This window comes from Oryzias latipes, chromosome 2 (genome assembly GCF_053564925.1).
Source record: "Oryzias latipes strain Hd-rR chromosome 2, Olatipes_Hd-rR_3.1".
Lineage (NCBI taxonomy): Eukaryota > Metazoa > Chordata > Actinopteri > Beloniformes > Adrianichthyidae > Oryzias > Oryzias latipes.
Window position 1 is genome coordinate 2,380,716 of NC_136238.1, and position 72,089 is coordinate 2,452,804.

General features: G+C 42.7%; 1 protein-coding gene across 1 annotated transcript; it reads right to left on the minus strand.

Annotated features, from left to right (window-relative positions):
* Positions 1-7,538: 7,538 nt before the first annotated feature.
* On the minus strand, positions 7,539-50,665 carry LOC110014187 (NACHT, LRR and PYD domains-containing protein 12-like). Its single transcript, XM_078930428.1, has 12 exons — positions 50,516-50,665; positions 49,023-49,153; positions 48,818-48,940; positions 48,243-48,377; positions 32,332-32,410; positions 31,973-32,171; positions 30,054-31,845; positions 29,782-29,958; positions 28,128-28,304; positions 9,821-9,997; positions 8,760-8,933; positions 7,539-8,443 (listed from the first exon to the last, which is right to left on the minus strand). Exons 2-12 carry the CDS (start codon positions 49,106-49,108, stop codon positions 8,422-8,424), a joined length of 3,141 nt encoding a protein of 1,046 aa, XP_078786554.1. The 5' UTR covers positions 49,109-49,153; positions 50,516-50,665; the 3' UTR covers positions 7,539-8,421.
* Positions 50,666-72,089: the final 21,424 nt, after the last annotated feature.

Here is a 72,089-nt window from a genome sequence, read left to right on the forward strand (position 1 = left end):
ATATGATACTCTTAAACAATGTGTTTTTTTGAGTCAGTTGATGATGCTGATTTCAGTGCTAGCACTTTTAGCCATATTAGCAAAATCTTCACATTTTCAAAAGTTGAGCCATTTTTTCAACAATTTCCGCTTTAATGCTTAACTCCTTCTACAAACTTTGACCTATTTTAGCCATTCTACTATTACAATGTTCAACTTTTTCAGCTTATTCCTGCTAGGACTTTTGTACCTTTACCTTTTCAAGGTTTTTCCAGTACAGTTCAGCCATTTCTTCAGCTAATTCAGCTTTCATTCAGCACTACAGCATTCAACCCTGCATTTTCTTCTGGAAATGCAGCTCCTTCTAGTTGGTTGAATGCTGTAAAGCATTCAACCCTTTGTTTTCCTGTTTCTCTTTATTTATTATTTATACTATCTTCCGCCGTTTTTTGACACTTAACTCCTTCCACAATTTTTAACCGATTTTTACCATTCAACTTTTAAAATGTTCAGCTCTTTCAGCTCATTATTGCTATGACTTTTGGTACTTCTACTCCTTGTACTTTTTAAGATATTCCAGTTTTTCCGGGAATTTTTGCCCTATTAAAATGCATTGGGAAGTTATGGTGCACGAGGCGCCCTGTTCGACACCCGGTTTGGACCCTTAAAATTTTCTTCCAACCAACTTTTAAAATGTTCAACTCTTTCAACTTATTACAGTTATTACTTTTGGTCATTCAAATCATTGAACTTTCTAAGATATTCCAGGATTTTTGCTCCATTAAAATGCATAGGGAATTCTTGTGCTTAACCTCTTTTACAGGTTTTTACCCTTTTTAACCATTTTACTTTTAAAATTTTGAGCTCTTTCAGCTCAGTTCAGCCATGTCTTTAACAAATTAAACTTTCTTCTAGCAATACAGCATTGAATCCTGTATTTTCTTCTGGAAATGCATCTCCTTCTACAATATTTTTACCTCCACAATTTTTTTACCATCAATTTTGGTCATTCAAATCCTTTTACTTTTCAAAAGGGAAAACTTTTGTTCGTTTTTCCACGTAAAATACGAACTGTGGCATGAAACCGTTTCAACTCGGCTTCGCCCACTGGAACTGTACACGACAAGCCTTATTTATTTATACCGGCTGCATTGTATTGTGACTAAGGTGTTAGCTCAGTGGCTAAGGTGAACGGTTTATCATACTGAGGTCCTGAGTTCGATTCTGGCATTCGACTTTTTCTGCATGGTTTTTTACCTTGCCTTTCTTGATGAGATTCAGTTCCACTCACTTAAATATATTTCGTTACATGGAAGGATTTTCTTTCAGGTGGTATTACTCATAAGTTTTGACTTTTTATCCTTTAACTTTTAGGGATTTTCCAGGATTTTCCAGGACAGTTCAGCCATTTCATCAGCAAGTTCAGCTTTCATTAAGCAGTACAGCATTCAATCTTTGACAACCTTTGATTCTTCCAACCCTTACAACTTCCACACAATTTTAGCTAGAGACACCATTCAAACGTTAAAATGATCAGAGCAGCTTAAAGCACACACACAAACACTCGATGTATGTTAGAAAAAACAGTGGGAGCAAATCTAAGTTAGTTTTGATGTATTTTTTATTTTCCTCCTCGTAGCTGGAAGCTGCAGTTCAAACATGTGCTCCAGCCATCTTGTGAACAAACGTCAGGACCCTGGCCTTAGCCCCGCCCACGGCCGCTAAGGCTCATGGGAAGTGTTGATTCCCACACCATGAGTTAGGCGGCTGTTACGAGAAGTGACTATCATGTTGTTACTCCACATATGTTACTGGTTAAATGACAATATAATGCTGTGTCATTCAGCTAGCTAGCTGATGATCAATATGTCTCTCCACTATACATGGATGACTGTGCTATGATTGATGATACATGCACAGTTGGGAAATTTAATCATGTGACACAGAATTGTACATGGTGCCCCCTACTGTATGAGATTACTGTATGTCTAGTTTAGTTTTAAATGATCAATGCATTAGACTGTACCATCAAGGTTTGAAATCATTAAGAGATAGGGAGGGTTTGGCAGCCTTTTTGTGTTTTCAAATTTGATACCTTTGTTGCTTTTAACTTTCCTACCTTTGACATGCCTTTAGCTAGAAACACCGTTCAAACATTAAACTGCTCATAAGACTTTGTATTTCAATATAAGTTTTGAAATTATTATGGGATGGCAACACCAACTACGGTTTTGCTGCCATTTTGTGCCTAAATGTGAGGCGATTTTAAACTGTTTTTTTAAACCTATTTTAACCATTTTACTGTTGCTATGTTAAGATCTTTCAGCCTAATCCTTTCAGCTATTACTTTTGGTCTTTCAAATCCTTGAACCTTTCAAGGTTTTCCAGGATTTTCCAAGATTTTTCCTCCATTAAAATACATTGAGAATCCTTGAAAACCTTTGGTTCTTTCAACCATCATAACTTCAACATGCCTTTAGCTACAGACACTGTTCAAACATTAAATTGATCACAAGGCTTTGGAATATAAAATACGTTTATAAATCATTATGGGATGTCGACACAACCTACTGTTTGGTGGCAATTTCATTACAAAATCTGAAGCAAATATTGCAATAAACTTCATCCATGGCTAGAACCGAACATATTGAAATTCACTGGATCTGGACATATAAGGAATGTGGGCGTGGTTAGCAAACAAACTTTGTTGCTAAGGACGTCCAAAGGTTTACTTTTTCCAATTTGTCTGAAACTAATGTCGATTTGTTCGTCATCCCCAGGCGACCCAAATATAAAATGGTTGCTATGGAGATAAAATTAATAGAAAAGCCGCCATTTTCAAAAAAGTGGATTTTCTGTCAACTTAGAACATGTAGTTTTACCAATATGATACTCTTAAACAATGTGTTTTTTTGAGTCAGTTGATGATGCTGATTTCAGTGCTAGCACTTTTAGCCATATTAGCAACATCTTCACATTTTCAAAAGTTTAGCCATTTTTTCAACAATTTCAGCTTTAATGCTTAACTCCTTCTACAAACTTTGACCTATTTTAGCCATTCTACTATTACAATGTTCAACTTTTTCAGCTTATTCCTGCTAGGAGTTTTGTACTTTTACCTTTTCAAGGTTTTCCAGTACAGTTCAGCCATTTCTTCAGCTAATTCAGCTTTCATTCAGCACTACAGCATTCAACCCTGCATTTTCTTCTGGAAATGCAGCTCCTTCTAGTTGGTTGAATGCTGTAAAGCATTCAACCCTTTGTTTTCCTGTTTCTCTTTATTTATTATTCTTTACGCCTATCTTCCGCCGTTTTTCGCCGCTTAACTCCTTCTACAATTTTTAACCGATTGTAACCATTCAACTTTTAAAATGTTCAGCTCTTTCTGCTTATTTGTGCTATGACTTTTGGTTTTTCAAATCCTTTTACTTTTTAAGATATTCCCGGTTTTCCGGGAATTTTTGCTCCATTGAAATACATGGAGAATTTTTCGTGCAGAAGTTCACAGTTAAACTCCTTCTACAATTTTTCACCTATTTTAACCGTTCGACTATGGAAATGTTCAGCTCTTTCATCTTATTCTAGCTATGACATTTTGTTCTTCAAATCCTTGGACTTTTCCAGATATTCCCGGATATTCCCGGATTTTCCAATTATTTTGCTCCATTGACCACACCTTTGCTTTTTTAAACAATTGTAACTTTAACATTCTTTTGGCTAGAGACACCGTTCAAATATTGAAATATTCACAAGGCTTTGGACTTCAACATAAGGCTCAAAATTATTATGGGATGGCAACACCACCTACAGTTTGGCGGCCATTTTGTGCCAAAATGTGAGGCAATTTTAAACTTCTTCAAACTTTCACCTATTTTTACCATTCTACTATTACAATGTTCAACCCTTTCAGCTTATTCCATTCAGCTACGACTTTTAGTCTTTCAAATCTTTGAACTTTTCAAGATATTCCAAGATTTTCCAGGATTTTCCAAGATTTTTGCTTCATTTAAATACATGGAGAATCCTTGAAAACCTTTGTTGCTTTCAAGCATTATAACTTTAACATGCTTTCAGCTAGAGGCACCGTTCAAACATTGAAATGCTCACAAGGCTTTGGACTTCAACATACGTTTTGAAATTATTATGGGATGGCAACACTACCTACTGTTTGGTGGGCATTTTTTGACAAAATCTGAAGAAAATATTGCAATAAACTTCATCCATGGCTGGAACTGAACATATTGAAATTCACTGGATCTGGACATATAAGGAATGTGGGCGTGGTTAGCAAACAAACTTCGTTGCTAAGGACGTCCAAAAGTTTACTTTTTCCGATTCATCTGAAACCGACGTTGATTTGTTCCTCATCTCCAGGCGACCCAAACATAAAATGGTTGCTATGGAGATAAAATCAATAGAAAAGCTGCCATTTTGAAAAGACTGGATTTTCTATCAACTTAGAACATGTAGCTTTTACCAATATAATACTCTCAAACAACGTGTTTTTTGGAGTCAGTTGATGATGCTGATTCCAATGCTAGTACTTTTAGCCATTTTAGCAACATCTTCAAATTTTCAACAATTCAGCCATTTTTTCAACAATTTCAGCTTTCATGCTTAAGTCCTACAAATTTTGACCTATTTCAGCCATTCTACTATTACAATGTTCAACTTTTTCAGCTTATTCCTGCTAGGACTTTTGCACCTTTAACTTTTCATGGTTCTTCCAGTACAGTTCAGCCATTTCTTCAGCTAATTCAGCTTTCATTCAGCAGTACAGCATTCAACCCTGCATTTTCTTCTGGAAATGCAGCTCCTTCTAGTTATTTATACTATCTTCCGCCGTTTTTTGACACTTAACTCCTTCTACAATTTTTAACCGATTTTTACCATTCAACTTTTAAAATGTTCAGCTCTTTCAGCTTATTATTGCTATGACTTTTGGTTTTTCAAATCCTTTTACTTTTTAAGATATTCCAGTTTTTCCGGGAATTTTTGCCCTATTAAAATGCATTGGGAAGTTATGGTACAAGAGGTTCCCGGTTCGACACCCGGTTCGGACACTTGAATGTTTTTTTCCATTTTACTTTTAAAATGTTGAGCTCTTTCAACTTATTACAGTTTTACTTTTGGTCATTCAAATCATTGAACTTTTTAAGATATTCCAGGATTTTCCAGGATTTTTTGCTCCATTAAAATACATAGAGAATCCTTGTGCTTAACTTCTTTTACAGGTTTTTACTTACTTTAACCATTGTATGAAACAGTTCAGCTCATTCCTTTCCTTCAAATCTTCAAATTTTCATTAATTCAGCCATTTTTTCAATAATTTCAGGCCTTGTTTAACTCCTTTTACAATTTTTTTACCTCCAAAATCTTTTTTACCACCACTTTTGGTCCTTCAAATCGTTCGACTTTTCAAAAGTGAAGGCTCATGGGAAAGTGTTGATTCCCAAACCATGAGTTAAGTGGCTGTTACGAGAAGTGACTATCATGTTTTTGCACCACATAAGTTAGTGGTTTAATAAAAATATAATGCTGTATCATTCAGCTAGCTTGCTGATGATCAATATATCTCTCCATTATACATGGATGTGTTTGCAAAAAGTAATGGCACTTGCATAGTTGAGAGAAATGATCTTGAAGCTCTGCATATGCCAGAATGTCTCCTGCTGCAGGATGTGGCTACACTTTTACTGTCAAATGATTAGTGCTTTGGATTACAACACCAAGGTTTGACGTCATTGTGGGATGGAGACTGTTTGGCAGCCATTTTGTGTTTTTCAAATTTGAAACCTCTGTTTCTTTCAACCAATATAACTTCCACATACTTGTAGCTAGAGACACCGTTCAAACTTTAAAATGATCACAAGGCTTTGGACTATAAAATACACTTAAAAATCATTATGGGATGTCGACACAACCTACTGTTGGTGGCCTTTTTAGGACAAAATCTGAAGCAAATATTGCAATAAACTTCATCCATGGCTGGAACTGAACATATTGAAATTCACTGGATCTGGACATATAAGGAATGTGGGCGTGGTTAGCAAACAAACTTTGTTGCTAAGGACGTCCAAAGGTTTACTTTTTCCGATTTGTCTGAAACTGACGTCGATTTGTTCGTCATCCCATGCCGACCCAAACGTAAAATGGTTGCTATGGAGATAAAATTAATAGAAAAGCCGCCATTTTGAAAAAAGTGGATTTTCTGTCAACTTAGAACATGTAGCTTTTACCAATATGATACTCTTAAACAATGTGGTTTTTTGAGTCAGTTGATGATGCTGATGCTAGCACTTTCAGCCATTTTAGCATCATCTTCAAATTTTCAACAGTACATCCATTTTTTCAACAATTTCAGCTTTCATGCTTAACTCCGTCTACAAATTTTGACCTGTTTTGGTCATTCTACTTTTACAATGTTCACCTTTGACTTGTGGTCCTTTAACTTTTCAAAATATTTCAGGATTTTGCAGGCAGTTCAGCCATTTTTTTTGAACAATTTCAGCTTTCATGCTTAACTCCTTCTACAATGTTTGACCTATTTTAGACATTCTACTTTTACAATGTTCAGCTTTTTCATCATCTGCTTTCATTCAGCAATACAGCATTCAACCCTGCATTTTCTTCTGGAAATGCAGCTCCTTCTAGTTTTATTTTATATTTCTGTGACACTTTCAGGCTTTTTTTTTTTCAAACTTTATTTCACATGATGTCATTTTCCAAGGCTTCACTTTCAGGTTTGCAATAAGAACATCATTGTAAATAACAAATACACACATGTATAAATCCACTTTCAATGAAACCAAGTCATTGTAATTTTCAAAATAAAAGCACGTTGTCCAACAGAGTTGTATTTTTCTAGCTGCAGACGTTTTTAGCGTTTGAAAAAGTTCTCATCTGCTCCAAAACAGCCACCAAAGTGTATTTTGGAGATGTAGCTTCCAGCCTTAAAGGAGGCGGCGCTGTCATGGTGTGGGCTTTCCACTCTGGGATCTGTTTGTTCCCAAAAAGCATCTCAAAGCCATGAGGACTTTTCTGAACTTCCAGTCCCACACAGACACATGAGTTGGTTTGGTTCTCCTGTGTTCTGCAGCAGAGACGTTTTCCTAAACTTGTTGATGACTAAAGTTCTGCTGGGATTTTTCCTCTTCCAAACAGAACCAGAACCTTTTGTAGAGCTGCTTGCTTCAGTGTGTAGAGGAGTGTTTGATTCTCACATCTGGATCTATTTTGGCTAAAGGTGCTGTTTGCTGGTAACCCCCCCGCTGAGGATGTCTTTCTGTATTTGTGCTTCTGTTCATCACTGATTCAATCAACTTTTCCTCTTTTCACGTTGGTGACTCCTTCATTTAACACAGAAAAACATCATTCAAACTAGTTTTTATGTCTATTTCAGATACATTTGGAGATTTTTATTGTTTGATTCTGTTGGTTTTTGTGGATTTCTGGTTTATATCCATCAGATTTAGTCGCTGCAGCGTCACATGACTTTAGAAAACATAAATAAGTGAAATAATTCAGATAAATGTGTAGAAAAAACAAAGAAGTGGAGATAAAGAATAACTGGAATTTATTCTAGGAGCATCTTAAATTCAGGGAGAGCCAAGGCGAACACAACAAACAGAACACACCTCTAGTAAACGGAGAAAACAAACTTCCCTCAGATCCTACAAAATAAAAGTCCCAAACCTACATGCTGACTGTCTGACCACTAAAAGAAATAGGAGAACAAGGATTTGACAGAAAATGGCAGCTCTCCCCTACAAAGTTGACAGTTTCTGTCTCTTCCAAATAAGCCCATGAGCCCAGCCTGATGTCACCACTGTTAGACTGCAGACTGGGGCTGCTTTGCTGCTCCAACTCTTCTATCTGATCCTCAATCATCAATACAACCACTGGCACCTGGTCAGGGGCGTGTCCAACCTGAGAGGTAACCATCCATGACAATCCCCTTCACGTTGTAGCAGTGTTTCCAGCTAGAGCTAGGGCCTCCATCCACATCAGTTTAGAGAAACCGTCCAGGTTTACTTTGAACCAAGAGGAAACTTTTTTACAAACACCTTTAAAATGGAAACTAACTGGAGCCAGGTTAGTTTACCAGCTATTTACTGGTTGTTGTTACAAATTCATATCAGAGTTTATTTGCAGGAAACGGCCAAACTTCACAATTTGACCCCATAGTGACGTTTGAGAAGTTAGAATTAGAGGAAGTGCAGTTCTCCATCAGTCCACTGGGGGAGCTGCAGCACCATAACTGAGAGACAGTGGAGCTGATCTCAGATCAGTTCCTGCTGCAGCTCTGACACTCATCTCCACTTCCTCTGATTCCTCCATCACTCTGCTCTCCACCTCCCAGGAACACCGTCCAGTCACCACATCTCTGCAGACCAGCTGCTGCTGCTGCTCCTCTCTGCTCCTCCAGGAGGAACATCAGACTCAGAAGCTCCTTCCCTCCCACCTGCAGAGAGAAAGTAGAGAGCCAGAGATGAAGGAGTGTCTCCTGATCCTGGTCTGTCAGTCAGTGATGCAGCACAGCAGCAGAAAGAGCAGCAGGAGCTTCAGTCCTGTTCAGAGCAGCAGCTTCCTGTCATCTTCACCTGTTGGAGCTTCTGCTGCTCTGATTGGCTGACTGTTGTCCTGAAGCCTGTCATCATTCTCCTCAGAGCTTCACTGAGAAGCTGCAGCTTCACAGGAAACTCTGCATCTTTGCTCTCAGACTAACTTTAGGACCAAACATCTGGAAGCAGCTGGACTGACTCCAACCCTCTACTGACCTTAGAGTCTGCAGTTTGGAGTTTGGACTCTCCACCAGATCCTGGAGCTGCTGAACATCTGAAGACTGAAGGCTGTTCAAGCTCAGGTCCAGTTCTATCAGGTGGGACGGGTTGGACTTCAGAGCTGAGACCAGAGCAGCACAGCTGGTCTTTGACAATCTGCAGCTCCACAACCTGAATCCAGAAGAAAGAGTTGAGTTTAAAGACAAAGTTCCTGTTTTTCATCCTTCACTTCTTCTAAAGAGTTCAGAGCTGAAGAAGATCAGAAAGTTTAGAAAAAGTCCAAAGATGTGAAGCAACAGCAGCAGATCAGAAGAGTCCAGCAGAAGCAGAGAAGAAGAACATTCAGGAACATTCAGGACAACATGCAGCTGCTTCAGGACAGAAGTCCAGATGTGTGAAAGTCAAACATCAGCCTGTGGCTGCATCCAAAGCAACTGATGTTTCTGCAGCAACAGCAGAAAAAGTCCACTTCCTCTTTCTGCTCAGCTCTTCTCCAAACAGCACTGAATCATGGGAGAATTTCAGCAGCAGGATGCTGGAAAGTCTTCCTCCCAGTTTTCAGGAGATGATCTTCCAGTCCTTCTCTGCTGCAGCCCTTCAAGCAGAGACTTTCAGCTCCAACAGATCAAAGCAGAGAGAAGAAGGAAGTGATGAGGAAGAGTCAGCAGCAAATGTTGGACATTGATCCCTGATCAAGCATGACTTCAGCTCTGAATGAAGAGTCAGAAGCTGCTGGGAGCTTTGATGGATGATGTGATGATGTTTGTGGATGAAAAGGTGAGGATGTTTGTGGAGGATGTGTCTGTCAGAGCAGCATCCAGCTGCAGCAGGACTCTGTCACCCTAACCCTTTGGACTCTCAGCTGCATCTGCTGAAACACAGCAGGACTCAGAGTGCATGTGAGCGTGCACGTGAGGCTGCTGCTTCTGCACTGCTTTAAAGGAGTCTCTTGGACCAAAGACACAGAGCAGAGCTGATGAGCCTCATGTCTGCAGTTCAGTCCTAACACAACTTTGTCATCATATTGATGTGAACACAACTGAAACATGGAGTCTGACCTCAGAGTCTGCAGTCTGCAGTCTGGACTCTCCAGAAAACCACACAGATGAAGAACTCCTGGATCCTGCAGGTTCTGGTTCCAGCTCAGGTCCAGTTCTGTCAGATTGGACGGGTTTTTCTTCAGAGCTGAGACCAGAACTTCACAGCTGATCTCTGACAAACTGCAGTCCATCAACCTGCAATGAGACAGAAAAGTGTGTTCAGGAGCAGTGATGCAGCTGGAGGTCCAGGAACTTGGTCCATTCAGTCAGGTGGGACCCGCCCTGATGACACACTGCCCACTTCTCACAACAACAGATGAAAATAGCAGCTAGCAAGCTACACAAGCGCACACCATACAACACAACAAAGAATCACTTGGAGGCAGAATTAGGAACAAAGAGCATTTTCTGTCAATCCCTCTTCTGTCAGAGTAGAAGATCCAGAAAGCAGAAGAGATGAAGAATCAGACACTTCAGACGCTTTTCAGCCGTGCAGATATGGAGGTGAACATACTAATGGATTCATTTCAGTGAAATGGTCTATTTTATTAACATGCTTAAACTTTGTGTTTGTGTATTTTGTGCTTTTGTGTAGAAGTTTTATTGTGTTCAAAGTGATGGACTGTTTTCTTTTTCTTTGTCTGCGTTTTAACAAACCATTTGTGGTTGTGTGTGTGAATTGTGTGTTTGTGTTTAGTTGGAGTTGTGTTGGTGACATGGCTAAAGGTAGATAAAGAGTAGTGGGGTCTCTGGGGACAGCTGGAGGTCCAGGTGATTGGGGAAGCAGTGTATGCTAAAGCAAATGAAACGCAGCAAGGAGGATGTGATGACGTCTGACAGGACAGAGCAGTGAAGAAAGACAACGTCTTCCCTCTGGGGGGGTCAGAACAAACAGGACAATGAGATGGACTTAGGATAGGGGGGTGTGACAAAGCAGGTTTGTCTGGGAACTGCTGATAGAACAGGATGATGAACGTACAGCACACACACACACACACACACACACACACGCACACACACTAAATAAATAAACACAACAACACAACTATTGTGGATGAACAGAAAGCTGCAGTTTTAGAGGCTCCTGAATCTCTGATTCTACAACGGATGATGTCATTTCTGGAGAGAAATTTGATATTTGTTAGGAAACTTTATCTGGAATCACTGCAGAGAAATGCTGTTAGTTCACACCCAGCTTTTCCAGACACACGAATATAAAATAGATTTAGAGGATAGGACAGACAATGTTTCCATTCATTCTGTCCACTGATGATGCATTCAGAAACTATAATCAGTCATATTGTTGGACACACATCCTAGAGTTCAGCCTCTCCTCAGCTGCAGGTCTGCAGCCTTGAGTTTCTCATGGAGATGAAGTCAGAGCGCTTTGTTTAGAATGGACTGCAAATGCTGCAGAGGATTGTGTGTGCAGTGCTGGTGTCTACACAATGTTAGCTACACAACTAATGTTTCTGCAGACTATCATGATAGGATTGAAACTAACAAACTCAGACTAACAACCAAACTATAACAAATGAACCTGAAAGGGAGAAACAATTGTGGATTAAATGTTTAATGTCAAAAGGAAGAAAATAAATTAGAAGACGTCTAACGAATAAAAGTTTAATTGAGTTACAGCTGGCAGAGGCTAGAAAGAAAGCAATAAATAAATACATAGAAAGTCAAATTAAATTACATTAAGTAGTGACATGGATAGGCTCCAGCAGCCCCATGACCCATAAAGGGACAAACGGATTAAAAGATGAATGAATGAATAAATATATAAATACAATTTCTACTAAGTGAAGCTTAGTAGTTAAATTTGTCCTAATCCTGCCCTTCACTGTGCACATCTACACGGCCTCATAAACCACAAGCACTGGTACATTTCCACCATTCTGGGTTACAGTCACTCTACCAGATGGAACTCCACTGCTGAGTGGATGAACTCACTCATGAGACGCAGTTCCTGATTGGTCCAACAGAGGAGCCACTGGCAGACTGGTACTGGGGATTTAGATCCAGAAACCACATGAAGGTATTCTGTCAGCTTTTCTGCTGTGGAAACCTTGGATCTCCAGCCTTGAGCCCTACGTCTCCCCGTCTGACCCCCCCTCAGGTGATTTTTCTTTACAGATAGAAATGAGGAAACCTGGTAGGAAGGCCCTAATGTAGCCCCCCCGGTTGAAAAGATGGTTTCTCAGACTGATGGTCCACAAGCCTTTATTTCACCGTGTGTGTGTGAACACACCGTAAAGCTACAAAAAAATACAAATATATTTTACATCTCTTACCGTTTATTCACCATTTCAACCCTTTAGTTTTATTCATTACTTTAAAACATTAATTTATTAGATTTTTAACCTTTGATGCTAATCAACTAATGTAACTGTATTTTTAACAGAATTACTTAACAATAAAATGACGTTCCCTTCTGTATAAACATAAAATAAATCCTAACATTAGCATTCATTTCACACTGACTCAGCATTAGCTTGACCTTATAGCGCCACCTAGTGGGCAAATAAAATGTGCTGACAATGTAAAATGATGTGAAAACACAGAACTAAATCACCAAAACATAAAGTATAACGAACCTCATCAACCAGGTGCTATGGAATGCTGTAAACTCTGGTTTCTTTTAAACTTTTAACACTCTTAACCGTTTTGGCTGACATGAAGCACGTTCAGCCTTCACGTTCACTTGCCTGACGACTTCCGGTTTAGCACGTCCTTCAAAATAAAAGCCAAAACCACGTTATGCAAAAAGAGAGAATTACAAAAATAAAACTGTAATAGGCTGAATCTAGAGGTCATTTACACCTAACAGAAGGACAGTAACAGGAGAAGCTCAGCTCACACCCTCTCACAGGGCGTGGTTTCTGATGTCAGCTGATGATGGGTCGGTACATTACCCACCAATTTACCGACTGTAAATAACATATTGAGCTGTTCAGCCGTTTCTGATCCTAATCCATTCGTAGCCCTGGCTGAACTGGACCACTCCCACTCCTGGTTTACACGCATTGACCTCACTGATGTGTTTTCTTTTTTCTGTCTGCCTCTACATCCTGAGTGTAGACATCTTCTCATTTACGTGTGAGACCAGTAGATGTGTTACACATGTTTTCAACAGGGGTTCTCACTCTGTCCAGGAATTTTCCATCAGGTATTAAAGGAGGTGCTTTCTGACTGTCCCCTGGAAGCCAACGTCACTCTCATCCAGTATGTGTAGGAAATTCTGATAACAGCTGAAACAGTTGATGCATGTTTAGATATTATAGTTTGTATATATTATACTGCGTATTTAATTTATTTTATATCAGACACTGGTTTGTTTTGTAGGTTAAAACGTACCGACATGTTTCGGTGGAATGTCTTCCACCTTCATCAGGGTCGTCATCAGATGGTTGTGTGTGACGTCTTTAAAAACAGCTGATTGTGACTGAGGCGGAGTCACCTGTCAAACTTTGACAAGTGATTCCGCCCCTTGATGTCCGTTTTTTGCTGGAGGATGATACTCCAGGTATGAGAGAGCAGGAAGGCCCCCTCATCCCTGTTCATGGAAGTGTGGGCTCGCTTTCTTATCTCCACCGCCTCCAGGATCCATCTGTGGTGTCTGTTGTCTTCAGAGGACTTTGGCCTTTTCCCAGTCCATGATGTGGTTTTCTTGTTTGCAGTGGTCCGTTATGGCTGATTTCATATTTTCTTGAACTGCCTGTTGTCGTCTGGCTCTTGTTAGTATTTTATTTGTTTCCTTTTCACATTCTTTTTGATGTTCTATTTTTCTTGTGATGAAGGTGCGTCCTGTTTCTCCGATGTTTTATTGCAGGTGTGACATGACACTTCCATGAACAGGGATGACGGGGCCTTCCTGCTCTCTCACACCTATAGCAACATCCTCCAGCAAAAAACGGACATCAAGGGGCGGAGTCACCTGTCAAAGTTTGACAGGTGACTCCGCCTCAGTCACAATCAGCTGTTTTTAAAGACGTCACACACAACCATCTGATGACGACCCTGATGAAGGTGGATGAAGGTTTTAACCTACAAAACAAACCAGTGTCTGATAAAAAATAAATTAAATACGCAGTATAATTTGATAGACACAATGAACCTCTTTGAATCATGTATATATTATAGTTTATAAATATATATTTACATATTTATAAAACTCAATAATTGTTTATACAACTCAAATTTACATATTTATCTAACTAAATGTCATTTTGCTCCATTAATCTTTTTTCCATCTTAATTAATTATATTTCTTGAACTCTCAAATGTCTAAGTTTGAGCCTGCAGATATTCTCATTTTTATAACAATAAATATTCATTAAAGAATTTTCCATCATTGTAATTACATAGAGTGCTTGTAGAGGTGCTATATAAACTCATCATCCTCTTCCTCCCTCTCACTCATGGTGCAGAGACTTAAGCACAGTAGGACAAAATAACTCGACAAAACACAGTAAAACAGCTAAATAACTAAACACATTTGGTCAAAAACCCACACTTAAACCCAAATCCATCCAGACAGGCAAAGGGAATGGTATCCCACAATTCCTTGCGGTGCTGATCTAACAGCAGCACCAAAGTTACACCTACTTAATTGAATTAATTAGAATTAAAGTAAAATAACTGTCTAATAACTACGTGTTATTTTTAAACTGACTTAACAAACAAATGATTTATCTTAACTGAAGCAAATAATTAAGTTGGATCAAAGTAAAAATGTTTATCTTTCCAACATCCATACATGGTCTTATCACCCTCTCATGGTGGAAAAAGTATTATCTGAGCTTCTTCATCCCCTAAATCATCTTCAAATGGACACGCCATGCTGCTTCACCTCTCTGTAAACAAACTAACCTTCAACTAAACCTGCTCCAGACCAGGTTATGTTCAGAACATGAGTTGCCATGGCAACTTGACCTACCCTGAAACATACCTCCATTTCTGGAACAGAAAGCTGAGGTTATCAACTTCCTTAGCCTCAAACTTATCGTGAGAGCTAGCAGAACCTGCTTTCTGGAATACCCCCCTGATGTCTGTTGGGATTTTTGTGTTTGTTTCGTTGTCGTGTGTTTGGTTGTAGTTTGTTGGTTCACTCGTCGTCCCCCTCCTTTCCTCCACCATTGACGGGAATGATGACCTTGTTGGCAGCAGGGGGGTCTGGGGTTTGGTGGTGGAGGGGGGTGAGGGGAATGTGGTGGCACTGTGTTTGTGATGTTTTGTCCCTCTGTTGCTTTGTTTGTGTGTGTTGTTATTGTGCGGTGGGGTTTCTACTTTTAGGTTTTTCATTTTTGTTTTTGGATCTCTTAGGACAGGGGTGTCAAACTCAAATTCACAGAGGGCCAAAATTAAAAAGAAGAACATTGACGAGGGCCAAACCAATTTCTTATTCATTTATTTATGTTTTTATTAACTTTGAGATACAGTAAACTACTGTATTAACCATTTTAATATATTACAATTGAATTTTAGCTTAAATACTGAACCCAGAACAGGTTTAAGAAAATAATAAAAACAAAAACTGAAATAAAAATCAGGCCTCTATATCTTTAACTTTATTCACTTTAATTGTAACCTAAATCTTTTCGTCACAGGCCATCAAGGCCAACACTCTTTCAACTTTGAACAGACCATGCCTGCAGTAAATAAAATAATATTTATATTTTCACTGTCCCTTTACTCTGATGATGCACATGGGTCCAATCCAGATACTTGGCATCGCTTTTTACATGCAAGTGCATCAATTTCTGGAGTCAGAAATCCTCAGGACTGAATGAAGGTGTTCATCAGTCATACGACTCCTATGTGGGGTTTGGTTCATTTTCATTAACGAAAACAGTTGCTCGCACAGATATGTGCTGCAGAACATAGAGAGCATTTGCTCAGCACCGACAGAGTCAGACTTTGACTTGAGCGTGTCGTTACACTGTAGCTCAATAAGCTCCATTTGGAGATTGCTTGGTGCGGTATTCACATCAAACACAAAGGGGTTGCTAAAAAGTTCAAATCTACATTTTTGGGCTTCAAAGTCGGCAAATCATCGGGTAAACTCAGGTAGAATGAGTTTTTCAGCAAACTGTGCAAAAGGCATCACGGCGGTAGCGGTCTGCTCTTTCATGACTTGGCAGCACATAATGAGCCAGGTTTCCCTGCTGCATCTGACTCTCCCACAAGCCCAACTTGGTTCTAAAAGCCCTCACGGCGTCGTACATGTCTGTGATGACGTGCGCGCCCCTGAAGCTGCAGATTGAGCGCGTCCAGATGATTCATGATGTCACATAGAAATGCAAGCTCACATTGAAACTTTTCATCCCTGAGCTCTGTTGTGTCTTTCCCTTTGCTTTCCATGAACAGACACATTTCCTCACGCAGCTCAAAGCATCTCTTCACAACTTTTCCTCGGCTCAGACACCTCACCTCTGTGTGATGGGGCCTGTCACTATGGTCTGCACCCAACTCCTCTAGGAAAGACTTGAACTGATGGTGATTCAGAGCTCATAATGTGATCCATTTTCAAGGCTTTGCCACACAAGGCCTCTTGGTGTGTGATACATTGGTAAACTGTAAGCTCGCCTGCCTGCTTTTCCCGCATCTTCTCTCACATCCTGCCGACCAATCCCCTCTTTTGACCACACATAGCGGCTGCTCCATCAGTGGTCAGTCCCACAAGCTTATCCCAAGGCAGCTTCATTTCATCGACCTCCTCAAAGATGTCTTTTCCTGTCGTGCCATGCATGGATTTTAGTCCTAAAAGTTCCTCTGTAACGCAAAGATTGGAGTCCACTCCACGAATAAAACTTGACAGCTGGGCTGTATCGGAGGTGTCGCTGCTCTCGTCCACAGCAAGTGAGTAAGCAACAAAATCTTCTCCCTTTCTCATCAGCTGTTCTTGTAGATTGGTGGCAAGTTCACATTCACGCTCGGCTACAGTATTTCTGCTCAGGCTTACATTTATAAATGCCTGTTTTTTTCCAGGCAAACGACCTCCCAAATTTTGACCGTGCACATTTTTACAAACTCTCCCTCAGTAAAGGGCCGGGCTGATTTGGTGATCTCCTGCGCCACAATAAAACTAGCCTGTACTGCAGCCTCACTTTGGGATTTAGCTTTGGTGAACATAGTTTGCGGTGACATCAGACCTTTTTTCATCTCTTCTTTAGTCTCTCATTTGCATTCAGATCCTTATACGTGTCATGGGGTCTGGTTTCATAGTGTCGTCGTATGTTATATTCTTTTGATACAGACACGTTGGCGCCACATACAAGACAGACAGGTTTGTCCTTTACCACGATGAACATGTAGTCGGTCTCCCATCTGTCTTGAAAGCTTCTGTTTTCTATTTCTCGTTTGGCCATCAGCCCTTAGGACCCACTGACCCATGTTCAACTGCTGTTCACATGGAACCCTTCTCCACTTCGGCCTTCAAAGTTCTCCTTTGAATATTTGCTACTACCACCAAGATCTGAATTTGAGCCTGTGCCTCGTTGCAGGTTTGCTAATGAGCGTCAACACAAGAAGTGGGGGAAGAAGGACAGAATTGTGGGAATTGTAGTATTAGCGGTATGTGCGCTGTATAACGGATCGGCGGGCCAGATGTAATACATATTTGAAATCATCTCAAATATAATTGTAGTAGCCAAAATTAGCCCGCGGGCCTGAGTTTGACATGTCTGTCTTAGGAGATCCAGACAGGGGTGTTGTGGAGGTGAACAGGGGTTCTATTATATTTTCTATGATCTTTTCATTATGCATTTAATAGATTCTATATATACATGTCTACAGTGGCGGTTTTACACTAACTTGCGCCCTGGGCGAGTAACTCCGCCAGCGCCCCCCCCCCCCCCCCCCCTTTCCCCCGAAAATATACAAAATTTGACAACATCCTTTTGTGTTCCCTATCTTTTATATTTTTTTTTAACATAAATATGAATAAAACTAAACAGGAACATCCGGAATAACTCAAGTTAAACCTTAAATAACTTATAATATTTCACTCTCCATAAAAATAGATTCTGTCAAAATGATACACATATGAAGATGCTGCAGAACAAAACAAACAAACCTGGAAATATTCATAATAAGAAATTACAAATCAAATCATTCTGTTTTCTTTGCTCTTTTATCATTCTTTAAAGCTGGACTCCTGCATCATTTCAGCAATAATGTCTTGGTGTGGGACATCCTGTGTGTGTCTTTGTGAAACATAGAGGGATTGGATCTAAATAAAAACTTATTATTATGGCCCGCAGCAGCAGTCACTGACTGCAAGGACCATATTGTTTTCGCAGTTGGAACGACGACTTCGCCGCCTTTCAGCGAGAATTTGACCCCTGCCGCATGCTCGAAAAGTCACCAAAATGTGCACACACCTGGGATAAATTGCAAATGAATTTTCCACAAAGTCAACGTCACCCCCCCGAAGACGATGACATCACGGCCAGCGATCCCGTCAAAAAAATGAATGGGCCGAAAATCGCGTATGGGGCCGAACAAAATGTACTTCAAAATACAGTCGCCAAACCAAGACACACGTGTCGGGGATATCCCAAAGATGTTTTGAAATCATTATGGGAAGGCCGCACGACCTACGGCTTGGCGGCCATTTTGTGGCGAACTCTGAGAATTGGCGATTTTCGTGTTTTCCCACAATATGGGAAAAAGACACTTTTGTTTGAACGATTTTCAAGCAATTGCACACACTTGCTGCCAGCTCCAGTCTACAAACACCCCAGAAGTGTCGTTGACCTTTGACCTTGGGAAAAGGCCGCCACCTGGAATTTTCTCAAAAAAGCACCTTTAGCACCAGATACAAACGAAAACTAGTCGTTGGAATTTTCATCAATCATCACGTAACTTTTCGGGCACCAACGGCCAGCTACTCTGGACAAAATGTTGGAATTAGAAGTTGTAGATTTTGAACGGCGTGTGCGTGGCGAGCTAGCAACAGTTGCCATCTTGGCTAGCTCGCACATTTTTCATCGGAATGTCTTGAAGAGGAAATATGCGATTCCTTGGCCCGCGCTGAACAAAACGATGCTACGCACGACAAGATCGATAAAGGAATGTGGGCTTGGTAAGCAAAAAACCGTAGCAAAAAAATGTGCCGACTCGGCAAAAACGAAAAAATTCGGAACTTTTTTTTTGAGAATCGACTAACGAAACCAATATACCCTTGTCCGCGATATCCAAAGGACGTTTTGAAATCATTACGGGATGGTGACACGACCTACGGTTTGGCGGCCATTTTGTGCCAAAATCTGCCATTTTGCGTTTTTCGCGTTTTTACACAATATGGAAAAATGAACTTTTTTTCGAGCGATTTTCACGAAATTTTTTTTTTTTTTTTTTTTTTTAACTTGTCCTGTCCAACAGCTGGGCAGACAGACGAGAGCTGAGGGCCTCTTGTGTTGGACATATTTTGCTTTAACAAGAGGGGTTATTCATCTTCTGACAAACCAAAGGTATGTCTGAATAAACCCCTTTTGTAATTGAGGCCAAACTTTATTAATTTCAATCATGTCTGAAAATCTTTGGTGTTGGACCGGACGGAAAAGGAAAGAGGGGAAGAAGAGAGAGGGACGCTAGAGAGAGGGGGGGGTAGGGGGTGATAATAGGAGGGGAAGGGGGATAAGACCATGAAGCAGCATACAGCAACAAGTTTACTGGTTGTTAATCATTATGGTAAGGTTCAAATGCAGTACAAAAAGGGCGGGGCCCATCCACACACACACTCAAATGTTATAAACACACCTGCTAGCTGCAAAAATGTCCACCTATCGGCATGTACACAAAACAGATAGTGTTCACACACGCATACTTATGCCTTAAAACCAACTAGTGTGAAACATTTCAGTCATTCAGTCATGCAAGCTATTAGTGCAAAGGTGAGCTAACACCAGTGCTCAGGTGAGGTTTTATGTTCTTCTAAAATGGATGGTGGAACGTGAAAAGAAGGAGGGAGAGTGCCCAGCCATCCCCACCCCAAGACCCCCACTGCAGCAGCAGCGGCAGCCGGAATCCCCCCAACGCCACACGGGAACCGGCAGGGAACAACCGCCGCCCGGGCGACCAAGCCCGCCACCCAGGCCAGGGCCAGCAGGGCCGCCGCAAGGCCCCCAGAGCCAGAGGCCAGGGAAGCACGGAGGGAAAGAGAGCGCCGCCCCAGCCCAACCAGGAGAGCAGCCCCCCCGCCGCGCCGGGAGAACCCAACGCAGAGCCCCACCGGAGAAGGACGCCCACAGCCCCAAACGAGCACCCCACCACCACCCAGGAGTTCCGGGCATCCCCCCGCCCCAACCCCAGGTACGAGCCAGGACCCCCCAAGGGAGACCCGCTCCGCACTCCAGGCAGCCATCCGCCCGGCCCACGGTTGGTCCAGGGAGGAGCGAGGCAGGGGGCCCGCCGCCCCCGCCCAGGAGGGGGGAACCCCGGGGAAAAAAAGAGGGCCCACAAGGGGTGTTATAAATATGGCCCGACCAGGCTCGGCCACAGTTGGAAATTTGGCGGGGCCCAGCACTCAGGAGCAAGGACCAGAACCCACCCCCCAGGGACCAGACACCCCCGGCTCAGATGTAATGTGAACTCCCCCACCGCGCGGAGAGAGCACCGCCGGGCCCAGGAAGCCTGCACCCCGGGGACACGGCCGCCGTTGCAAAGGGGCCCGCACCCCCCACCAGGGAAGAGGCAGGGGACAGATGGACCCAGGTCCCACCTTCCTTGCAAAATGTGTGTGCGTGTATGTGTGTTTGAGATGGTGTGTGTGCATGTGTGTGTGTTTATGTTGGGATGTATATATTGAGGGGGGAGGAGTGTGTGTACTAAGGGGGTTGCAGTTAAAATTGGCGGGTAGGGCACTAAGGGGACATCTCCTGATTACTCACAGTGACGTCCCCTCACCCTCCCCACCAAGGGGCCCTAAATGTCTAAGGTGCGGTTAAAATTGGCGGGTAGGGTGCTAGGAGGACATCCGCTGCTTGCTGGCAGTGATGTCCAAGCACCCCCCCTACCAAGGGCCCTACATGTCTAAGGTGCAAGTAAAACCGAAAGAGGGGGGGCCCACTCCATACGGCAACCATAGGAGGGGGGCCACTGCCTAGTAAACCCCCCCCCAAGGCTCATCGCAGGCTAAGCCCCCCACCCCCTCACCCTATTATGAGGTAATATGAGGAAGGGGGTAAGTTGGGGACAACTGATAGACTGTCCCCCGGTGGTCAAACAGCTGTCCCCCGCCCCCCCCCCAGCAAGGGGGCCAGGCCCACCCAGCCCAGGGGCCCCACCCCCGGAGGCGCCGACACCCCAGGCCCAGCACCACCCCCCCCACACAGAGAGAGAGGAGCCAGAAAGCGCCGGCCCCCCCCGGAGCAAGCCCAGGCCCCCACCCCCAAACGCCGGCCCTAGAAGAGCTCTGGTCAGGCCTCGACGGGACCGAGGCAGCCAACCGGTCCTGTCGAGGGATTTTCACGAAATTTGACTCACATGTTGCTAGAGCCAGTCCACAACTACCTCTGGAGTTTCGTCCACCTTTGACCTCGGGAAAAGGCCGCCATCTTGAATTTTCTATAAAAAACGCCTTTACCCCTTGATTCAATCGTAAACTTGTCGTTGGAATTTTCCGCGATCGTCTCGAAACTTTTTGGGCATCAACGGCAAGCTACTGTGAAAAAAATGTTGCAATTAGAAGTTGTAGATTTTAAACGGCGTACGCGTGGCAAACTAGCAAAGTGGCGCACTGTTATAACTCCTATGTTTTTCAATGGACTACTTTGAAATTTGAATGCATGTAATAATGCCTTAAACTGCATACATTAAAAAACACTGGATATGGACATATAAGGAATGTGGGCGTGGTTAGCATAAAACCACTGTTGCTAAGGACAACAAAAAGTTTACTTTTAACGATTTGTCCGAAACTGACGTCAGTCTGTTCGTCCTCCTGAGGGGACCAAAACATAAAATGGTTGCTATGGAGATAAAATCAACAGAAAAGCCGCCATTTTGAAAAAAGTGTTTGTTTTTTTACTAACTTATGACGTATAGCTCTCACCAATGGAGGAATGTGTTTTTCTGAGTCAGTTGATGATGCTGCTCGCTATGCTAGCACTTTTAGCTATGTTAGCATAACTAGCATGGTTAGCATAATTAGCATTTTAGTTAATGTTTTTTTTTCTGAGTCAGTTGATGATGCTGATCACTATGCTAGCACTTTTAGCCACATAAGCATAGCTAGCATAGTTAGCATAATTAGCATTTTAGGTAATTTGTTTTTCTGAGTCAGTTGATGATGCTGATCGCTATGCTAGCACTTTTAGCTATGTTACATAGTAAGCATAGTTAGCATAATTAGCATTTTAGGTAATGTGTTTTCCTGAGTCAGTTTATGATGCTGATCGCAATGCTAGCACTTTCAGCCAAATCAGCATAGCTAGCATAGTTAGCATAATTAGCAAATGCCGTTTTGACTACCCTTTATCAAAAGTGGGCAGTGAGGGCGGTGAGGGAGGCGGTGGTACGTAGAGTTGGGCGTGGAAGGCGGGTTGCGTCTGCGGGCCATACAATGCCGCTTGCGGCTTTAATTTTACTTTTTTTTTTTTGTGGCTCTAATTTTTTTTTTTTTTTTTTGGTGGCCCTAATACTCCGTCGTATGTTGAAACTGCACTGAAGATTTTTTTTTTTTACTTGTACAACGGATATCCTGGTGAGTTATTGCAGCTATTCAAACCGCTGTGTTAGCATGCTAAACCGAGTTGCCGCGTGCACAGGATTACATTAAAACCAGTCGGGATAACTTTGATTACTTTTTATAAGAATTTTTCAGTTTTTATATTCAGTCACATTGGTTATTATAACCTGGTTATGCAGTTAATAAATGTGGAAAAACATTGTATGTTGTTGATATGCTGTGAATAGGAAAAAGAAAAAAACTTTTTGAACTGTTTTAATTAAATTTCTAGTGAATAAGAGTTAAATGAATAATATTTCTGCACGTTGTGCAGGCTGGTTTTTTTTTTATGTGACATTCCAGAGGAGTTTTTCTTTCGTCTGCCGTCTTCTGTTCCCGGTCCTTCTACGCCTCCATCTTGGATAATTTCCCTCCTTGAGTGAAAAGACTGTTGGTCCCATCCCATCATCCCCTTACACCCAAACCGACTCCGTGAACTGCATTCCTGGACATTAGAGGGCGGTAGGACTGTTGAGTGCACTCAATTGAGGGTATTTTTGTGGGTTTTTTTTCTTTTTTTTTTGGAGCTCCAAACTGCAATTTTCCCTGAGATCTCAGTGGTTTTTATTTATTTATTTTGAACAATTTTTTATTTTGAAACTGTTGAGTATAATTCTGTTATTAATACATTTGTTATCATTTTCTGTACGTGTCGTGTGAAATTCTTGGGGTGGATAGTATTAACCTTGATAGGTAAAATTTGACCCAAGCCTTCACCCAACCTGAGCAAAAGAAAAATTCCCCTCTACCACAGTGGACCGCACCGCCTGTGGAGCAGTAGGAGCAAAGAGAGGGTTACACTAACTTTGTGCAACACCAACAGTAGAAATCCTCCATAAACCTCCATCCATTCATAAAAAATGATTTATGGTTTATTTATGATGTCATAAAGTGCAGCTGTTTTCCTGCTGTCTTTATATCAAACACTGACACCAACTAAACCACAGAAAAGACACGTCATAAAAATTTCTACAATGGTTAGTAAATAATGACATCATTGACATGAGCTGCTGAGTGATCCAACAGCAGTGATATCCAGGTGTTGCGTAATGGAGGCTGAGCTCCTCTGTCTGTGCCAATGGCAGGCCATTTTAACATTAAAAAGCTAGACTGGATGTGTGTTGCAGATATCTTTATTTGAGTTTTGCCTGGTCAAAAAGAACATTTCAGATATCTGCAACTACATTCTTCCTATCCATAATCGTAATTTCAGATATCCTCAAACATATTATTCCCATGACGTTGTAGATATCTGTAACTGGAATTATGACTAGTCAAAATGACGCAGATATCTCAAACTGGAGTTAGGAATAGTCATAATTTAATTGTAGATATCTATAATCAAGTTACGGATATCTTGAAATGAAATTTGAATAGAGATATCTGAAACTTTAGATATCTGTAATGTTCATTCAGGATAGTCAAAATGTAATTACAGATATCTTGAATTAGCGTTTTGACGAAATGACGTCACAGATATCTGTATGCAAATTAGGTCTGCATCGCACTTTAGGGGAGGAGCAAAGCGTGTTGTTGTAATCATTCAAATCACACCTGCTAACTTGTAATTAGCACTGATTAGCACCATGTTGCAGCAGTACGACGGGGTTTTAGGACCAGTTTACAAAAAAAAAGTTTTGTTTTCTTTAATTACAACTTTTATCTCGTAAATTTAGGAGATAAGTTCATCTGGATAAGAGTTCATCTGTCACCTTATGTCATGAACCTGTCATCCCAACACCAATGCAGAAGTAAACAGTGTTACATACACCTCTCCTCCAGATGAAACGTCCCGATCCAACATAAAACAATAAAGAGGAATGAAAATAGTCTGTTATATTAGCATTACAACGTTGAAAATGCCAAAAAAGTGCTCCTCCACAGACGGAAGCGTCACAGAAACGTAGAGATCTGGTCTCTAATGGAGAAAGAAAGGATTCAGGTGGACATCTGCAGGGACACTGACGGCTTCATCGGGCTGCAGAGATCCTGCAAACCACCCATCAATGAATAAAACATGAATAAATCATAAATCAAACTAACGAATTTCCAAACATTTAGAACGTTATCAATAAACATTCAGCTCACCTCTTCAACAAAGTTTAGTCGGTCTGCTGCTGCTGTGTGGCGTTCACCTGCTGCTCTGCATGCTCACTTCCACTTAATCTCGTAAATTTACGACTTAAAATCTTGTAATTTTACTTTTTTGGTGGCCCTTAATCTCCGTCGTAGAGCAGCCAGCGGGTGAAGCGATTTTTAATCGTCTTTTTAATGCTGCAGGCCGTGGAGGACAGGAGGAGCTAGTGATGATGACGTTTGAGATATCTGTAACTGTCATTCACTTTGGCCTCGTCAAAACTGCATTATAGATATCTCTATGGGTCGTTTCCACTCGTCACAATGACGTCACAGATATCTAGAATTACAATTCCAACTATCCACAATGGAATTACGACTAGTCAGAAATACGTTGGTGATATCTACAATGTTCATTCTGGATAGTCAAACTTAGCTTTTAATGTTAAAATGGCCTGCCATATGTGCCCCCCCCCCCCCCTTTCTTCTGACAGACTCCGTCTCTGTGAGGGGGGGTGCAGCTGCGGCCTTCAGATGATTGTTAGACTGAAAGACTCACAGTAGCCGCGGTTACATGGGCAGAATATCCTGATGGGATCAATGGTGGTGTTAAAATTCACCCGTGCACATGGGATCAGAAAACCTTTTCCCATTAGAACAAACGTTCCCATGACTCACACTTTCAGTCAGAATGAATCATCTGGACATGCGCAGTAGTGTTAAAAAAAACCTGGATGAGGAAATAGGTCCAGTTGTAAACAAACAGCTGCCACGAACATTTATGCAGCAGCTCTGTAATATATGAGACGATCTTCCAAACGTGCTTTTATTAATGTTATGAATGTTATGAAGTGCCTGTTTGCTCATCGTTATATTTAATCTGTGTGGTCAATGCTGTTTTGTGGAAGAATTAAGATGGACGAAAGCTTAGGACAGGCTAACACGGGCTAACATCATTAGCCTGATGGACACAAAAACCAGGACCGTGCGAGAAACGCTGCAATCTGCATCTTGGCTGCACGTAAATGTGTGGGAATAACAACAGCCTTTATTTTGTCGGGACACAACTGGAAACACAAATCCATGTGATTGTTTGAACAGTTTCTAAGGACTGAGCGGCATTTCTGCTCTGAAAAGTTCACACAGACCGCCCCAAAGCCATAGTGTGCTGGCGGTTCTCCTGAGTCCTGCAGCCGCTAACCCAGAGCGGCGGGACGGCTCACAGTCTGAATTCTCCCACACATAACAAAACAACAAAACGCACACGTAACAAGCATCCTCCTCCCCTCAGACACGATGTTATTAATCCAGCTCCTCTGCTCACTCGGGTGCCAGTGGACCAAGTGAGCGTCGGGGGGCACGAAGCGCTCCTGCCCCGCATCTCCCTCATGAGGGGTTAAAGAGGGGAGAGCCAGCGGGGCGAGAGCGGAGCGACGCTTTTCACGGGGCGTCCGCAGAGCAGCTGGTCGGTCCCGTATGCGCTCCAAAGCTTTCTCTCAGTGAAACACCGTCTATGCGTGACGTAAACCTGAGCAGCAGTGACACACGATCAGAATGACCGTTTACCTGCTCCATGATCGGATAAATGATCGGTATAACCCACCTATCTCCATCGGAAAGAAATTCTGATCTGAACGAGTCTGACCGGGGCAGAGTATTCTGAACGGCGCGTTTACATGACGCATTTTCTTTTTGATCAGGCGTTCATTCCGATTACTTTTGTAAACGCGGCTAATTACCTGTTGGTGAGATTCTTCCAGCCACTGGTGAGTTGCCCCCCCTCTTGAATTTTTTTACTTTTTAAGTTCCACAGACCACCTCAAAGAGGTGGGGGCACAAGTGTCTTGCAGCAGAGGGCGGTGGTCACGTTCACGTCAGGTCTGCTGTGTTGGAGCATGGAATTATGGGAAATAATCCCCTCTGCCTGCTTTGGTCTAAATTGGGTTTTTCCTCCGCCTGATTCCTTTTCATGGGGCTGTTTTACGTTGTTTCACTCTGAGTTATTTCCTCCTTTTCTTTTGCACCATAAGTGTGGAGGGGGGAGAGGATGATGAGATGGGTGGATGTTCAGTGTCACATGTGGAAAAATAGAAGCGTGGCATGCAGGCTGCTGTAGGCATGTCAAAATAAAAGCTGACGCCCCGCATTGAATAAGTTCTACCTAATGAGAGACGCCTCAGGCACGGAAAATGCCGCCCCCTACTGGGTGCCGCCCACTTCGCCCATATCAAAAACCGCCACTGCATGTCTATTGTATTGCAGAAATATGCTGGATTCCTGCCTTCAGTAACATAATATGTACAGAGGTCACCAGTAGGCCTGTTTTTGACCTTTGGTCTCTGTTTTCTCTCTGTAATGGAGTGTTTATGGAACCACGACACCTGCAATGCAGACTAGACACAAACACACCATTCTAATGACATATTTAGGATGTTTTCATCTTCCCTTACTGAATATTAAAAAAAGCTTTGCTTTTTGCCTTGAGGACAGAGAGAGTGGACAGCCACAGAGCCTAACAGGTCGTGTTTCTCCACCTCCCCCCTTTGGCTAAAGGTTTGAACATTCATGCAGACTCTAGTGTGTCTTTTCATTTCCCAACTGCACAGTTCGTTTTTGGAAATCCTGAATCTGTGAAGGACGGACGAGACGGAAACAAGAATCACAAAGTGAAGCAAGTTTGATGATGGCAGAGGAGATCAGCGCTTCAGCCAGACCATTTACCCAGAGAGAAGTTCTGAAGAGCTTTGATTTGACCAGGATTTATCATTTAAGGCTCACATATCTCAGGCGTGTAGAACTGCCTTTTTTCACCTGTGGAATATAGCTAAGATCAGAAATCTACTTTCTAAGAGTGATGCTGAAAAACTCATCCATGCATTTGTTACGTGGAGGCTGGATTACTGTAACTCCTTGTTAGCAGCGTGTCCTAAGAGTTCCTTAAGAAGTCTCCAGCTTGTTCAGAACGCAGCAGCTAGATTGTTAGCAGGAACTAGCAGAAGAGATCACATCACTCCTGTGTTAGTTTCGCTCCATTGGCTCCCAGTTGATTCTAGAATTAAGTTCAAGATCCTCCTGTTAACCTAGAAGGCCTTACATGGAATGGCCCCGTCCTATATCAAAGACCTCATAGTCCCTTACCATCCAATCAGAACACTTCACTCACTAAATGCAGGACTGCTTGTGGTTCCTAGAATTAGTAAAAGTACGGTTGGAGGTAGAGCGTTTAGCCACCAAGCCCCTGTTTTCTGGAATAAACTCCCAGCTCATGGAAGAGAGGCCGACTCAGTTTCTACATTCAAAGTTAGACTGAAAACATTCCTCTGTGGACAGGATTATTGTCAGACTAGATCTACATGAGAACCTCTGAAAAAAGAGAAAAAGGAGCCTCAGAGTCTCAGCAGCAGCATACGGTAAGGTGGGAATGGGGGGGTCAGTCATCACTCTGTAGTCATGTCATCAGTCAGTCATCTGGACTCATCATATTGATGTGAACACAACTGAAACATGGAGTCTGACCTCAGAGTCTGCAGTCTGCAGTCTGGACTCTCCAGAAAACCACATAGATGAAGAACTCCTGGATCCAGCAGGTTCTGGTTCTCACTCAGGTCCAGTTCTGTCAGATTGGACGGGTTTTTCTTCAGAGCTGAGGCCAGAACTTCAAAGTTGATCTCTGACAAACTGCAGTTCCTCAACCTGCAATGAGACAGAAAAGTGTGTTCAGGAGCAGTGATGCTCCGTCTAAATAATCATATTTTTTCATGGTAATGGTTGTGAAGTTTTTAAAATATTGTTATTTTGTTCTGAAGTATCCAATCCTATTGCTGTAGGTCTGACAGACACAAATGCAGTACTTTTGGTTTCAAACATAGTTGCAGTACTATTTCAACTTTGACCTATTTTCCTTGTGGAATATTTATATGAAAGTACTTTTTGGAGTTAATGCCAAAATACTTTTCAAACATTTTTGAGCTGCTGTTTGTGAATGACAGTAAATGTCAGATCTTTTGGAAATGTTTCTGTATTTCTTTGTATCAGAGTTCACATTTTTGTTGGTGACGCCACAGTTGTTGTGGAGAAAATGTCAAACTGACACTTTGTGTCACAAACGTTGCTGACCCCTGGTTTCAACCTTTCTCTGGCCAGGTAGCCCCGCCCCCAGCCTCATCCAGAAACTACCTGCAGAGGTTCTTCACTGTAATCCAGCAAAGATTTAGTGTCTGTTTAAGCACCAGGAACAAGAACCAGAAACCAGTCTAATGAAAGAGCTGGTTCTGATCCAGGCTGGGTTCTGAAGCAGAACCAGAACCAGGTCTGTGGGAAAGACCTGTCAGTCTGCTGCAGGTTGACCTCTTCATATCTCTGCATGAGGAGCTGCTGCTCTGTGGCTCAGAAATCTGCTGCAACTGTTTTTCCATTGAAATCTGCAGTTCTGGGATGGATTCCTGATTTCTTTAAAGAACACAGAACTTAGTCCCAGTTCTACACAGATTTGTGCCATGGTCCCCCCCTCTATCCTCCCACTTCATTCATGTCCTCCACTTTTGTTTTAACCGCATCAGATTCACGTCCACCAATCAAAGTAGCTGCTGGACGTTCCTCCAAAAGTGCGTTTCTAAATCTGACGCTCCCGCGACGTGTGGGAGGAGCTCCCGCGACGTGTGGGAGGAGCTACCGCCACACGTGGGAGGAGCTCCCGCCACACGTGGGAGGAGCTCCCGCCACACGGAGGAGCTCCCGCCACACGTGGGAGGAGCTACCGCCACACGTGGGAGGAGCTCCCGCCACACGTGGGAGGAGCTCCCGCCACACGTGGGAGGAGCTCCTGCCGCATGTGGGAGGAGCTCCCGCTGCATGTGGGAGGGAATCCCGCCGCATGTGGGAGGAGCTACTGCCTCGTATGGGAGGAGCTCCCGTCAAAAGTTTTTCTCGCCCTCCTTATAAAAGACATGGAAGATGCTGAGAGATCCGGTGTATTTCTACTACAAAGAGCTCCACAAAAGCGTCAGAGTGAAACATGGACCTATTTGATGAACATGGAGCTGATATTCTGGTGATGGTAAATGTTTTAGATCAGTAAAAATGAGTCATTTCCAGCAGCACATCTGATCATCTCTCACGGCACACTGGTTGAAAAACACTGTAGAGAATCAACATTTGAATGAAAGCTGACCTGAGAGTCTCCAGTTTACAGTCTGGACTCTCCAGTCCGGCTGACAGTAGCTTCACTCCTGAATCTTGCAGGTTGTAGTTTAGACTCAGGTCCAGAAGTCTGAGTCTGGAGGACTGAGAGCTGAGAACTGAGGACAGAGCTGCACAGCTTCTCTCTGACAGATTACAGAAACTCAGTCTGCAGAAAACAAAGACAGACAGCAGTTATTGAATCTTTCATGTTTCCATCAGATTCATTTGTTCACTGAAGGTGATTTTCATGAGAGTTCTTACAGAGCTTTGTTGGAGGCTTTGATCACTGGCAGCAGCCTCAGAAGACCCTCCTCTGAACGAGAGTATTTCTGCAGGTCAAACACTTCCAGATCTTCTTCTGATGACAGTAAGATGAAGACCAGAGCAGACCACTGAGCAGGAGACAGTTTATCTGTGGAGAGACGTCCTGACCTCAGGACCTGTTGGATCTCCTCCACTAGAGATCCATCATTCAGTTCATTCAGACAGTGGAACAGGTTGATGCTTCTCTCTGCAGACAGATCCTCACTGATCTTCTTCTTGATGAACTGGACTGTTTCCTGATTGGTCTGTGAGCTACTTCCTGTCTGAGTCAGCAGACCTCGTAGGAGACTCTGATTGGTCTGCAGTGAAAGACCCAGGAGGAAGCGGAGGAACAAGTCCAGGTGTCCGTTTGGACTCTGTAAGGCCTTCTCCACAGCACTCTGGTAGAACTGGACTGGACTGCTCTGTTCAGGCTCAGAGATCTGTGATTGTTCTTCCTCCATGAGGTTGAGTTTGGAGGTGATGAAGGTCAGGTGGACATGAAGAGCAGCCAGAAACTCCTGAACACTCAGATGGATGAAGCAGAAGACCTTGTCCTGGTACAGGCCTCTCTCCTCTCTAAAGACCTGTGTGAACACTCCTGAGTACACTGAGGCTGCTCTGATATCGATGCCACACTCTGTCAGGTCGGATTCATAGAAGATCAGGTTTCCTTTCTGCAGCTGCTCAAAAGCCAGTTTTCCCAGAGATTCCATCATCTTCCTGCTCTCTGGACTCCAGGGAGGATCTGTCTCAGCTCCTCCATCATACTTGACCTTCTGGACTTTGGCCTGAACCACCAGGAAGTGGATGTACATCTCAGTCAGGCTCTTGGGCAGCTCTCCTCCCTCTCTGCTCTTCAGCAGATCCTCCAGAACTGTAGCAGTGATCCAGCAGAAGACTGGGATGTGGCACATGATGTGGAGGCTTCTGGATCTCTGGATGTGGGAGATGATCCTGCTGGCCTGCTCTTCATCTCTGAACCTCTTCCTGAAGTACTCCTCCTTCTGTGGATCATTGAACCCTCTGACCTCTGTCACCATGTCAACATATCCTGGAGGGATCTGATCGGCTGCTGCAGGTCGTGTGGTTATCCAGAGGAGAGCAGAGGGAAGCAGGTTCCCCCTGATGAGGTTTGTCAGCAGATCAGCCACTGAGGTGGACTTTCTAGGGTCCTTCAGGATCTGAGTCTTGTGGAAGTCCAGAGGAAGTCGCCACTCATCCAGACCATCAAAGATGAAGAGGACCTGGAAGTCTTCAAAGCTGCAGATTCCTGCTTGTTTGGTTTCAGGGAAGAAGTGATGAACAAGTTCCACCAAGCTGAACTTCTCCTCTTTCAGCACATTCAGCTGTCTGAAAGTGAATGGAAATGTGAAGTGGAGGTTCTGGTGGGCTTTGCCTTCAGCCCAGTCCAGAGTGAACTTCTGTGTTAAGACTGTTTTCCCGATGCCAGCCACTCCCTTAGTCATCACGGTTCTGATTGGTTCTGGTCTTCCAGCTGGGAGTTGGAAGAGCTCTTCTTGTCTGATGCTTGTTTCTGCTCTGTCTGCTTTCCTGGATGCTGCTTCAATCTGTCTGACCTCATGTTCTTCATTCAGCTCTCCTCTTCCTCCCTCTGTGATGAAGAGCTCTGTGTAGATCTCATTCAGAAGGGTTGGGCTTCCTGCTTTAGCCATCCCCTCAAACACACACTGGAACTTCTTCTTCAGACCAGATTGGACTTCATGTCGACAAACTGCAGCAGCAGATCCTGAATGAAGACAACAAACAGTAAATCAAGTCTCTGCAGCCCTGAATGATGAGGGTTTGAATCCCTGTTGAGACATCAGGAAATCTTCATTTCTCAGCAGCTGAAACCTTCAGAGAAATCCTCTTACTGCTCTGCAGTCCATCAGCCAGCTCCTCCTGCTTCATTCTCCTCAGGAAGTTCACTGTGATCTTCAGCAGTGACTCTCTGCTGCTCCTCTGCTCTTCATCTTCAGCCTCCAGCTCCTCCTCTTCCTCCCTGTGACTCAGAAGCTTCTGGATCTTCTTCAGCTCCTTCTTGACAAAAGTGACAATGTTGTCCTCCAGCTGCTGCAACAGAATTCCAGATGAATGAGCCAATCAGAGTGAAGTCATGGAGCCAAACATCAGCTCCATGTTGGACACTCTGACAATCCACTGGTCTGCAAAGTGCAGCATGGAGACGACTGTGGACAGAATGATGGAAAGTAGTTGTTGTTCATGTACAGACCAGAAAGATGGAGTCCAGCTGTGTTTGATGCTGCTGGACAGACGGACCACTGGGAGTCTCTGAGCTCTGCTGGTCCAGTCTGTGGAGAATCAGCAGCAATCAGCTCCATTCTGTCTGTACTGGTAGGTTGAAACCAAACTAACTAGAGTCATGTCACAGCTAGAATGTTCTAGTTCACAGTTCAGATGGAGAACAGCAAACCAATGGATCATATCAACACCTCTCTGTCCATGTCTACAGAGTCACTGAAGTGTCTAGACTGTCTTGGAGCCAAAGGCTGGATTCATGTCTCTGCTGCCCCCATGTCTGGATTCTGAGCAGTTTTCCTAAAGAGGCAGTCCATCCACAGAGGACTCTGTGACCACAGCCCTCCATGATGCTCTGTCCCACCTAGAGCTAGAGGAGAGCTAACAGGGATGCTCTTTGTGGACTGGAGCTCAGCGTTTAACACCATCCTCCCTAACAAACCAATAGAGACACTTGTGGACTTCTGGCTACTCCAGTCATAGCGAGCTGCCTGAGTCCAGAGAACTCTCTCCCAGGAGAACAGAGGAGCAGAAAAGTGGCTTCAGTACGGTGTTTGAGCTCCGGGGACGGCTTTGGATGCAGAAATGATGTTTCAAGCATTCCTGTGAAACCGTGGAAAAAATCATGTCCAGAAAAAAAGGCTGAGGTTATTCACACATATGTATGTGCAGTCAGAATGTACAGTACTGCTCTGTCCACACATAACTATTGAGAATATTGGACTTTTTGTTTAAATTCAAATTGGCTCCATAAACCCACCAGCTGCAGGCATGTGCATATGTGCTGAGGGTCCAGCCTCAGCCAGACTCTGCCTTCAGGGGCCCCAAGGTAAACTGAGTCCGCCATAAAACTGGTGTTTTCTAAATATAATGTATTGTATATAGTGTATTCCAGTTATTTCTTTGACCTTTGTGAGCTTTTCTCTCAGTAACTGAAGGAGACCAACTATTATGTCCACGTCTGGACTTGTCTGAATGTTTTCTTGTCCTTAGAGCAGATTAGGTTGTATGTTAAGGTCATCTACAAGACTTTGAATCTGGTTTTGTTGGTCAATAAAAAAATGTACAGAAATGTCATGAATGAAGGAAACATTGAGTCCTCTGAACCTCATTACACAGACAAAAGCTGTTTAGCTCTGATTATTGATGTTAACTAGCAGATGATCAATAGTTACACTAAGACCTTCATCATTTAACCCTTTCATGCCGTATGTCACTAATTCACAAAATACTCTGAAATCCAGGACCCTACTTCATTTAGCATCAACTTGAAAGTAAAAAACACCAAAGAATATTTTTATATAATCAGAAATAATGTCATGAAAGGATTAAATGTTGAATTCTCTTCCAGATATGTTACGTCTGTTATAACTTTGTTTAGTTCATGATGTCATGGGAGGCACCTGGGGGGGGGGGGGGGGGGTCACTATACCCATATGGTGCAGAGGGAATTAAAAGGAAGTTGATTTGAAGGGGGGTCTAAGGGCAGAGATGTCCAGTTTAGTTTAGTCAGTTTAGTATTTTCCTATTGAATTCTATGTATTCATGATCCTTTTGATTTTATGTTTTACTTTTTTTTTTTTTTAACTTGTTCTGTCCAACAGCTGAGCAAACAGATTAGAGCTGAAAGCCTTTTGCGTTGGACAGGTTTTACTATCACAAAAAGAGGTTATAAAACTTTAGAAGCCAGAGTGTAGATTTGTGTAGACCCCTTTTCGTTGTATTTAGTGTGTGGGGGGGAGGGAGAGGGAAATAATGTGTGTGTGTGGGGGGGGGGTGGAAGAGAGTAAAAGGAAGAAAGGTGAAAAGGTGGGGGATACAAACACTGATTTGAATAAGTTATTATTTTAAGCTGTAACAATTATACCAGATCTGCTGGAAAGACGAATGTTACATCAAAGGTGAAAATCTGACACGAAGATGAGCGAAAAAAATCTGTCCATCAATACACTGTAGGTAAGGAGGAGGGATGAAGCAGACAGGGAGCAGTGTGGCAGTGTGCACGTGCACGTGGGGGTGGGGATACATGCATGCTGCCGACTTGAACCGTGTGTTCGTAAGGGGAGCCAGATCCTACCCAGCCAGACCAGCCAGACCAGGAGAGGGGAGGAGAGCCCCCCAGGCCAGGAGCACCCCAAGCATCCGGATCCAGGCAGTCCGGGAGGGGGGGGGGGAGGGGACCACCCACCCAACCAGCCAGGCACAGAGGAGGCCCCCCTACAGGGGCCCCCCCTACACCCAGAGGCATAAGCGAACCCAAAGTCCGGCCCCCAGGCCACAGGATAGGAGTGCTTAGCCGTACCAGGCGGCAGCCATGGGGGCCACCGGGCGCCGGACACAGAGACAAAGGCCAAGGACGAAGCCAGGGCCCCCAGAACCCATGAGCCACCCACCACCTGACCGGCGCCCCGTCTCCGCAAGCCAGCCCAGGCAAGCGACCTGAGCAACCCAGGGATCGCCACGCACCCACAGCCACCCCCCATAACCCTACAACCCTACACACTACAACCCCCCCCCGCCATAATATCTGAGCCCCCCTCCCCAACCCTCTCAGTGCCCTCCCCTCTCTGTGATGGGGAGGGAAAGCCCCAGAGGGTACCAGCGAGCCAGCACCCAGGTCCGTCCCACCCATGCACTCACCCACACATTCTCACAAGCATCTGGTCACTCTCCCCAACCCCCGCCGCCACGCAGTAACACCCCCCAGCGGCCGACCGCCAGCGGCGTATGCCCGACCATTTCCGCAGCCGACAGGATACCCACAAGCCCGGCCACCCTGAGAGGACCAGGCGGGTGAAGACCGCCCCCCCCCCCCCCGACCCCACCCATGTATGGAGGTGTGGGTGTGCTGTGTGTGTGCTGCAGGTAAAATAGGAGGTCTCCAGTGTGGAGGGCCCACCACTGCCAAGCCGCAGAGCCCCCACACTCCGGGGTCCCTCTGTGAGTGGTGTGTATTTGCTGCGTGTGTGCTGGTAGCATGTAGTGTGTGTGTCTACAGAGGAAGTTAAAATTGTGGGGGGGGGCCAGTGAAAGGTGAGCACGGAGGTTTCACCGTGCCCCCCTCCACCAGACCCTCTCCACAAGGCCCTAGATGAATCAGAGTGTTTAATATGCAAGTAAAAAGCGGGGAGGAGGGCGGGTGCCAACGCGACCCCAGGGAGAGACACCCCCAGTGAGCCCCGCCAGCATACCCCTCCCATCCAGTTCCCGGAGCCCTATGTGCCTGTGTGCAACATTTGTTTGAGTGAGAGCGGGGAGGAGCAGGCGGATGGGCACAACTGGGGGAGAAGGCTTCCCTGAGCGACCGGCCCCCCAGCCAGCCGCGGTAGGCGCCCCCCCTCCCAGAGCGGCCAGGCAGTCAGGAGGCGGCAAGCCAGCCGCAAACAGAGGCAAGAGACTCGTAGCGCTGAGAGACAGCCAGCAAAGAAGGGGTCCGGTGCCAAAACGGAGGGGCAGGAGGTCCAGCCCCACCATTCATATCCTGGCCTTCCCAAGGACTAGTACACCGCCCCCCCCCCCCCCCCCCAGGCCCCCCCCCAGAAAATAAATAAATAAAAACCCCAAATAAATTAAATAATAATAAAATAAATAATAATAATAATAATAATAATAATAATAATAATAATAATAAACCCACCCAAGTGAACCCTTTAACCCCTGTTGGGGATGCGGCGTCGACCCCCGGGGGGCCAGGCCACGCGCCAACTACCGGCAACGGGCGAAACACCGGCCATGGGCAGACGACCCCAGGCCCCAGGCCCCAGAACCCCAAACCCCCCCCAGCCCCCGCCACGGCGGCCAGCCACCCAGCACGGCACCCGGCTGCCGTTCCCGGTCAGCTGCACTGCCTACCCTGCGCACAGAAGGCACCCGCCCAGGAACCCCTGCCAAGTTGCCAGTTCTGTAGAGAATCTTGTATTGAATAAGTTGCAGATTAGGACTTTTGGTCATTTTAAAGGCATTCAAACAGATCTGTAGCCAAAATTGATCACTAGAATTCAATGATAGCTCAGACTCCCATTTTGTCATGGGTAAGTAAATGGTTTCATCTATGTCCAATAACATCTTATACATTTTGGAGGTGAGTTTGGGATTTTTAAGGTCAATGAAACGTGTTACTGTAAGGGGAGGGTCTAGGTCTATTTGGGTCAGGCAGTATTTAGTGCTTATAGCTGATTTTAGCTGCTGATATTCTAGAAATGTGTTTATATTAATTCCATAGGTTGAGGATAACGTTGAGAGGGACATAAATGTTCTATTCTGAATTATGTGCTGGAACTACTGGATTCCTTTGTTCTTCCATGAAGCAAAATGAATCATGTTTTTGTTAATTAAAATGTCAGGGTTATTCCAAATGGGGGTAAGTTTACATGGAAATAATGTGGGGTTGTTTTTTTTTAAGAAAATCCCACCAGGCTGTTAAGGATGAGCTGATGTTTAAACTTCTGAAGCATTTGTGTTGTTTAATTTTAGAACTGAAGAAAGGTAAATTAGAAATATCTAGGTTATCACAGAGATTTTGTTCAATGTCTAGCCAGGATTCATCCAGCACACCAGGATTCAGCCATTTTTGTACATAACACAATCTGTTCATGGAGTAGTAGTCCTGGAAGTCTGGAAGGCCTAGTCCTCCTCTATCTTTTGGTTTTTGAATAGTTTTTAAACTGATCCTTGGTGGTTTACCTTCCCAGAGGTATTGGGAAATGAATGAGTCTAATGATTTGAACCAAGTAGTTGGAGGTTTGGAAGGAATCATTGAAAACAGGTAGTTAATTTTGGGAAGAATCGTCATTTTTATGGCTGCAACTCTCCCGATTAGAGAAATGGGTAGAGTTTTCCATCTAGTGAGATCCGCCTTGGTTGTTTTAAGGAGTTGGGTGTGGTTTAGCTTGAGTAGATCAGAAAGCCTAGAGGAAATATTTATACCTAAGTACTTTATGTTGCCTGTTTGTAGTTTAATAGATAACGGATTTAGATAATTGCAATTAATTGGTAAAATTGTGCTTTTAGACCAGTTTATGGAGTATTCTGAAACTGAGGAAAATCTATTAATTAGGGAGATGATTTGGCAGATGGAAGATTGTGAATTTGGAGTAAATAGTAAAACATCATCTGCATAAAGACTTATTTTGTGTTCTAAATTTTTGGTTTGAATGCCTTCAATGTCTCGACTTTGCCTAATAGCAGCAGCTAGAGGTTCAATAAATAGTGCAAATAAAGACGGAGATAGTGGACAGCCTTGTCTGGTTCCTCTTTGTAAATTAAAGCTTGGAGATGTTTGATCATTTGTTCTAATACGAGCATTAGGAGAGGCATATAATATTTTAATCCAGTTAATAAACGATTTTCCAAAGCCAGATTTGTTCAGGGTGGCTATTAAAAATTTCCAGTTGACCCGATCAAATGCCTTTTCTGCATCCAGTGACAAAATGGTTGCTTCTCGGTTGTTGATGGTTGTATAATCTATGAGGTTGATTAATCTGCGCATGTTGGTAGATGAATGTCTACCCTTTATAAAACCTGTTTGGTCAGGATGTATTAGAGAGGGAACTACCTTCTCCAGCCTTCCCGCCAAAGCTTTGCAGATTATTTTAAGATCTGCATTAATCAGCGATATGGGTCGATAGCTGGATGGTGATGTGGGATCTTTCCCAGGTTTTAGAAGTAAGATTATATTAGCAGAATTCATATTTGGAGGTAGATAATTGTTGTCCTTAATTTCTATTGTCATTCTGAGAAAAATGGGAGCTAAGATTTGCCAAAACTCTTTATAAAATTCTGCTGGGAAGCCGTCTGGTCCTGGGGCTTTTTTACTAGGCATGTTGGTTAATGCTTTATGTAGCTCTTCTTTAGTAAAAGGGGACTCCAGGGCTGTGATTTGTTCCTCTGTTGGTCTAGGCAAATCTAAGCTATTGAGAAAACTGTTGATGTCATTGTCAGAGGGATTAATTTGGGATGAGTAGAGAGATTGGTAAAAGTTTTTAAAAACTGAATTTATTGCAGCTGGATCATGTGTTGCATTTCCTGTTAGGTCTATGACTGATGAAATAGTTGTCTTCTCTTTGTTTATTTTGAGTTGATTTGCCAAATATTTCCCAGATTTATTACTGTGATCAAACCTCTCCAAGCGTAGTCTCTGTAATAAAAACTGTGTTCTTTGATTAGTTATTTCATTTAATTCGATTCTTACTTTCCTTATTTGTTGTAGAGTTTGATCATCCGGAGAGTTGCTGTAGATTTCCTCTAACAGTCTGATTTTTTGCTCTAAATCCACTAGTTTAGAGTTTTCTTTTCTTTTTTTTTCTTTGCTTTCCCGGCCTCCCATAAAAGGCACAAGGAAATACCTGGGTGGTCATTATTTTGAAGATATGGGGATCATTCTTTAGCAAAGAAATCTATAAAGTTAGGGTCTCTGAGCAACGATGTATTGAACCTCCAGCTCCTTAATGAAGGTGGTGATGTTTTGTTTTTAAGAGTCAGGGAAACTGGTGCGTGGTCGCTGATAGTAATGGGGTGGATCTGTGCTTCCGTAGCTATGCTCAAACAAGGAGCTGTTAACCAAGAAATAATCTAGCCTGGAGTATGATTGATGAACTGTGGAAAAAAAGGTATAAGTTCTTTTTGTGGGGTGGAATAAACGCCAAACATCACAAAGACCAAAATCCTCCATGTACTGTTTAACAGTGTTTGTGGATTGCCAGATTCTAAGATTTCCTGTGTTATTTAGCCTATCCATCTCTGGATCTAAACACATGTTGAGGTCACCTGCAATGATTAGCGATTTGTCTGTATGTTCAGATAGCGCAGAGAAGAAGGAATGAAAGAATTTAGGGTCATCTACATTGGGGGCGTACACATTAGCTAAACACAGCTGCATATTTTGAGTGGAAAGAGTGACTATTATAAATCTTCCTTCTGGGTCTATGACTGTACTAGTTTCTGTGAATTTAATTTCCCTATTTATCATAATTGTTACTCCTCTCTGTCTAGAATTATAACAAGCTGAATATACGTTGGTAAAATCTGCTGTGATGAGAATATTCACTGAGGAATTAGACGTATGAGTTTCTTGAAGAAACGCAAAATCAGTTTGGAGATCTTTTGATTTGGTCAATATTTTCAGTCTCTTCTCTCTGGTTCCAGCTCCGTGCACATTCCAAGTAACTAACCTTAGGGTGGACATGCTGCTGTTGAGGTGAATGCTAGAAACTGTATGTTATTGATGGAGGCAAAAATGAGTATATATGTACACATAATGGTGTGCTTGATGTTGCTATGAGGCTTTATGTGTAATGTACAGTGCATGTGATATAATGCTGGACATGCTGAGTGTCTGAGTGTGTTGTGCAGATCAGTACCATTGTAGAGTGGCTGAGTTATGTGGCAGCTTAGGTGAGGGGGAGGGAATAGTGTGTGAAAAAAGAAAAAAGAGAAAGGAGTGCAGAGGGGGGGGGGATAACTAAGGAAACAGGGAGGGTAGAAACAGAACAAACCTATCATAAACAGGTTGAAGCTGCTGAGGAGACTGGTGGTGATTTTACCTAAAGTGGAAAACCTTTATGCCCCGTGAGTTCTGCCCAGTGTGTCACATATAAGCATAAACTGACACCTGTGCAGAGAGTGTAAAGGGTGTGGATACATATCTGGTTTAGAAGAGCCAGGGAGTGACGTTTGGGTCGCGGTGGAGCTGTCCATTCACATAGAGTCGGTCCACAGAGATGACAGCAGGGGCCCCTTCACTCAGAAACTTCCTTCTGATGGGGAACAGGATCCTTTCTTTAGGGAACTGATCATCCATCCTGAAGTCGGTTCCTCGGAGCTCCCTGCCACGGCGCCTCACCTCTTCCTTCTCCTTGTGAAGGACAAACTTGGCCATGATGGGTCTGGGCCTGCGGTTCCCAGGTCTCACTGCTCCCATGCGATGCACACGGTGAAAGTTTATGGTTTTAACTTTTTCCTCTGGAAGCTTTAGCTGGGTTTGAATAAAGTTTTTAATTTTTTCCTCTGCGTTTTCTTCTGGTGTTTCTGGTATTCCCATGACCACTAGGTTATCTCTCATGGATCTTGATTGAAGATCCAGAATGGACTCCTTGATCTTCTTATTTTCTTCAGAGAGTTGGCTCATTCCATCAGTGATGGACCTTACCGACTCCCTCAGCGCTGAATTCTCCGCGGTCAGGGTTTCCACTTGTTTTTGGGAAAATTCTAGAGCATCCTTGATCTCTTGAAATTCCCGGTGAAGAACTTCCAGGAGGGAAAGACGGCTGTCGAAGCTGGATAGTTTGGCATCTATGCTAAGAAGCATATCCCACGCGTTAGATTCGAACTCCGTCTTCGGTGGAGAAGCTCCCAGTGATTCTTCGGGTCGGCTCCGCTTGGTGGGGGCGGCTGGCTTGGCTGACTGAGGGTTTTTCCCATGACGAAACGCTCGTATTGCTCGTCGATGTAGCTTGTCAGGCTGTCCAGATCCTCTATGTTTTACTTTTTCAATTACTGAAACGACGCCCATCAAGACGACTGTTGTTGTGAATTTGGGCTTTGCAAAGAAAATTGAATTGAATTGAATGTGTGGTTGGCATGGTGCTAGTTTCCTGTGAGAAAGCCGGTTAGCTCACGGAGCAGAGTTAGTTGGCTCAAGCCTAGAGTCTGGATCACGGCAGAGGTAGATCCTGTTTTTACTGGGGGTTTCACGGACTGGTTTTGCAATGCACCAGTGTTTGAATACTGTGCCCTGCTGTCCTGGGGGGTATTCCAGAAGGCCCGTTTAAACTCCCCTGACTTTAACCCTGAACTCTGGCTGAAATCCGCCTGAACTTGTTTACTCTGGGCATGTCGGTTCCAGAAGACCAGATATGAGTTAGTGTAATCACGCTCCACCTGGTAACCCTGGGTTAATGCACGTGCACAGCAGGTACATGGAATGGGATGGAAACAAGTTTATTTAGAATATATATATAAAAAAAAAAAAAAAAAAAAAAAAAAAGAAAATAATAAATAAAAAGAGAATATAAAGAAAATGTTCACGCTCAAGAACCGTTATAAACAAACAGAAATTTTTCTTCTTTTTTTTTCCATATATGAACACATATATTATAAACAATTATACAATTACATAAAGACATTCTCAATGGATCGCAGATTTCTGGAGTCACCATGGAAACGCGTGGAGAAAAAAAGAGAGGCCATACTTCAGTGAGACGGAGTCTGAGATTTAAATGACGGCTTATGAAGATTATACGTCCATCAATAAAGTAACACGGCTGCATCATCAAAAGAAAGAGTTTCTGCTTGTAGTAGAAGAACAGACAAAGTAAACGCACGAGTTTATAATCTTGTTTCTATTTTCATTGTGACGCATATATGTATATAAATTATCAAACTTAAATGAATTACTTCTGTTGGTAACAAGTAATTGAGTTAAATTTATTCAACCTTATTTCTTACGTCTATAAAACTCAATTTGTTTTTACAACTCAAATTTACATATTTATCTAACTAAATGTCATATTACTCCAATTCAATTAAATGTTTTTAATTTATTGTACTTCCTGAACTCTCATAAGTCTAAGTTTGAGCCTGCAGATATTTTCATTTTTATAACATTAAAATGGAAAACACAATATAGATATGCAGCATGAAATCTACCACCAGTTCTACAACCAAGCACTAGTGGTGCTACATATCCTCATCCTCCTCTTCCTCCTTCTCACTCATAGAGCAGAAAGAATTAAACATAACAGGACAAATAACTCTGCAAAACACAGTAAAACAGATAAACAACTAAACACATTTGGTAAAAACCCACACTTATACCCAAATCCGTCCAGACAGGCAAAGGGAATGGTATCCCACAATCCTTTGCGGTGCCGATCTAACAGCAGCACCAAAGTTACACCTACTAAATTGAATTAATTTGAATGAAAGTAAAATAAATGTCTGAAAACTACGTGTTATTTTTAAACTGACTGAACAAAAAAGTGATTTATCTTAACTGAAGCAAATAATGAAGTTAGATCAAAGTATAAAGTTTCTCTTTCCAACATCCATATGTGGTCTTATCAGCCTCTCATGGTGGAAAAAGTATTATCTGAACTTCTTCATCCACTAAATCATCTTCAAATGGACACGGCATGCTGCTTCACCTCTCTGTAAACAAACTAAGCTTCAACTAAACCTGCTCCAGACCAGGTTATGTTCAGAGCATGAGTTGCTATGGCAACTTGACCTACCCTGAAACATACCTCCATTTCTGGAACAGAAAGCTGAGGTTATCAACTTCCTTAGCCTCAAACGTTGCACAGATGGTCCTCTCAATCATCAACAGCAGTCTGGCTGCTGGTGGCGTCTCTGCTGTTTTTAAACATGCAACAGTCCAGCCTCTACTTAAAAAACCCAGCCTGGACAGTACCGTGTTGGCTGATTTCAGACCAAGATGCCCTACATCTCTAAACTCCTGGAGAAAGTGGTCTACTCGCAGCTAAAGACTTCCTAAGCCAACGTCAAATTCTTTGAGTCTTCCAGTCTGGTTTTAGGTCTTTGCACAGTACAGAGTCAGCATTACTAAGAGTCAGCAACGACATTCTTCTGGCTAATGATGCTGGAGACTATGTCGTCCTGGTTCTGCTGGATCTAACAGCAGCATTTGACACAGTAGACCACAGTACTCTAATATCTAGGCTCCAGAACTTTGTGGGGATCTGAGGTACAGCACTGGACTGGTTTAAGTCTTACATGGCAGAAAGAACCATGTGTGTCTGCTTGGGTGTTTTGAATCTACCACAACTCAGGTTCTTTATGGGGTTCCACAAGGATCGGTTCTAGGGCCACTCTTGTTCTCTCTGTATCTGTTACCCTTAGGGTCAATCTTGAGGAACAACGGCATTTCTTTTCATTTGTATGCAGATCACAGCCAGATCTATCTGCCGTTAAAAAAAGATGATCTCTCCATGAAGCAGCTGATGTCATGTCTTCAGGACATTAAGGACTGGTCGGCCCTTAGCTTTTGGAGTTTTAATGAAAATAAAACAGAAGTTTTAGTTTTTGGTGGACTGTCCCAAGTTGATTTGGGTCCCTTGACTAACTTTTTAAAAACAAATGTCTCTAATCTGGGTTTTAAACTGGACATTCGTGTTAAACTGGATCAGCAGATAAGCTCAGTGGTGAAGTCAAGCTCTTTTCATCTTCACCAACTTGCTAAGGTAAAACCTTTTTTAACAGCTGCACATTTTGAAACTGTAATCCAGGCGTTCATCACGTCCCGGCTGGATTACTGTAATTCTCTGTGTGTTGGACTCAGCCAGTCGTCTCTCACGTCTCCAACGTGTTCAGAATGCAGCTGCCCGTCTTCTGGTTGGAGGTCGTAAGAGAGACCACATCACGCCAATTGTAGCATGGCTCCACTGGCTGCCTGAGCATTGTAGAGTTCACTTTAAGATTCTAGATTGTTCTTAAATCTTTCCATGGTCTGTCCCCGCTGTCCCTCCCTGAACTTCTCTCTCCTTACTCACCACCTCGGTGCCTCAGATCAGCTGTTCAGCTGCTTCTGGAGGTACCGAGGTCCAGATGAAGCTCAGAGGGGACAGAGCTTTAGCTGTCGCTGCTCCAAAGCTTTGGAACTCTCTGTCTCTGTCCATAAGAGAAGCTCCATCACTGTCCATTATTAACACCCATTTTTATGCTCTGGCTTTTAAAACAACATGAGACTTCTGTTGTTGCTGTGTTGCTGTACTGCTTTGATTGTTTTTATCTCTCTATGTCAAATCCTGTGTTTGAAGATGTTTTAGTGTTTGTTTTCTTGATTTCTCATGTTCATGCACTTACCTATTTTTGTTGAAGTAATTATTGCACAGTTTCTTAAATCCAATAAACTTCATTTCATTTCTCGAATATCACTGTGTTCATCTGCTAGATGATAGATTTAACTGAAATGATGATGCCAACAACCAATGATTTATGAAGAAAAATATGGAAAATTATCAGGGGGGCAAACCTTCTCATACCACTCTATAAAATAGAATGTGAAGTTCAGCTTTAAATGGGGTTCATACGTCATGAAAACCTGGAAAAGTTCTGAAAAATGTAATTTCTAGATTCTTGAAAAGTTTTTGAAAAATTAAATCTTCTGTAAATTTTTGGAAAAGTCATGAAATGTTCATATTTTGGATTCAAAAACCTAAAAATAAAGTAGTTTAAGATGAGATTTGGGGACATTGGATGAAGTAGAGCCAGAGGACGGACGTGTCAGGTGGCCGCTCCTTAAATAACCATTAAAACTACCCACTCAGAAGTCATACACAGCAACAGTTTCAAACCCTGAACGCGTTACCGGGTGGGAACGAGTAAAAACGAGAGGCAAGCAAGACACGACAATGCCAAAAGCGCAAGAGAAGAGCAGTTTAGATCCAAAGACCAGTAACGCAGCCGAACAAGCTAATCCGAACGCAGACGCTAATGTAACGCCGAGCCACTTACTGAGAGCCATAGAAACACTCAAGTTCAAGTTGAAAGAGGGTAATGAAAGAGGAGACTCGCGTGGGGGAAGTCGAGGAAGTATCAACGGAGCTGACCCGCATACTTCAGTGTATTAAACGCCAAAGGATCATTCAAAATAAACTAACAGACCTCGAATCAAGATCCAGGAGAAACAACATTAGATTGGTCGGAGTGGAGGAAGGAGCGGAAAAGAAGTCCGTACTCCAATTCATTATCGATCTCTTCAGACGGGAGCTACCATTACCCTCAGACCTGGATCTAAAAATCCAGCGGGCTCACCGAACCCCCATACGCAAGCCAGGACCCAACGCTCCCTCTAGACCAATCATCATCAACTTTCAAGAATTCACCGCCAAAGAGCAGGTATTGAGAGAAGCTTGGAAAAAGGGACAGATTCAGATAAAAGGCAGACACATTTATTTTGATCATGATTACGCACCTGAGATTCTCCAGAAGAGCAAAGAATACCAAGCGATCAAGAAAGCTCTGAAGAACAGCAGCATACGATTCCAAACAAGTAATAATAATAATAATTGATACTTTATGATCCCACAATGGGGAAATTCTTCTCTGCATTTTGACCCATCCCCTGGGGGAGCGGTGAGCTGTAGCCTAACCGCTCGGGAGGCAGTAGCGTTAAGGGTCTTGCCTAAGGACCCTCACTGGGTGATGTTCATTGCTCGCCATTGCTATGGTAATTGACCCAGTACCATTGTTTATCCCCTCCGTGAATTGAACCCTGGATTCCTGAATGGTAGCCTCCCACCTTCCCAACCGAGCCACCCAGCCGCTAAGTAGTCGGATCCACTGGAAGGACGGCGTTCAGGTGTACAGCGGCGCTCACGCAGCCGGCCTCGAGCTGCGCAGATGGGGTTTCGATGTGCAAGTGCCGGTCTCAACAACAGAAGACGAGGGGGGGGGGGGGGGGGGGGGGAGTCCCGTCTGCAGGAGATACTAGGATGGCAACTAGCAGCTCCCCCACAACCGGAGAGCAGACCCCCCACCAGGCAAAGAGTACAGGAAAAGCTAAGAGAGTTTGCCAGAAAGAAGATAAGTGATATAATTGGAAGACGTTAATAACCACGCCTCCTCAAATTCACTGGATTTACGGGGCGGCACCAGAAGCACAGGTGAGGATTCCAACGCTGGACAATAAGGATGGAAGGGTCTCTTTGTTGCCCCAAATCCTCCATAGGGCCCTCTCCCTCTGGGAGAGACAACTCTAGACCTGCCAGCGGGGCCCAGGTGGGAGAAACACGTCCCCCACTGCGTGGAAATCTCAGGTACCCTTTATGTACTTGTAATGTTTATGCTTTTCTTATTCACCGGCTTATGTTGTGCTTTTTCACAGTTTTTTTTTAGTTTTTCAGCGGGGTCCACTGTTATTATGTTTGACGGAAATGAGTGAGCAAGGAAATTATAAAAGACTCAATAAATGTGAATGGCCTTGGTAATCCCATTAAAAGACGCAAAGTGTTAACAAGCTTTAGAGAATACTATTTAGCAGCCCAGTTAAGATACATAGTATGTTGGTGTCCAACAGAATATCACTCCAAATGGAAACAAATGGAGTTGACCTACAGTAAATGTCCACCACAAGCAAGACTGGGGGAGAAAATAGAAATAGAAATCATAGAACAAAACCCTATTATTGAAACGACACTGAATATCTGGATGGGCGTGGCCAATAAATACAACATAGGTGGAGATTACAAACTACTTATCTGGCCCTCACAAGCTCAAAAATTCAGAATGGGACAGACGGACAATACCTTTAAGAAATGGAGTGACAGAGGAATGACGGCAGTGTGCATGTTAACAGATAGAAAACTGTTCAAATCCTTTGGAAGGCTCAAAGAGGAGGATCAGCTGGATACAGCTGACCTATTCAGGTATTTCCAATTAAGGCACTTTTACAATACGGAGATTAAAAAATATCTTCGTCAAGACGGAAGCAAGTTAATAGAAATGCTGACGGGGTCTTATAAGAAGCTACACTCAAAGGTTGTTTCCAAACTGTACAGATGCTTGTTAAACTGTAATGGATATAACTCTGTATATAAAACAAAAGTGGGAATCAGAATTCCAATTTTCACTGTCAGAAGATGAATGGCATTCAATCTGTGGACTACAGCATAGCTCCACATGTTCTAGAAAATGAGACAATTTGAATGGAAAAACTTGACAAGGTTTTTTATTAGTCCTCACATAAAGAGTAAACAGCTGGGAACCCCACAACAATGCTGGAGGCTGTGTGGGGACTTTAATGCTAACCATTCACACATCTTCTGGTCATGTGGAAATATTTCTCCTTTCTGGGAAAATATGGTCAAAACCTTTCAGATTTCCTAGGATGTGAGATATGGACCCACAGATACTGTACTTTGGCCTAACGACGGACGTCATTCGACCAGAAGACAAGAACCTGTTCAAGGTGATGATACTAGAAACTGGCTGAGAAGTGAAATGCAGACACTGCAGCAATGGAGAGACATTATGGAGGACATTTTCTCCATGGAGAAGATAACGTATTACTTAAGGCTAGATGCACAAAAACTGGAAGATCGATGGAAGAAATGGACACAATATTCTGCTCCCTCTGACCGGACTTGAAACAATGTCTTAGTTGGTCCCCGCTACTCATGTCTGTCTTTGTTCTTTTTTTTTTGTTAGTTTTTCTTTGCTTTTGTTCTTACAGGAACAGCTGTAATCTGTGTTGAGAAAAATATTTGAATAAATAAAGATCTGAAGTGAAATTGTGGCAGAAGTTCAACCTGGAACTATCAGTGATGAGAGTTTCTGTTGGTGTAAAGCAGGTGGAACTTTCATCAGTTCAGCGCGTGACGCTTTCTACTTGCTGTTCATGGATTGTGGAAAGCTCCAAAATGTCAATCAAATGTAGCTTTAACAACAAGTGGCTTTTCAAGGAGAACCGTGAACCGTTTATTTCATTTGGGACTCAATCCAGACGACAATGTTGGAAACAAAGCAGCAAAGTCTGTGGGTGACCTGCTGGACGCTCACCTAGTGGGCGTGGTCAACTTTGTCAGACTTGGAGAAATCAGCCACACTATGAAACCAAAGTCAGACATTTTCACCAAGAAAATCTAGCAAAGCAGAGAAAACTGGAACTTTTCTCCTGATTTGGTTGGAATCAGACTGGAGCTGCTGTCAGTCAGAGTCAGCAGTCAACATGTTTTCTTCTCCAACATCTCTGATGTCTCTCAGAGACTCTCAGAAGACTCAACTGAAAAGATCTCATCACACACATGTTGCTCCAAGTGGGTCTGATCAGAGAGATCCAGAACTGAACCAGACCTCAAGTCCTTCATCTGAAAACTACAGATCATCTGAACTAGAATCCAGAATCCTTTAACTCTGACAAACACTTACTGTTTCAGTCCTGGATGGATGTCCTTGAAGTTAGGATTACGACCCTTTGACCAGTCACTCCTGAAGGAAACACTGCTGGATCCAGATCCAGGTTTAGGTTTAAGTTCAGATTTAGGTCCAGGTGTCTGTTGAATCCTGATGGACAAACAATTGTTTTATTAGAAACTCATCTCTTCTGTTCATCGGATTCTCTTCATGTTGAACTATTGAACTCACATCATGAACAGACTGATCTGCAGTGAGACAGTCTGTTCTAACGCCCCCTTCTGACAACTGTGTGACACTGCATGCATGGAGTGATATTCCTGCCACTACGTTGCACACAAAACTTTCTAAGTTGCAAATGAAAGTATTAATTATTTTCTTTTCAATTATATATTTTTTTGCATTTGGAAAACACGTTTTTGCATGCGTTGTGTGTCATCTCACTATTTTCCTATCTTTGATTTTGCTGACAGTTTCAGTTTATCATGCAGGTATTGTAACTGGAATCATTTGTGGTTTTGGAAAAAAATCGATTCAGTGAAATATCACGATAGTTCATTTGGTGAATCCAGTCTCTGACAAACACTTACTGTTCCGCTCCTGAACGAATGGCTTTGAAGTCTGGATTATGACCCTTTGATCTGTCACTCCTGCAGGAAACACTGCTGGATCCAGAATCAGATCCCGATCCAAGTTCAGGTCCAGGTTGGTTCCTGTGGAGAATGCAGGTTGCTGGTGTGAGTCCTGAGCTCTGACATGGAGAAGATCATGGACAGTTGGAGATGTTCATCTCACCTCTGAGCTTTGCTCTGGTTGTCATGGTTACCATCTCTGCTTTTAGAGGGAGGGGCTCCCTCCTGTGGCTCCTCCCACTGATCCATGCTGCTGGATTCACTGGATCCACATCAGCTCACACACACCTTCACCTGCAGAGGAAACCCTCCTCATCAGCAGAGGAAGCTGCCATCAGCTGCTGCACTTCTGCTCTCCCTCCAGCAGGTGGAGACATGGAGCTGCAGCAGCAACATTTCCATTCAGTCACTTTGACACAGAAACAACAAACTTCCTGTTTCTACACTTCAGGAAACATGAAGCATCAAGAAAAACAGACAGAAATCAAAGAATGAGGAGAAAAGAAAGAAAGACATGAATTCTTCCTCTCAAAGCTCCAACGGAGACTTTGATTCCACTGTTGAACCTCTGAACTGGAAACCATTACAGGTTACTTGTTCTAAAGTAATCTATTACCTTACAGGATTACTCTCTGAAAACTGTAACATGACTCCCGAGTTACTTTTTAACCTATTTAATCTTCTTCTGAAGAGGTCCAGTTTACTTTAAATTATCTTCCATGTCCTTTAACTTCTAATCAATGTGGAATCACTAATAGATTTATTTACTTCTTAGTGAAACTGATTCTGAATGACAGACAAGAATCTACGTCTGTCACCAAACTGGTTCCTGTTTGTTACCTAGACTGTTCTTAGTGAACAGACTATTGTTTATAAATGAAGACTTTCATCCGCAACTCATAACTTATGAAATTATGACTTTATTATTGTAAAATATTAACTCTATTACCCATAATCCTACCAGGTTATTCTCATCATTGTAGGACTTTATTCTGATAAATTATTTCTTTGTTAATTAGATGGTGGCTCCAATTCTCTGTCCTAAAGTTCAAATGACTGAACTAGAAAAACTAGACACAACTCTGTCCAAAAACACACAAAACACACCATGAGGAAGACAACAACTAAAGTTTAGAGTCTATGAAGACTAACAGCAAAATCATTGAAGATGATCTGAAAAATAGAATTGATAGTTGAAGAAAAGCAGAAAAATCTTTGTTTTCATCCACTAAGGCCTCATGGTCTCTCTGCTCCAAACATTTCTATTCTAGCTTGTTGGTCTGATGGAATCCCAGAGTTCCTGAACATGGAAGGAGGAAATAGGACTCTGTTACCTGGAACTGTAATCTATTACTTTAGGAAGGAGTTCTCCCACAGACTGGATGGAGGAGAACAGGAAGGTTTGGAGTCAGAAATGAAAAAAGCCAACAAGCATCAGCTGATTGTTGTTGAGGTGATGAAGAAGAGTCCTCCATGTTGTTGATCCAACAATGATGAAGCTTTGGAAACAGCAGAGGGAGGAGAGTTTGCAGAGAAAGAAGAAGATCTTCTCCAAACATTCAGAAACAAACAGTCAAGTTAGTGAAGACAAAGTTCCAGAAACAAACTCACTTCAGTTTCTGCAAAGAGATGAAGAGGAAGAAGAGTCTCCCTCACCGTGTCAACGCAGCTGCAGCACTGATCACTGACTCACAACCAGGAAGAGTCCACCTGGATGGAGGCGGGGCAGCACAGGTGGGCGGGGCAGCAGCTGGAGCAGCCTCAACCAGGAACCTGCTAGTCACTGGGAGGAGGGGCGGAGCTTCAAGCTGTCAGATTGACAGATAGTTGATGTCAGTGAAGGTCATGTGACCTTCTGCTTTCTGTTCTCCCCCTTCCAGACGTGCATGACCCCCCCTCATCTGTCATCTACTGACACTGAAGCAGAAACTCCTGATGGAGCTGAAGGGAGGGGCCTGACTATTTCCTGGAAACAGCTCCTTCTGATCATCAGTCAGAACAGCCGTTGGAGGCAGAGATTTGATCCCAAAGAAAAGCTCAAAGTGAAAGAATGTGGATCTTCCAGATGCTCTGTGGGACTTTTTCTCTGCTTTAGTCTGGAAGAATGTTCTTTCTTTTTTCTTTTTTTTTTTTTATATCTTTATTGAAGATATACAAGATACAAATTCAAGTCAATTTTAAGTACACAGACAAAACAAAGAGTAACAAAATGTGCCAGGGGAGTATAAAGAACAAAAGAGAAAAAAAAAAAAAAATTATAAACAAGAGCAGAAAAAGCAGTAAGTTGCTATTCTGTACATTTAAAAAATTTCCAGGGTGTCAAAGGTTCTTATAGCTTTGGGGTTGGAAGAATATTTTATTGCTTTGATATATTGGTTTAACTCAATCATAAAAAGTTTGAAAAAGGGCTTTTTTTCAGAAAATTTGCATTTATGAATATGGAATTTGGCTAGTATTATCAAAAGGTTGATTAAATAATATTCCCTTCTTAGTGAATTATTAACACTATAAAAACCAAATAATATATCCTTGTATACCAAATCAAATTTTTCATACACTTTACATCGAACGAAGGAGGTGAAGTCTTTCCAAAAAATTACTGTTGGGGGGCATTTCCAGAAAAGATGTATAATTGTTTCAGTGTCTAATTTACAGAAGGAGCAGTTTTTATCTATGTCTATGTGGAGTGAGGATTTGGCTGCAGCATCTGTGAAGAAGTTTAAAACAAACATCCCAAAGGTTTATTTGAAATAAGATATTTGGAGGACAAAGTCCAAACTTTCTTCCATTCAACATCTGGGGCAAATGTTCTCCAATAGTGGGTCACATAGGGAACAACTGCAATATCTTTCTGAAACAGTGATCTTATTTTTTTATTTCTTGTAGATGTTCTTGTAAAGCAGGTTTACCAATATTGGTTTCAAATAAAGAGACTGAATGTGAGGGTAAAGGGTGAACAAGACCTTTAAATAACATTATAATGCCTTCAGGAAAAGCATCCATGACTATTGCTAACTCTTTGGGGGTAACTGGAATATTACAAGTGGTTAAAAATTGATTGTATGACATTAAACACCCTCCTGAGTTAAAAAGTTGATTTACATAGAGTATATTATTTTGAAACCAGTAAGGGAAGAATAAAGATTTATTTTTGTACAAAATATTAGTATTATTCCAGATATAAAAGTTGTGAGGAGAAAATGAATGTTTATAGATTACAGACCAGGCCAGAAGCATTTGTTTGTGAAAATTTGCTAATTTAATGGGCAACTTTTGAATGTTATAGTTAGATTGGAGAAGAAAAGGGAGTCCACCGAGTTTAGAAAATAAATAGTTTGGAATAAAATTCCATAAGGAATCTGGGTTGCTAAGAAATTTCTTAATCCAATTGATTTTAAAGGTGTAATTTAAGGTGAAATCTAAGACATTAAGACCTCCTGAGTCTATTGTGTTCAAAAGCACTTTATCTTTAATGTAGTGAGTTTTATTTTTCCAAATAAATTTGTAAAGCATTTTATCAATAGTTTTACATGTGGATGCGTTAACATTGAGGGCAAGTGCTGGATATCTTAATCTGGAGATTCCTTCAGCTTTGGACAGTAAAGTTCTTCCTCTTAAAGTGACGTCCCTCTGAAGGGGACACTCGTCCCTCTGAAGGGGACACTCGTCCCTCTGTCCCTCTGAAGGGGGCACTCGTCCCTCTGAAGCCAGCGGTTAAATCTCTTTTTGGTCTTTTCAATTATGGGATTAAAATTGAGGTTGCATCTATCCTCTGTGTTTTTAGAAATCATAATTCCAAGATAAGTAATTTGTGATTTTACAGGTATACCATGTAAAACTGAGTGAGCGCATTCTGAAATAGGTCAAAGTTCACATTTATTTATATTAAGTTTAAGGCCAGAAGCTTCTGAACATTTATGAATAAGGTTGATTACTACGGGAATTTGATCTGAATTTTTTAGGAAAAGAGTGGTATCGTCAGCAACTTGACTTATAAGAATTTGTTTCTCAGCGACTGAAATGCCATGGATGTTATTTTCCTGGATGAAAGCTGCCAGCATGAATAAATAAGGGCTCACTGGACAGCCTTGGTGTGCCCCCCTACCCACCTGAAATCTTGGAGACGTACCATATTTAAGTTTGATTGTACTGTTAGAATTATTGTAGAGAGTTTTAATAGCTTTTATAAAAAATGGTCCAAACCCAAATTTTTCTAGAGATCGATAAATGAATCCATGTTCTAGGCAATCAAAGGCTTTATAAAAGTCCAAAAACAGAATAAAACTATTCTCATGTATTAGTTCAGAATAATCCAATAAATCCAAAACTAATCTGATGTTATTAGTAATGTGTCTATTAGACATGAATCCTGATTGGGATTCGTCTATAATAGATGTTAAGGTTTGTTTAATTCGCTTGGCTAAAATTAGAGCTAATATTTTATAGTCTTTATTAAGTAACGAGATAGGTCTCCAGTTATCAATTTGAAGTTTATTCTTATTAGGTTTGGGTATCAGTGATATAATACCTTGTGTTAGAGTAGGGGGTAGTTTTCCCAGATTAATACTTTCAGTGAGCGTCTCCAGGATAAAAGGACTAAGTTCTGTTGAAAAGTTTTGGTAAAATTCAGTTGAGGATCCATCATTATAGGAGATTTGTTCTTTTTTAGAATCATTATAGCATCTTGCACTTCCTCTAGGGTTATGCTGGCATCACAGAGTTTTTTATGTGTTTCACTGATAATCTTACAATGTTTAATAGAATCTAGCAGCTCACACGCTTTAATTTCTGAGTAATTAGAGGAGGAAAGTTTGTTGTAAAAGTCAGAGCAAAACGAGCCAAGAATTTTATGATCTGTTTCAGTTTTGTTGTTAATTTGAAGAGAATCCAGAGAGTTATTGCTGAAATTAGAATTTTCTAGTCCAAAAAAATAGGAAGAACATTGTTCCCCTTCTTCCATCCACTTTGCTGTAGATCTTATAAATGCACTTTGTGTTTTCCTTTTATACATTTCTTCCAGCTTGTTCTGATATTCACCAAGTTCTATCAGCTCATTTTCAGTGATGTTCTCACTGCTTTTATTAGACAAGGAAGCAATTTTAGAGCAAAGTTCGTTTTCCTCTTTCCTTCTAAGTTTTGCTAAGTTACTACTATAAGACCTCATAAATTTCCCATAATATCAAATTTTAATAATTCCCATTTAGGGCTGAATAGTTTTGATGCAGTAGCTTCTTCCCAGTATGATTGGATTATTTTTCTTGTCAGTTCTATTACAGTGTTGTGGGACAGAAGACTGTTATTTATTTTCCAGCAAACAGCCCTGGGAATGTTGGACATTGGGGAGAGAGTTAACTTTAGGGTGACTATGGTCAGAAAAAGGAGCTGGATGAGAATTCACATCAACATTAGTGACATTCATTATTTTAGATGTCAGCCAGTAATCAATCCGAGATTGTTTAGAATAATCTTTGGTGTGCCAAGTAAATGATTTTAACGAAGGGAATTTTGCTCTAAAAACATCCACAATTTCAAATTTATCCATGAAATGTTCTAAATACTTATTGTTTGGATTCGTTTTTTTAGGAGGGTGTCTATCTAAGGTTTTGTCATTAACAACATTGAAATCGCCACCAAAAATCCAAAAGGCCTCAGGATATTTTTAAAGCCAGAAATTAATGTTTTCATCCCATAAATCAAATAACTGACTGTTTTCCAAAGGAGAGTTGTAGCCATATACATTAGAAATGATCACCACATTCTGGGAGATCAACAGCACCATAATAATCAAATGCCCATTAGGGTCACTGTAGTGATGGAGGATTTCCACAAGAAATGTATCTTTTAGAATCAAAACACCAGCCATTTTATTAGAACCATGAGCTCCCCATAATGCTTTACCCCACTGACTTTTCCAAAAGTTTAAATCTTCCTTTGTGCTATGAGACTCCTGAATAAAACAAAAATCACATTTAAATTGTTTAATGAACAAAAAAACTGCTTTGCGTTTCAAAATATTTCTTAAACATTAAAAGAAAGAAACGATAAAGACATGAACAGTAGAACAAATTCTCAACAGAGAACAATAAGGAGAAATGTGAACTTCAGAAGAGTGCTTCTTACTTAAAGAAACACTTTAGAACTCGAGCTTCACTTACTCAGAATATTAACATGTTTAAAGCCTAATAATGTCATTAAAAACTAAGTGACGTGATTAGTCACATTTTAACAACCAAGGACAAGATAGGAAGCTATAAACTAAGTTTTGCAGACACCTTGAAATGTTTTCTACCAGAAAGGAGTCAGATTGGTGTCCCACATCATCCTCAGGATGGTCACATGGTGACGGTTAGGTGGATGGGGGCAGGAACAACTCGGTGCCGTTGGCGAGGCGCGTCCAGCAACAAAGTAAGCCGTGTTGCCTTCAGCCCGAGCATCTCTCACCAGCGTTTCTCCTGGTCAGAAGCGATGAGGTCTTCAGAGAACCGCATGTTGTTTTCTTTCAGGTATCTGGACTTTTTGGCTGCTTTCCAGAGAGCATCTCTCAGGGCATGGGAGGAAAATTGGAGGATGATGTTCCGTGGCGTGGTTCTATTAATGTCCCTCCTTCCAAGTCTGTGCACGATGTCGAGTCCTTCATTTACCTTGATGTTTTCATCCAGTAGGGTTTTCTGGCAGATGCTGATGACTTTAGCTTCACATCTTCGGTGTTGTTTTCTGGAACCCCGGCCAGCCGCAGGTTCCATCTTCCAGAATAACGCTCCAGCTCTTCAATGCGACTTTCACAGGACCCCATGCGCTGGTCCCCCATTTTAACTTTGGTGTCCATTTCCTTCATTTTAGTTTTCATTTCCTTCAGTTCCTCCAAAAGGAAATCAATGTTTTTTTCAGACCCTCCATTTTCATACAGTTCTCCCCCACCATCTTCTCAGTGGAGTCAGATCTTGAATTAATGAGGCAAGAGAGTTTGGGAACAATGCCTTCAGGATCTTCGATTTCAGAAGCTTTACCTATTTTCAGAAGTGGGGACTTCAGTGGCGTATCAGGGAGGGGGGTCAAAGTGAAATCGTCAGCTTCCATTGAGTCTGTTGCAGCTGCTTGGTTAGCATAGTTGTGTGCGTCTATAACACAGCCTTTTGTGGGCAGACTTTCTCGCTCTTTCCGTTTATTTTTTTGGGTTTTGGCATGGTGGTGATATAGATATAAGATTGTTGTTGTCACAGTCTTTTTAATTTTGGCTTTAACAAGGCTTTTTAAGCGGAGCTCGAGTGCGAGTGTCTTACCGAGACGCCATCTTGGCCGACCCTCCTCTGGAAGAATGTTCTGCAGCAGAACCACATTCCTGAATGACGTCTTTGTTCCTCAGTAACAGGAAGTGTTTGAACGGCTGCAGATTCTGCAGAACATCAAGGTTTCCTGCAGCTGGAATGAAGGAGTGCTGCCCCCTGGTGGACAGGAACTCAGCAGCTTCAGGATGGAGTGGGTTCCAACAGATCAGATCAACGTTCTGCTCTCTGCTAAAGAGGCCGTTTCATCAGCTGGGAGTCTGTTGGAGGTTCTAGGATTCTGCAGCTTCTCCTCCAGGAGGGTGGAGACGACTTTCTCCACCCATCTGATCACAGTCTCCATGAAACCATGAAGAAGATCTGTGAAGAAGAAGAAGATCCTCCTGAGATGTCAGCAAACCTGGAGGACGACTTCTGCTGGTTTGGATTTCTTCAGGAAATGGAAATCTCCCCGACAACAAGCTGGTGACAGAGCTGAGTCAGACAGATGCAGAAGTCCAGAACATTCCTGTTTTTCTGCCTTGCAATATCAGGACATTAAGAACAATATTTTTTGGTCTATTAGATGATACCACATGTGAATGTCTTTTACTTTTACTAGCAGACAAAGAAACATCCTTTGTTGGAGTGGTGCGCCCCCTGGTGGAGAATTCCTGTAGTAATCAGTGGATGTAAAAGATTCTAAAACATTTCCTTCTATCTCACTAAACCAGAATGAAACAGTTTCACTTTCAGATCAACTCTGAGGTTCCTCACTGATGATAAGCAAAGTCAAAGTTTCTAAAGTTTGGTTTTTAATGCAGCTTAAAAGTACAATTTTGATAGAAGAATAAATCATTGGTTCAAATCCATAACGGAACATTCTTTCAAAGTTCCACCACTAAAGCTGCCTTACAGGAACACTAACAAACTAAACAACCTGTTGTGTGTTTGTGCTCCACTCAAACCAAACCAGAAGTCTGAATCACCAACCAAACCAGAGTTACTTCAATGGAAACATTCATTCAAGTCTCAGGACCTCTGAAGACCTCCTGTTGCCATGGTAACCAGCCTTCCCAGTCACCCACTGATCTGGTTGGAGGTGGAACCCCGGTGGAGTTCCTCTAACAGCCTCCACAGGGGCCCCTCAAGGCTGTGTGCTCAGTCCCCTGCTGACACACGACTGCACACCAACCTACAGCTCCAACCAGCTTGTGAAGTTTGCGGACGACACAACACTAGTGGGGCTCATCACCAAGAACGATGAGACCCACTACAGAAAAGAGGTGGAGCTCCTGACCATGTGGTGCAAAGACAACAACCTCTCGCTTAACGTTAGCAAGACCAAAGAGATTGTGGTCAACTTCCAGAGAGGCCACACCCAACACCCCCCACTCACCATGGAAGGTGCTGCAGTGGAGAGGGTGAGCAGCACCAAGTTCCTGGGGGTGCACATCAGCGAGGACCTCTCCTGGACAACCAACACTGCATCACTGGCCAAGAAAGCACAGCAGCGCCTCTACTTCCTGCGCAAACTCAAGCGGGCAAGTGCTCCACCACCCATCCTGACAACATTCTACAGGAGAACCATCGAGAGCATCCTTTCCAGCTGCATCACTGTGTGGGGGGGCAGCTGCACGGACAAAAACAGGAAAGCTCTACAACGCACAGTGAGAACAGCTGAGAAAATAATTGGTGTACCACTCCCCTCCCTGCAAGACATACACACCACCCGCCTCACCCACAAAGCCATCACAATCGTAAATGAAGCAAGCCACCCTGCACACAGTCTGTTCAGCCTCCTGCCCTCTGGAAAGACGTATAGGAGGCTCCGCTCCTGCACTACCAGACTCACCAACAGCTGTTTCCATCAGGCTGGGAGACTGCTGAACTCACTCCCCCCCCCACTCACAGCGCCAGCCAGCAGGACCACCGGATTAGGACAAACACCCCATCTCCACTAAGTGTTGAAGGACAAACACTTAACACTGAACTGAGACGAATAACTACCTCTGCATATGCAACTGCACATGTAAATAACATTTATTCCTACCAACTACCTTACCTGTACCTCCAAGTACACTACCTGTAAATGCACACTGTTGGCTCATGTTGCTTTAAACAATCTGCACCTTGTTTTCACATATTTATTGTTTTCACTGTCATGATCTCGCGAGACTTAGCAGACCCAAATGCTGAAAACCCGGAAGAAAACTCAAAGAATCATCTGGTAAGTATGAGGGATTTAATTCACAGCCAGTGAATGAGCAGACTTGAGTTAAGAAGGATCTTGATGCGTAGGCGCGGCAGGCTGGAGGGTATTGAGGCAGAAACCAGTGAGCTTGGATGAAGCTGGATCCCAGAAACGGATGAGGAGCATGAACAGCAGACTGCGACCAGAGGAGCACCCGTGGAGGTTTTTTCCTGTGGGTGAGCAGCACAGAAGCAATTAGCGAGGCGAAGGCAGACAAGAGCAAGAACATGAGGCGACCAGACTAAGCACCGTAGAGGAACAACGAACTGGCGTCGAATGATGATCCGAGGGCTCCTTAAGAATGCTGCAGGTTGATGAGGTGAGTGGAACCAGCTGGTCGTGATCAGGGCAGAGAGGGGAGGGGGAAGGTAGCTGACAGAGGCACCGTGACATTCACATTTTATTATTCATCATTACTTAGAGATTAGGCCTGTTTCTTTGTTGCTGTTGTTTATGTCTACGCACGGGACAGTGAGAAACGTAATTTCAATTCCTTTGTATGTCAAGCACATGTGAAGAAATTGACAAATAAACCTGACTTTGACTTTGACTTTGAGCTGCAGCTGGGTTGCAGGTTCCACAGCTGGAGGTCTCCACATGTGTAATCTAACGGAGCGGTTCTATGTGGTTCCATTCTGTGTTTTCTTTCTCTCTCTCCTCTATCAATGGAGAAATAAATGAAATGAAGAGAGCTTAAAAGATGTTGGTAAGGCAAGCCATTATTGGGGGGGGGGCAGACATTAGAATGGAGCAAATGATTCCAGGTGGATGTTCTTCCAGGTGGATGTTCTTCCACTTCGATGTTCTTCCAGGTAGATGTTCTTCCAGGTGGATGTTCTTCCAGATGGATGTTCTTCCAGATGGATGTTCTTCCAGGTGGATGTTCTTCCACTTCGATGTTCTTCCAGGTAGATGTTCTTCCAGGTAGATGTTCCTCCAGGTGGATGTTCTTCCAGGTGGATGTTCTTCCAGGTGGATGTTCCTCCAGGTGGATGTTCTTCCAGGTGGATGTTCTTCCAGGTGGATGTTCTTCCAGGTGGATGTTCTTCCAGGTGGATGTTCTTCCAGGTAGATGTTCCTCCAGGTGGATGTTCTTCCAGGTGGATGTTCTTCCAGGTGGATGTTCCTCCAGGTGGATGTTCTTCCAGGTGGATGTTCTTCCAGGTGGATGTTCTTCCAGGTAGATGTTCTTCCAGGTGGATGTTCTTCCAGGTGGATGTTCTTCCAGGTGGATGTTCTTCCAGGTGGATGTTCCTCCAGGTGGATGTTCTTCCAGGTGGATGTTCTTCCACTTCGATGTTCTTCCAGGTGGATGTTCTTCCAGGTGGATGTTCCTCCAGGTGGATGTTCTTCCAGGTGGATGTTCCTCCAGGTGGATGTTCTTCCAGGTGGATGTTCTTCCACTTCGATGTTCTTCCAGGTAGATGTTCTTCCAGGTGGATGTTCTTCCAGGTGGATGTTCTTCGAGGTGGATGTTCTTCCAGGTGGATGTTCCTCCAGGTGGATGTTCTTCCAGGTGGATGTTCTTCCAGGTGGATGTTCCTCCAGGTGGATGTTCTTCCAGGTGGATGTTCTTCCAGGTGGATGTTCTTCCACTTCGATGTTCTTCCAGGTAGATGTTCTTCCAGGTGGATGTTCTTCCAGGTGGATGTTCTTCCAGGTGGATGTTCCTCCAGGTGGATGTTCTTCCAGGTGGATGTTCTTCCAGGTGGATGTTCTTCCACTTCGATGTTCTTCCACTTCGATGTTCTTCCAGGTAGATGTTCTTCCAGGTGGATGTTCTTCCACTTCGATGTTCTTCCACTTCGATGTTCTTCCAGTTGGATGTTCTTCCAGGTGGATGTTCTTCCAGGTGGATGTTCTTCCAGGTGGATGTTCTTCCAGTTTGATGTTCTTCCAGGTGGATGTTCTTCCACTTGGATGTTCCTAACCTCAATAAAAACAGTAATAAAAAACAAAAACACTTCTCAAAATTACTTCACAACCTCCAGAGTCTCTCAGTCCAGAAGGTATTTGGATAGATTTGAAATGCTCTTGTTGTTGGTCGTTGAATGGAAAGTGTTGACGCTTGTTCCAGGCAGCAGATTTGAATTTGCAGCTGTTTGGCGCCCTCTCGTGGCAGTCACCGGTAACTGCAGCTGCTGTGCCTCCTGCAGGTTTGATTCCCGTCCACTGATGGAAAATTATTATTTTTTCAGACTTTATTGACAAACAACATAATACAACAACCATGTGAATGTCTCAGGGGGAATTAAAATGTGTACATATTGTATAAAAAATAAAAACAAAAATGAAATATATAAATAAACACATCCATGTACAACATAAGAGAAAAGGAAACATCCGTTCAAAAATCTTTTGGGTTTAATAAATTTCGTTTTTTTAAAAATCAAATTAATTGGAATTTCCTTTTAGTTTTGCAGATGTTTGATAATTGTACAGTACTGATTGATTTCAATCCAAAATGCTGGAATTTAGGTTTGGAGTTCAACCATTTGGCTTTATGAATATAGAATTTAGCTAATAATTAAAACAATTGTGTAATAAAGATACAATCTTTGTCTACTTTGACATTGTTAGGTCAAAATAGAGGAAACTGATGCTTCAAGTAGTTTTTATTTTAAAAGCAAATAAAAATAGAAAAAAAAGCAAAAAGGTAAAAATCAAATAAAAGTCTAAAGTAAAAATGTATTAAAGTACATCCTGTTAAATTTGAGAGAAAATGAAGTTAAGTAAGTAAATAAACTAAAAGAGGAAAAGGAAAGTTTCAGCCTGTAGGGGGCGCTGTGTCAATAAGGTCCCAGCTGTTTTTGGATGAGGTGCACGCGGAGCGCGGGATCAGTCAGAGCTCCAGAGCCATCAGAAAACTAGTGATCCATCTCAACAATCTGCTCCAAGAATATAGTTAAAGGATCAAAACCACAGAGGCAGCAGGAAGATTCCATCAGAATCCGGGGGGGGGGGCATAGTTGTTATTGGGATCCGCTGGGCGTTAAGGGCCGGCTGCGCGCTCCCGCCTCAGCTGCCACGTCTGCGCAGATGTTAGTTTAGTATCTTAAACCATTTTAACATTTAACAGTTCAGTCTGACTATCCAGAATGAACATTGTAGAAATCAGCAACGTTTTTCTGACTAGTCGTAATTCCATTGTGGATAGTTGGAGTTGTAATTCTAGATATCTGTGACGTCATTGTGACTAGTGGAAACGACCCATAGAGATATCTATAATGCAGTTTTGACGAGGCCAAAGTGAATGACAGATATCTGCAATGACGTCATTGAAAACCACATTCAACTCCTCACATCTGAAATGACAATTGCAGATATCTGTCATTCAGTTTAGCCTAGGCAGAATGAAAGTTACAGAGATCTCAAACATCATGTTTGTGCATGACGTTGCTCTATTTAAGATCTCCATAAATACGCCATTTCCCTTCAATGGGAAGGGGATCATGTCCTTATTTCTCTTAACAGAAGCAGAAAGAAGCAGTCATGGCGTTGGCTGGAATGGAACAAAACAGCAGAAAATGGCCTGAAATTCAGCCAGCCCTCACACAGGGGATTTGTGGAGAGAGAGAAGGTGGTTCTATTGAAAACTGGGGCAGAAATCTGGGAAGAATTGAGCATTTGCTATCAGCAGACACAAAGAATGAACTCCAACTGCAAACTCTAATAGAGGCAGATGTCCATGCTGGGGAAGACAGACGTTTGTCTGTCAGGCGCATTAGTTCAGGTGAGTCTGTCACTGGATTCAGGTTTGATCAGATGCATTAACATTAAAGGGGAAGTCCGGCCGTTTTGAACATCTATGCTTTTCAGAGAAACACCTGAATGCTTCACTTTGGGAATGTTTCAACCCAGACCACTACTCTACCTTTATTTCTGTTTAAGTCCATTTACTAACTTTATGATCTGGAAGAATATCTGTAGGACAGAAGGACATCAGAGAGGAGTTTATGGTTACCCACCAGAATGCTGAGTCAGATGGAGATGATGAGGTGTTGATAAACTTCTAGGATTCACTCAGCCAACCCAGTCTCATCCTAAAATGTGTAGTAGCTACATTTGTCCACATGGAAATGCGTGAAAGTTTTACAAAAACGCCCCTACTACACATTTTAGGATGAGACTGGGTTGAATCAGCAGTGGCAGGATCTGGGAGTTATGGTTAGGATGGGGGAAAGTGCTGATGACTGGATTCCAACACTATCACCCACATCCAGGGAAGTCTCTCCTCTGGACTGACTGGAGTGGCTTTGATTTGGACGACTTCTGTTAAAATGAGTGTACATTTGGAAGAACAACCAAAGGACTGGGCCAGAGGATTATTAGTGTTATTAGCTGATGGATCTCCTCCAGATGTTCAGTCCAAAGCTCCATGAGAACAGAGCTGCTGAAGGGCTCTGTGGTGCAGTGGCTTTGTGTTGCACTGTGAAAGGTTCAATTCCCGTCTGTTGCTCAGGATTCATTTCAGCTTCAAAGGAACTCAGTCAAAGTAGAAACAGAAACTCTTTGAAGTGCTGAAGATAACGTGGTGCAATAACTCAGACTGTTGGTGAACTGTCATCTAACTCACAGGTTGCTGGTTCAATTCTCCCATAGCAACATTTGAAAGTTGACAGACAAAAATGTCAAGTTCAAAGCACCACGAGAAGACATGTCAGTGTGAGTGTCCCTGATGGTGTAGTGGGTTAGTGTGAGGCTCTAAGGTTCAAATCCCATCTGTTGCTCACGTCTTCTAGAGACAAACAGCTTTTCTTCTAGGAACTCAGAGAACAAACAGAAAAGTGTCAAGAAGACGATTCAAGATAACAGAAGAATAGCTCAAACTGCTGTCAAAGCCCAAATCTTTGACACTTCAAGGATTGAACTGGACACTTCAAGGAAAGTCTCAGGCGTGAGGGGTTTAGTGTGGCACTCCAGCTTTTAGAAAGTCAAATGAATCTCTAACACCTTAGATTTAAAGTTCAAACTAAGTCAATCCATTTTGAATGAAATAGTCGTATCCTTTTCAAATCAGAAAGAATTGATTTAGGAATCCATCTCTGTAAAGGATCAAATCCAAACTAGTTCATATTCATCTCAACTTGAGATTTTTCAGTCTATTTATTGGACTAAAGTGAAATGTTTGTCCAGAGTTTAGTCTATTCTGCTGCCGATGCAAAGAAGTTCATCAAAAACAAACCAATGAAAGATTCTGTTTCCCCCCAAACTAAATGACATCGGTTAGGATTTAGGGGGGGGGGGGATTGAAAAACAATAGAAGCTAAAAAAGGGAAAAGGGTTTGTCGTGCCGCCATTGGCTCTGAAGCAGCAACCAGGTCAAGATGTTCCACACTCTGAAAAAAACCTGACCCTTAGTGGGAGTTGAACCCTGACCCCCAGAACGTCTGGAGGGGGAGGGAATGGGAATGGCCCCTCCCTCACTCACGCTTTCAATTCAAACAATACAACATTAAAAAAGAACAATAGTTTCTCATGGTGCGATTGGCTGAGAACTACAGGAAGCTCCGCCCTAAACAGGAAGTGAGTGTTCCACGGACTTAATAGTAAGTCAGAAGGTACTTTAGAAATACTAAATATTTCTCAGATCTGAAGTTTTGATGTAGTAATACTGAACAAAAGGACAAATCTTTGTCTGAAATATTGACATGATCTTTCCTACTTCTCTATTTTAACCTGGTGTACTTGTTCATTCCATAAACAGTATATTTGATCTTTCCTTCTTTTTCCAGTCAATGGTTGGTTCATGTTAAGGTGATTCTGCCTCTCAGCCAATCACAGCGTGACAATCCTCTGCCTTCTGTTTCAACAATACTTTTCCTTCCACAGAAATAGAGAGTCTTCCAAATGATGATGCAGATTGTCTCCAAACAGATCCAGTTGGTTCTTTTTCCGTTAAACTGATGGATGATATTGTGTCTCTCTGAACCACTGACATCAATCTCAAACACCTGTGATCATTGCTCTGCCAGGTGAGTTCAGGTAAAGAAGGTCGTTCCACTTTGGGAAGCAGACCAACGTTTTCAAACCATTTCCTTTCTATCAGCAAACATTTGATTCACTTTGAGACATAAATATGACATTTCAAATGGCAGAAATACAATATTTATTAGGAATTTTCTTCTTTAAATCTTTCTTAAATTCTGGTCTAGGAAGTATAGCACAGTGGTAGAGAAGAGGCTATTATGGGTGGGAGTGCAGGGTTCAATTCCCAACTTGGGACAGAGGCAGTAACTTCCCTCTGTCAGACTGAAGGTCAATCAAGGTCAGTGGAGTTTGTCTGGTTGGCAAAGGTCAAGGAAATGGGAGAAAGCAGCAGCAGATATGGACCATACTTTGTGGGATTTGAACCCTCTCTCTTTGATTGAAAGGTCAGCCGTGCCTCCACTGAGCCGTTGTGTCTGCAGCACAGCAGCAGATGGACTCCTAGTTTCTGTTTGTGAACTTGTCCAACAGCTGAGCAAACAGATGAATCTGGGTCATGGGCATTTATGTAGATCTCCTGAATGTAACAGACAATCTAGTGACTCCTAAAGAATATTCATTGTGTTTGATGCTGTTTCCACAGAAATATGGCAAATGTTCAAAACAACTGCTACGAATGAAGAAATGCCCCCCATGGATGCAACTGACACCCCCACAGGAAAAATGTGTTTTACCCCCACCCACAAGAATAACAACAAATAAATATGTGTGTTGTTTCAAAGGATGTCATTTCTGTACTAAAACCTACTGGAGACGTTTTGTTCCTGACAGTTTCTGGAGGAAAGGCTGGAGTGTGACCCAAACATTTATGATAAATAATAAAATGAAAGAAGTTTCTTTGAAAATAATTCACTACATTCACTACATTTACCCCCCCCCCCCCCCATCAATTCATGCTAAAATACATTAAAACAATTGATCCTAACTGTACTTTTTGCAGAGAATATCCAGAAACAATCAACCATCTTTTTTGGAATTCTACTGAAATTAGAATGTTTAGAAAAAGTGTTTAGAATTTATTAGACGTCATATTCACCCCAACTTTACTCTAAAGTTTGAATATATCATCTTTGGCTTTCATAATAAAAATAACTTGAACTCCAATAAAAAACTCATAATAAATTTTATTAATACTTTTGGTAAATTTTATATTCATAAATGTAAATATTCTTCATCTTCTATTTATTTCTCCTGTGTTAATCAAACAAATATAAATGTATATCAGTAATATCTCCAAGAGTCTTAATCAGAAAGCTGTATGTTTATATGAAAGTTGTAGAAACCTGAATGTTTTTATGTAAATGCATTTATATGTCTGCTCCCCTGGAATATCTGAAGTTTACTTTGTAAAATTGTGTTTGTAATGTAATTCCATTTTGTACAATAAAGTTGTAAAAATAAATGTTCGCAAAGGATTGTGGGAATGCAGGTGTGCTGGAATTTCCGGGTGACACGCGCTTGTTTCTTCAGGTGAGGACAATAAATGAGGAACCATCAGACATTCTTGTCAAAGAGAACATTGACTCAGTTCAAGGTTTCCTTGAAGACCAGAAGTCAAACGAAAGTACCGTGACGTCACAAACCGGATCAGCCACATTCGGAGAAGATCGGATATTTCCGTGGAGCTGAACATCCAGCAGCTGCAGCTCTGCAGTCTGCCAGCAGAGGGCGCCCTTCCTGAAACTCTAATGCACCAGGTATGGAACATTGATGTTAAAACACGGAATGATGAACTAAAATACCAGAGTATGAATGAAAAAAACACACAATGAGGATTTAAAACCACATCAAACATCACAGATTTAACATTGAAACAGTTTGATGTTGAGAACAAATTCATGGACTTTAGAGCTTTTTGTTTTTCTACATTAAGTCTGACATCCACAAAATAAAGAAAAATGTGGGATTTAGTTAGAAAATGGACATTTATGGACATAAATGAACAAAGAGTAGGAATAAGTTTCTGAAACATTTGAAGGACATTTCTTTCTTTTGGTGGAAGTCAAACATGTTTCCATCAGAAAAGGAAAGTTTCCACTAGAAATGACAGGATTGTAATCTGTTAGTGGAAGTGAGGTCATTCTAAGCCTCCACAGCTTTCTGCAGAGTTTAAAGGTTTAGACTCATTCCTGCAGGTTTATTGATCCATCATTGGGACCAGAGATACTGGCTCTACAGAAGTCCTAGTTCTGAACTGATCAGGATTCCAAATGTGGGTCAATAACTGAGTCCTTGTGAGTCAACTTGATACTTTTATTGATGAAAGCAGAACTCCTCTTTGTTTGGAGTTGGAGCAAGCAGAGTACAGGAATGCAAACTGTGAGCAGCACAGAACAGGATCAGCTGATCTAGATAAGCGGCTCTGCTGCAGTAAAGCCAGATGTTCAGTGGGATTCAGAGAAGGTCAGCAGGACATTTCACTGTCGCCTCATCAATACAGACATCAGAGTCCTGGCAGGTCTGTCATCTTCATAGTGAACAGGCTTGTTGTTCTCACATGCAACCTGCACATTCATATTATTCAGGCGACTGCCTGCATAGATGCAGTCAGTGTAATTGGATGTTTGGTTCCATTTGCACCTGACGAGTGGAAATGCTTCTCTGCTCCACCTCATTTCTCCGTTTAGGCTTCCGTTTTCACAGATTCCTTTGACTCTATCCTTGGTAGAAATGATGAAAGTGTTGATACCTTTACATCTCCCTCTGCCTTGATTTATTGTTTTCATCACATTGTAACAGTCACCGGTTCCCATGCTTTCACGGATGTGCTGCCAGCAAAACGTTTCATATGTAGCCTCATATGTAGCCAGAGATGAGTCAGCAAAGAGCATGAGGATCAGCAAACAGCTCAGCAGGATCTTCATGGTCACCTGGAAGCAGAAACAACAACATCTGTTGGTTTTTCAGCTTTTCTACCAAAGCAGCTGCAGATCCTCAACACTTTCTTCCAGAAAGCGTTTAGCAGAAACCAACACGTCTAGAGATCCTAATGGGACCAGGATCACAGTGATGGATGGCGTTTCTGCAGAAAGCATGACATTCCTGGAATTCCCTGTTTCATCCCCAAAGAAGGACCAGGACCTTCTGTTCTAAACGTCTGTCTGTCTCCGTTCAGAAGAAGGAACCAGCAGATAAAGCAGTTTTCTAAGGACACTTTCAAAGTCCCTCAAACTGAAAGGTCTGAAAGGAACTCCAGACTTTCTGGAGAGTGAACTGATGGCTGATGGTCTCACCCACAGTCTCTGGTTCTTCAGGAGCTTCAGAACGGGATGCTGGACCCACGCTGGTTCAGGCAGGAGGACCTCTGAGGCGTCAGCTGCTGAAGGTCTTCAGTCTCTGAAGATCTCACAGGCTCTTTATAGAGAGCAGACGGACAGGAAACGTCTGCAGGGACAGATGCAGATCAGAGAAAGGGAAATGAAGATGAGGAAGAAGTTCCACATTCAGGAGAAAAGTTTCTCAGCAAAACTGTTTCCTTCAGGTCAGAGGAAGTTCAGCAAACTTTAGAGATGATCTGATCACCAGATGTTCAGTTTAACACTTAAAGAGGAAGTAGGTGTGTTGACAGAATTGTCGTTTTTCCTTCTTTCTTCTCTGAAGTTAGTCTATGGAGGGGGGCCGCCACGCCACTACAGCCTCTGATGGACCGCCTGTAAAAATGGGCAAACCCCAGGAAGTGCTGGAGTTGTTTGGTAGGAACAGGCCACTCCAGAACAGCCCTTAACTTGTCCCTGTCCATCTGTACGGACCCCGGCGTATCTGTGCTTGGTGTGGAATTACAGCTCTGCAGGAGGCTCTGGAGTACGGCTCTGACGTGCTGCACATGGGTTTAAGATCTGGAGAGAAGATCAGAATGTCATCCACATACATGAACACAAACTTATAAATCATGTCTTTGAGCTCGTCGGTTATCAAACATGAAAAACAGCAGGAGTGTTGGTGAGTCCAAAAGCCAGGACTGAATACTCAAAGTGGCCACTAGGGGTGTTAAAGAGGGTCTTCCACTCATCCGCTTCCCGTATCCAGACCAGATGATAAGAACTTCTGAGGACCCATTTGGTGAAGATCTGGGCCCCCTTTAATAGATCAAAGGTCGTCTGTAAGAGAGGTAAAGGATAAGTGCTCGATGTTTTAGAGAGTCTACTACGTAAAAACCTCAGAAGGTCAGTGTGATTTCCAGACAGTCACCTTAATGTCCACAGTACGTGCATTGCTGTATGAATAATGGACCTGTTTATGGCATGGATGAGTAGAGGAGGCAGAGGTCAGACAGGAACCTGTGGAGCACAGGTGCTGGAACAGAGCGGTGGAACGCCCACAGGAAGCGGCGGACAGGGACTGCTGTTGCTCTGTTGTTCTCATCCACCAGATAACCAGAATCTGGAAATCCACAGCCTGATCTGAGATGCTGCAAACTCCTTGCTGGAGACGGAGGAGCTCTGAAGCAGCAGCTGGTGGGGTGAGGTTGGATCAAACACCATGAGGAGTTGGCTGGAGAACGGCCCAAAAGAACAACATAGTTCAGCCCCGCGTCCCCACTCTGCCAACCCCCATCGCTTGGCTCACCCCATCAAGAAGCTCAGAGAGAAGGCCACTTTGCTCTGTTCAGAGGGGATTAAAGTCAAAAAGGAGGCGGCAGGAAGGAAGAAACGCCTGGCAGTCCTCAGCAGACCCTCCAAACGGATCAGGTTGACCCAGATGGGTTTGTCAGAGCGGAGAGGGAGGAACCTGCTCCAATCTAGAGAGGCGATCATGGATCTGCTGCATACCAGACATGCAGCCATGTATCTCCTGAGTCAGACCCGACAGCTCACCTACAGCAGAACCTCCTTCAGCGGAGGATCCAGGTAAGTCTCTGGAATGTCAACTTCCTGCTGGGTTTGACATTGTTGGACGTAAGACGGACAGAAAGGCCCCCACACACACACCTCATGAGACTGTCATGCTCTCCGTTTTCCACAGATGAAGGTATTTTACCATTTTTCTGTGAGTAATAAGAAGACACGAAGATTTCTGATGCTCAAAGAAAAGTGACAAGATGAAAGTGAGGACGTAACCGAGCTGCGATACACATATCACCGTGAATTTCCCTCATATAAGTGAACGGACTGCAACTTTAATTCAGTCAACGTGGAGTTCGGCAATTTTGGAGAAACTGTTTGCATGTGTTCATCGAAAGAAGTCGCTTTAAAAAAGAAGCTTTGTGCTTAAACTTTGCAACGTGAGTGATGGCTGATGAGGAGAGGCAGACGAGGGGGGAGGATGCAGCGGAGCAGAGAAGATCACGGACACTAACAGAAAAGGCTTTAGAGGAGAAGATACAGAGATGTATTGTATTAAGAAGAAGAAAGTTAAGTGCACTGACAAGCAAAACTAAAGAGCTTGAAATTTTAATGAATGATGTCAAAAATGTTCAAGATGCAATGGAAAACGTTTTTCCATCTTTGGTCAGGGATTTTTGCAGTTGTAATACTGAAGTCACAAATCCTTTGGAGGAAGATGAGATCACTGTTGACCAAGAGAGCTGGTTTGAGCCCAAAATGGCAAGAATCCGATGAGAACCACTAAAGCATGGCTAGCAGCAGCTGAGCAGTGGTTGCCACCACTAAATGAAGAAGATGTGGTACAAGGAGATTCTGGTGTTTTGGATAAGTTGCAAGAAACTGTTAATTCGAGTGACAGTATTTCACAAGCAGAAACTAGTTCTCACAGTTCATGTGTGAGTCAGATAACATCTTCACGCGTTTCTTCTACATGAGCAAGACAGGAAGCAGAACATGCAGCGCTGCTAGAACGTGCTGCTGCACTAAAGAGAAAGAAAGAGCTTGAGTTTGAAGCGGCGAGAATTCAAGCAGAAAAAGAAAAGTTGGAGCTGAATACGGCGTTGGCTGAAAGTCAAGCAACGTTAAAGGTGTTAAGGGAATTTAAACGCTGGGAAGATGGCTGCAGTAGCCACACATCAAGGTAAAAACCTTGAACTGAAACTGTTAAGAAAGAGAAAATGAACCTGACTGCAAACATGCAGGTCCAGTCAGCAGTGCAGCACCATCAAACCATGCCGGTGTTTCATCCTGAGCTATCAGCCAGACACCCAGAAGGACAGAAAAGGTGACGACATCCTAGCAGTCATGCAAAAACAGAATGGAATCACTGAGCTGCTAGTAAAACAACAGCAACCATTTCAGCCACCAACCAAAGACATTCCAGTGTTCAGAGGTGATGCTCTGCAGTACAAATGTTTTATTAGAGCTTTTGAACATGCAATTGAGCAGAGAATGACAATGAACAAGATAAACTGTACTTTCTGGACCAGTTTACGGCTGGAACCCCAAGAGACACCTAGCAGAGGCTATCAGAAGAGAAAACAAATGCTTCAAACCAATATGGGGATGAACTAAAGATAGCCAGTGCATTTATTGATAAATGATCTGATGATGCAAAGGCTTTAACTGCTTATGCAGTCTTTCTGATTGGACGTCTGAACACCATGAAAGACACTGAATATTTGGATGAGATGGACAATCCTACCAACCTGCAGATAGTGTTGTCTGAACTGCCATAGAAAATGAGAGAGCGTTGGCAGGCTGAAGCTTTTAATATCAGAGAGTGAGATGGAAGAAGAGCAAGGTTTGCTGATCTGGTGAACTACATCCACCGTCAAGCCAAAATAGCTCCAGTTCCTCTCTTTGGACAAATACCAGACAGCCGTCCAAACACAAGTGGAAAGGGGGAACAGAAAGAAAAGCAGTTTTCCAAGAAACACATTTTTACAACTAACGTTTCTTCAGAAAGTAGAAATTCTCCAGAGACACATGCTAACTCAGCAACATTAAGCAGAAGTGTGAGGGCTTTTAGAAGCCATGTTTGGACTGCCAGCAGTCACAAACTCTGGCTGTGTGCAGTGAGATCAAAGGTCAAGTGTACAAAGATCCAGTTGATTTCCTCAAATCAAAAGGCTGATGTTTTGGATGTTTAGTTCCAGGTCATCTCAGCAAATTTAGCAAAAAGCCAGTTGAATGTAAAGAATGTGCTCTGAAACATCCGGAAATGTTGCACGTAAAAAGAGAGGAAGGCTCAGTTACACCTGAAAAGAAAGATGATGGACATGGAACAAAGATATCTATTATGGACAAGTGTCCATCCAGCAGCAGTGATGGAGCCACACTGGAGCAGGAAAAGAAGAATGTGTGCTGTCTGTAGTACCGGTGAAAGTTAAATCACAGAAGAGCGACAAATATGTTGAAACTTATGCCTTTTTAGACCCGGGAAGCACAGCAACATTTGCACAGAAGACCTGCAACAAAAACTAACAAGAATACTTCTCAGCACCATGGGACAGGATGAACCGGAGGAACCAAAGCTCATGAACAGTCTGCTGCTTTCAGACCTGGACGTGTGTGGGTGTGAAGACACAGAATTCTTAGATTAGCCAAAGGTGTTCACACACAGAAACATACCTGTCCACGCTGGAAACATACCTAAGCAATCAGACATTGAGAAGTCAGAAGTCAGCTTACCAGAGATAAACATAGATGTTGGCTTACTTATAGGAGCTAACTATGCAAAGGCATTGGAACCATGGCGCATAATGAACAGCCAAGATGGAGGACCCTATGCTGTAAAAACAGCCATTGGTTGGGTGGTAAATGGACCCATAAGACAAGAACCACAGGACATCTAGAATGAAATACCTCATCATGCAGTAAACAGGATCTGAATGGTTGAA

Excerpts from the sequence above, each read along its gene's own strand:
- LOC110014187 (XM_078930428.1), bottom strand. The coding sequence starts at position 49,108 with ATGGATCAGTGGGAGGAGCCACAGGAGGGAGCCCCTCCCTCTAAAAGC. Across the intron at positions 48,941-49,022 it reads AACCAGAGCAAAGCTCAGAG|GAACCAACCTGGACCTGAAC; the intron begins GTGAGATGAACA and ends CATTCTCCACAG. Across the intron at positions 28,305-29,781 it reads TGTAAACTGGAGACTCTCAG|GTTGAGGAACTGCAGTTTGT; the intron begins GTCAGCTTTCAT and ends GTCTCATTGCAG.